The sequence below is a fragment of the Mustela putorius genome, unplaced genomic scaffold, assembly GCF_011764305.1.
Source record: "Mustela putorius furo isolate JIRA1106 unplaced genomic scaffold, ASM1176430v1.1 tig00001419_pilon_pilon_pilon, whole genome shotgun sequence".
In the NCBI taxonomy this organism is placed as follows: Eukaryota; Metazoa; Chordata; class Mammalia; order Carnivora; family Mustelidae; genus Mustela; species Mustela putorius.
The window spans coordinates 850,421-918,474 of NW_025421736.1; the positions used below are offsets into that span (position 1 = coordinate 850,421).

The 68,054-nt window shown below is 61.4% G+C and overlaps 2 protein-coding genes across 2 annotated transcripts; one reads left to right on the forward strand and one right to left on the reverse strand.

Moving 5' to 3' along the window:
- Positions 1–8,006: 8,006 nt before the first annotated feature.
- LOC123394085 (collagen alpha-1(I) chain-like) lies at positions 8,007–11,309 on the reverse strand. Its single transcript, XM_045087523.1, has 4 exons — positions 11,059–11,309; positions 10,600–10,689; positions 8,660–9,497; positions 8,007–8,540 (listed from the first exon to the last, which is right to left on the reverse strand). Exons 1-4 carry the CDS (start codon positions 11,307–11,309, stop codon positions 8,007–8,009), a joined length of 1,713 nt encoding a protein of 570 aa, XP_044943458.1.
- BRD1 (bromodomain containing 1) lies at positions 9,218–50,126 on the forward strand. Its single transcript, XM_004775434.3, is given in 13 exon segments — positions 9,218–12,996; positions 25,578–25,734; positions 31,115–31,246; positions 31,493–31,621; positions 32,069–32,381; positions 34,114–34,374; positions 40,027–40,131; positions 46,224–46,274; positions 46,277–46,358; positions 46,727–46,854; positions 47,322–47,431; positions 47,703–47,857; positions 48,698–50,126. Coding segments are annotated over 13 exon segments (3,174 nt in total). The 5' UTR covers positions 9,218–11,629; the 3' UTR covers positions 48,882–50,126.
- Positions 50,127–68,054: the final 17,928 nt, after the last annotated feature.

The window sequence follows — 68,054 nt, forward strand, 5'->3', positions numbered from 1 at the left end:
GGTTTCTCTGATTTCTTTTCTCTTTGGAGAATTTCCTCAGGTGTTCTTGAAGCCTAGTTCTGTGAGGGTCCAAGGGTTGGCTTTCTTTGTCGGAGAATGTTTTTATTTCCCTTTCATTCCCAAAGCACGAATCCACCTGACTCCGAGTTCACGGTCGACGCTTTTCCTCTCAGCGCTTCCTCCCGCCTCTGCTTCTGAGAACCGCCCGCGTTAGGCCCATTGCTCTGCTCTTCCAGGCCAAGTGCTGTTCCTCTCTGCTTTCAGGATTTCTCCATTGTCATTAGTTTTCAGAAGTTTAATTATTACGTGTGGCAAATTTCTTCAATTTATCTTATTTGGGATTTGCCCGGCTTCCAGAATGTCTCGTCTTTTGCCAAATTTGGGAAGTTTCTGCTATTTGTTCTTCAGATATTTTTTCAGCTTCACATCCTTTCTTCTCTTCCTAGAGTCTAATGACACAGAGGTTAGACCTATCTTTTACATACAGTCCCATGGGTCCCTGAAGTTTTGTTATTTTTCCTCCTGTGTCTTTTCTCCCTATGGCTCAGATTAGATAACTCTGTTGTTCTGTCTTCTGGTTCATGGATTCTTTCTTCGGTCATATTCACTGTGGTGTTGAGACTCCATAGGGAGCTGCTTACTTTGGTGTATTTTTTAGTTCTGTAACTTCCTTTGTCTGTTGTTCGTTTCTAAGAGTTTCTGGTTTCTCATTTGTTTTAAGGTAATTCATAAGTACGTGCCGAAGCATTTTTGAGATGGCCAGTTTACAGTTCCCATCAGGCAATTCCAACAACTGATTCATCTCAGCGGTAGCATCTGTGGATTATTTCTTCTTAGGTCCGGTACGACTTTCCCGATGCTTGGTGTGACAAGTGAGTTTTAAGAGTGTAACCTGAGCAGCGTGGATGTCATGTTAGGAGACTCCGAATCCGATCTAACCCTTCCGCTTTCACAGGCAGTGCTCCTGTTAGGAGTGACCCATCCTGGCCTACTTTCGTGGGTTGTGGTTCCAATGATAGTTTCGCTTTTTAGAGCCCCTGAATTCCTACTCTGGTCTGCTTTGTTCACCTGTTGCCACAGAAGCTCCCACTTATTTCTGGGACAGAGGCGATTCCCTTGCTGCCCAGAGCTGGTAGTAGGTGGCTGTGCAGAAAGATGGATCTGTGGGATGGAGGGTACATCCTGATCTCTACCAGTTCCCGCAGGGGAGGATAGGTGAGCTCCCCTCAGCTGCTGCGGGCAGGTGGGGAGACAGTGGGCCAGGACTGCCTTCTGCTACTGGCTGTATGGAGATCCTGGACCTGGACAGCCTTCTCCTGGGTAGGTCCTGGGACACTCCAAGTGTTGTTCCTCAATCCCAGGCCCCCAGTCAGACTCCCTCTCTTTTCCTATAATTGCTGTATTATTCCCTGGTTTTAAAAGTTGAGTTCGGTTGGATGAGCTGGGAGAGATGAGTCCACACCATCTAACCAGATGTCTCTGGTGTTATTTTTAAATTTTTACTTATGTAATTATTTATTCAATATATTTTTACAACGACTTTATTAAGCTATAATTCCCATAGCACACAATTCACTCATTTAAAATGTACATTTTAGTGATTTTTAGTACAGGCACAAGGGTGGGAAACCCTTACCACAGTTGATTTTAGAACATCATCATTTCTAAAGAAACCCCATACTACTAGAAGTCAGTCTCCAATTCTCCCTTCCCTGAGGCCCTGGCAACCTCTAGCATGAGTTCTGTGTCTACAGATTTGCTTATTATTGGCATTTCATAGAAATGGCATCTTTCCCTTTGCATAATGTTTTCAAGAGCCTTCCATGCGGTACATTTCAGGACTGCACCCATTTTCGTTCCGTCCATGGATCGATCACATCCGGTGTTCCTGTGCTGATGGACTTCGGTTTATCTTTGCTTATTGACATCATGAGTAATAATGCTGCTGATCTTCGTGAACAAGTTTCTGTGTGGACATGTGTTTAATTTCCCTTGGGCACACAATCAGGAGTGGAATCTCTGGGTCATATGGTAACTCCGTGTTTAACATTTTGGGAAACCGTCCAACTGTCTTTCAAAGCAGCTGTACCTTTTTACTCTCCCTCCAGGAACATCCTCCCCAACATGTGTTAGCATCTGACTTTTTGATCCCAGTCATCCTAGTGGGTGTGAAGTGGTGTCTCTTTGTGGTTTTGATTTGCATGTCCCAAAGGGTTAATGATGCTGTACATCTTCTCATTTGCTTATCGGTCATTTGTGTGTCTTTTTGAGGAAATGTCTATTCAAATCCTTTATACCCATTTTTAGTCTGGTTGTTCTTTGGTTGGTAGGCTGAGGCCTTTGGCTGTTATGCTGAGAGAGGCGGGGAGCCGCTGGAAGGTTCTAAGCGCAGAAGTGGCAGTATCATTTGGGCTGCTGTGTTGAGAAAAAGAACGCAGGGTCACAGGTGACACAGAGCCTAGTCAAGATACCAAGATGATCCAGGTGTGAGACAATAGTGATTGGTCCGGTGGTAGCAGAGGAAGTGGTGACACAGGGCTGGTTCTGGACACATTTTGAAGGGGTGCCAACACGATTTGCCGATGGGTCGGATGGGCTTACCCAGGAAACTTGAAGTCACCATGTACTAGGAAAATGGATTGGTATCCTATGGTTGCCATAGCAAGTGGCCACAAACTGGGTGACTTAAAATAACAGAAATGTATTGTCTCATAGCTTAGAGGCCAGGACTCCCTCTGAAACCAGTAGGGCAGGATCTTCCCGTCTCCGCCTACCTCTGGCAGCTGTCAGGCTCGGCTTTCCCTGGACTAACAGCTGCATCCCTCCAATCTGCTTTGGTCCACACGGCTTTCTTGTGGCCTGTGCATCTGTGTCCAGATTTCCTTGGACACCGTCCTTGGATAAGGACCCACCCCAATGACCTCATCTGACCTTGACCATCTGTGAAGAGCCTACTTCCCCGTGAGAGCCAACTGACAGCTCCTGGGGGCGAGGATGTCAACATATCTTCTGGGGGACACGATTCAACACATAACAGGTGGGGAAGGCAACAGAAGAGAAGTCTGGGGAGGACTGAAAACAGAGGTATTGGTACTGGCTGAAGACAAGCTTGCTCATTTAGATTAAAAACTGCTTAGTGGGGGTGCTTGGGGGCTCAGTGGGTGAAGCCTCTGCCTTCGGCTCAGGTCATGATCTCAGGGTCCTGGGATTGGGTCCCACATCGGGCTCTCTGCTCAGCGGGGAGCCTGCTTCCTCCTCTCTCTCTCTCTGCCTCTCTGCCTACTTGTGATCTCTGTCTGTCAAATTAATAAATAAAATCTTTAAAAAAAAACAAACTGGCTAGTGATCTACAGGGCCATTAAATGGCAACCTCTTCTAATCATAATTTTTTTTCTTTACCAGACAAAAAATTTCTATCACTTACTACTGGACAAAATTCATGTGCATTGCTATCAGACAGGGATCACTTTATCTAGCTGTCTGTTTTCTGCAAGTTAAAGTCTACCCTTAATGGGTTGTAAAAAAGTCATAATCAATAGTAAATAGCGGTGAAACAGGCGCGGTTTTGAGAACATAAAAAATTCCCTCGGCAGGCGTGCTAGACAACGTCCAGCCGCCCAGCAAAGCACACATCACCATCCCTTGACCTGTTCTTTTTTCTTAAAGATTTTATTTATTTATTTATTTATTTTTGTTTTTATTTATTTTATTTTATTTTTTTTTTTAGATTTTATTTATTTGACAAAGAGAGACAGAGAAACAGGGAGAGTGTGAGCACGGTGGGGAGGAGCAGAGAGAGAGGGACAAGCAGACTCCTGAGCTGAGCATGGAGCCCAACACGGGGCTTGAACTCATGACCCTGAAATCATGACCCCAGCTGAAATCAAGGGTTGGGAGATTAACCGATGGAGCCATCCAGGCACTCCCTTCACCCATCGTTAAGTTTTGGAAACTCTTAACCGCTCCCTTTGATGATAAAGGATCTACAAAGGTTATTCTTGAACGCAGAAAGCTGAGTCTTCCCGTGTTTGGACCTGAGTCACTCACAGGTGCTGCAGAATTGGTAATTAACCTGGGTGAGCCTCCCCATTGGGCTGGTGCATCCATGTCTCCTGGTGATCAAGTCCAGAAAATCACCCCGTTTGGAGATGTTGCCGTAAGGAATGTGGGGTCGAGTCTCTATTATGCCCCAGCTTCCTCTCGTTTGCTCTTCCAGTCCTAGGTTAGGAAACTGAACTAAAGTGATCTCCCTCGGATTTGCCTGCAGCACCTGCACAGCTGGGTAAGTCCCTGTCTTCTCAAGGACCACACACAGCTGGTCTCGCACAGCTCTTGCCTCCGTTACTACTTGTAGGACTCAGATCTGGCACACCACAGGACAGGAGCACGAGTTCGGTGGATCTGCGGGCTCTGTGGTCATGGATTCAACACAGATGCTACAACCCTTGTTCCTAAGAGTGGCTGGGTCACCCTGATGGAGTCTCACGTGTGACATCCACATGAGGTTGCGCAATTTCTCTAATTATATCCTGGTAAAAAAGAGGGCTGACTTCTATTGAAACTATGAAAACAACTAGGTTTCTATTAAAAGAGTCAGGAAAAATTATTTTTTCCTGAGTTCTGAAGTGAGAATACCATTTAAAGGATGTTGTGTTTGTGTATGCAGGCGCCATCGACTGTAGCAAAGGTTAAAGCTAGATCAGACACAAAGAAGAAGGATTTCATCGGACTCTTGCTAGAAAATAGAACAAGAAAAGAACACCGCTGCCCTCTCCTTGCCTTCGTCAGGCTCTGTGTGTCCTAATGGAGACGGGGTAGGGGTGGTGGTTGAGGGTCTTGGGCCCACTTTCTGGCTGGCACAGCCCAACACACAGTGGAGACCGAGAGAGCTACCAGGTAAGTGCACAGAGGCTTTTTGTTGTTGGAAACGAGTTCTACGGAGAGAGAGGACAGAACGAAATCAGTTGGGTTGGAATCAGAGCTGTCAGTACGAACTCCAGCCTCGTGGACAGATACGAAGCCGAAGATCCGGGGTGTGTGCACCTAGACTTCCAAGCTCACTCTGGTGGGCATAAATGCGACCGCACTTTATATCACTGTCTTGAGTTACTGCCATTCAGCATCATGTTTGGGACCCGGCCACAGGGCTCCAAGCGGGACCAAGTTTCTTCGTGTAAGCCGTTGTGTTCTCTTCTGCTGTACGATGTGCCTCACTTTATTCATTTTATCGTCCAAAGACACTGAAGGTATTTCTTCCTCTCAGTATTTTATCATTAAAAGCAGTGCTGTCTTGAACACCGATGCACACGTCCCCGTGAATGAGTGGAGCTTTCTTGGGTGTATGTTCAGGCACAGACTGGATCCAGGAGTACGTATCGGCTTCACCCTAGAGCTGGGAATTGCAGCGCACGCGTGGCAGCCTGCATTCTCTCCAAGGGCCCGCCACTTTTCCCATACTGCATGCTTCTTCCTCTTAGAATGTGACTTTAACACTCATCTCCCCAGAGGGCAGAAGTCGGCGTCTCATCTCTCCAATCTGGACAGGCTTGGGCACAAGTGATGCTTTGTGACCGTCGGGGCCACGGCACGAGAAGTGATACAGTTCCTACCTGGTTCTCTGGGAACGTGGACACCATCCCCCTCTCCACAGCTGGAAACGGCCTACCGGCCCCATTAGGGCACCACCTTGCACGTGGGCCCTCCAGCCCGCAGTAGGGATACCCCAGGTGGTGCAGTGTGGAGTGGACGGGCTGCGCCTGCTGAATCCTGCCCAAATAGGACATCCCTGTGCGAAAGGAGCGGTCCTTGTTCCTGAGCTAGAGTCGTGCAGTAGCTCGACACGTAGCCGTGGGTAACCGACGCGCAGGTCCGACGTCACTGGGTAACGCCTTATTGTTTCCCAAGGTCACCGGACCACAGGCCACTCCAGCCGGCAGGGGCCGCGTGTCTGTCATTGTTCCCGTCGGTCTTCCTTTCCTGTCGCCACGGGTTTGACTTGAAGATCTGTGTTCATGGGGTGTGATTGCAGTTTGCATTTCTAAAGTCACGGGTGAGCCTACGGGCTGCCACGTTCTCTGCAAGGAGACTGCTTATGGGTTTGCCTATTACACTATTTGCTGGCCTTTTTCTGCTGCGTCTGAGGGGATCCTGGACACTAACCTCGCCGGCGAGGCACAGGTGCTGCGAGCCTCTCGCAGTTCAGTTTTCTGTCCCCTCCTTGCGGTCTTAGAGGAGGGACAGGGTTAGGCACACACGGTCCCTCCTTCCGTCCTCCATCTGTGTGACACGTTCACATGTATTTGTTACACAAACGCTAGGGTTTCTTCCCGTCGTGTCACATCATACCCCTTCTTCACCATGCGTGTGGCCGTCTGTTGGTATCGCCCGTCTTTCCGCATGTCAGTCCCCCCAACTTCCGTCTACCAGTTTGAAAACCCGCTACCAGGGCGAGAACCTTCGTGCGCGTTCTTCCTGCTCTCACCTGCCCTTGCCCTACGCCGTGTCGGCTCATCTGGGACTTGCTCAGCTGTCGTGGGGCCTTGTTTGCGGGCGTCCAGGTCTTCTCCGGGTTACACCTGTTCCTCTGCCAGAGGCGTTTGGCGTTTTTCTGGAGACTTTGGGTGTGGCAAACGGGGTTGTTGACAGACTGTGAAGACACCTTTCGTTTGCTGTCTCACGAATGAGTTTCTCTGTACATGGAATTCTTGAATTCTTAGAATTTTAATGGCCGGTTCTTTGCCAAGTAACGATCAGATTCGGTCTGATTAAAGAAAACCCTTCTTGGACGCCTGCGGGGCTCAGTGGGTGAAGCCTCTGCCTTCGGCTCAGGTCATGATCGCAGGGTCCTGGGATCGAGCCCTCTATGAGGCGCTCCGCTCGGGCGGGAACCTGCTGCCCGCCCCCTCTCTCTGCCTGCCTCTCTGCCTGCTTGTGATCTCTGTCAAACAGAGAAGTAAAATCTTAAAAAAAAAAAAAAAAAAAAAAAAAAAAAAAGACCCTTCTTCTCTGAAGGCCTTTGAGCGCGTCTCTCTACCCTGGCGATTCCAGGATGTGGCTCTGCCCCGCGGTGTGAGCTCCTTCTTCACTCCTCCTGGCATGGCTCCGTCATGTGAGAAGCCCCCCACCTCCGGTCCTGGGAGAAGGGTTTCCCGGCGCTCACCTTCTTTTTCGGAGCCTCTTACTGTTGACCCTGTCCTGAGACACTCCACTTCCCTGCTCTGCGTCAGGTCTGCCCAAGGCCGAGGGAGGGATGCAGGCCCAGCTTGCTTGTCCTCTGCCACTGCGCGCCCTGGCGAGCCTGCATTCAGATCAGTGGGCATCTGTACGGCAGCTCCCGGGGCTGGGGCCCATGTGGTTGGGGTCCCAATGCTGCGCCAGCCTCGAGGGGGGCTGTGGCTGGAATCCTAGCCCACCCTCCAAACCTTCCCGTCTCAACCCGTGCACTGGGGGCAGGGAGACACAAGTGCCGGTCAGCAGGGGCTGGTGGGCTCTGGCTCCCACGGAGGACACTGGTCAGGGTGGCCTGCTCCAAGTAAGGCCTTTGCTGGAGGGCCCCAGGCAGTGGGCTCTGCCCCGCCTGCCCCATAAGGAGAAGATCTTACCAGCTCAGAGGAACCCAACCTTTGCCCTGGGGGGAGGGGTGTCCCTTCTCTTCCTGAGGGGCCTCTCCTGCTGCCCCCAGCGAGCGGGGCCGTGCCGGCTCCTTTCTCCCAGGGCCCAGCCCTCCTTCGTGGTCACTGTGCTAGCCTGGAACCCTCCAGGAAACCACAGAACCATCTAGGCTTCTCCCGGGGCACTGGGCTTCACCTCTCCCGAGCCAGCTCCCCTGACGGGCTGGCCTCCACCTCCCTCCCCTGCCCAGTGTCCTGTAACTCCACTCGGGTTAGCCCTCTACCCTGGCTGGTGACCCAGTCCAGTCGCCCTCTCTGACCCCCAGCCCCGCGTCCTGTTGCGCCCTCCGTCCCAATACCCCCTCCCTGCCCCACCCAGGGTCCGCACACACCCCCTCAGGCCCTCTGGACCGGGGCCTTGGCCAGACCAGGGTCCCCGCCCCCAGTTGAGGTCCCGGCCCTCCCCTTCAGGCCCTGGGCCCAGGGTCCCAGCCACCCCGCCCCAGGCCCTCCCCCAGGGTCCCGGCCCGTCGCGTGGGGACCCCGACACCGCACGGAGGTCCCGTGTCCGGCCCTGTCCCTGAGGTCGCCGGCCCCCCCCTCCGGTCCCCCCGGCGCCCCGGAGGCCCCCCGCCCAGGGTCCCGTCGCCCGCCTTCCCCGGCCCGGCCGCCCCGCCCCGCCCCGCCCGCGGCCCCGCCCCGGCGCGTCACGGCGGCCCCGCCCCGGCGCGTCACGGCGGCCCCGCCCCGGCGCGTCACGGCGGCCCCGCCCCGGCGCGTCACGGCGGCCCCGCCCCGGCGCGTCACGGCGGCGGGCGGGGCGCGGGCACGCAGCGCGCGGGGCGGAGCGCTCGCAGCATTGTTTGCTCCGCCGGGGAGCGAGCGCCGCGCCGGCCCGGGCGTCCGAGCCTCCCGCGCCGCCGCCGCCGCCTCCGGCCGGGCCTCCCCGCCGGCCCCTCCCCCGCCGGCCCGACCCCGCGCCGCCGCCGCCGCCGCCGCCCCGGAGAGCCCGAGCCCGCCGAGCCGAGCCGAGCCGAGCCGAGCCGAGCCGAGCCGGGCCGGGCCGGGCCGCGGCCGCCGACGGGAGCCCAGAGCGGGGCGACCCGGGCCTGCGCGGCCGTTGGCGGGGGAGCCGCGGGCGCCATTCGCGCCGCCTGGGCCGCGCCGGCCTCCGCGCCCGCCGCCGGGCTCCCGCGGCCGCGGCCCCGAAGGTGAGTGGGCGGGGGCCGGGCCGGGGCCGCGTCGGGGCCGCCTCGCTCGCCGCCCGCCGCCGCCGGCCTCTCGGGGGCTGGGCCGGCGCCATGTTTGGCGGCCGCGGCGGCGGCGCATTGTCCGCGGCGGGCGGGCGGCGGGCGGCGGGGCGGGGAGGCCGCGGGGAGGCCGGGGCCGCGGGGACCGGAGGCCGCGGAGGGTCGGGGCGGCGGCGGGGGAGCCGGGGCGCGGGGCGCGGGACGGTCGGGGCGGTCGCGGCGGTCGGGGCGGTCGGGGCCGGCGTCCGGGAGGCCGCGCTCGTCCCCGCCGGGCTCCGCTGTGCCGGCCGCGGGGACCCGGGCGGGAAGGGCCGCGGGCGGCGGGCGGCGGGCGGCGGGGCCGGAGCGTCGGTGGCGCCGGCGGGTCGCGTTATGTAACCGCCGCCGCCCGCTTCTGCGGGGGCAGGAACCTCGCTGCGCCGCGGCCGGACGTTCAACGTGCCCAGCCCAGTGCCCCGCGCCGGCCTCGCGGCTCGGGCGCCCCGGCGGGCGGTGGGAGAACGCGGCGCCCCCGCGTTCCGGCCCGAGTGCGGAGCCGCCGCCGCCGGGAGGGCCCCGAGCCGTCCTGACCCCCGCCGGGCCCAGGAAGCGCCACGCCCGTCGGCGGCCCCCGCGGGATCGGCCCAGCCGGCCGCGCCTCGGTCCGGGGGCCCCGGGCACATCCGCGGGTCAGGCGGTCCTCGCTCAGGCCCCTGAGCTGGGGACCGGCCTTGCTCCCAGTGGCGACGCTCAGACGCGGGGGAGCGGATGGGGCTGGGCCCAGGCCGGGCCGCGGTGCACTGCTGGGGCCGAGCCGACCGCCGGAGAGCCCGCTTCCTCTCCGCCCGGCTTCTCTGCGTGTCCGCGGCGGAGTCACTGCTGCCCACCTCCCCGCGGGCGTCCTACTGCTCCGGGGAAGCGCCTGTGTGGACGCGGCGTCCAGTGCCGGTCAGTGGGCGTAGGGAGGCGAGGACCTGGGGCAGTCGCTCTGTGCTGCTCCGTGCCCTCTGTCCCGGTCCCAGCTCCGAGTCCAGATGACAGGCCTGCGGGGACCGGGAGCTGTTAGGTGAACTTCTGGTGGACAGTGGTTAAAGACCTCCCCCCCCCCCAGAGTGTGGCTCTTGGAAGCCCGTTGTAGTTAGATGGGCTCCGTGCGGTGCCCAGAGGACAAGGTGAGGCGTTGGCTTTGAACCTGGGGAGTAACCATGTTGCTCCTGCACCACCTCGGTGGGGACACGGGAGCCCGTCCCCGGGTGCCCGAGGGTCCCCTCCTCGGAGGCTGTGGTGCTGACACCTCTCTTCACAAGGCATCGCTGGTGCAGGGCTGGCCGGCCGGTGGCTTCCGCCCGACCCCCGCGGTCCAGGGCTGAGGGCGCCCCTGCGCAGGCCTGAGGCGCAGGTGCATGGGGTTTTGGCCGGCCACGGCGTTTTCATCTTGTTTTTACAGGGAATTCCTAGAAGGTTTCAGCATAAAACAGGGATTTCTGTTTGACGAAAGAACAGTCTGAAGTCTGTCTTAAAGTGCATTTCGGGTCTTGCCTCTCAGGACTTTTCCCGTGCTTTCGGGGCTTTTCCCCAAGGCCAGCTGGCTTGCTGTGTGGCCGCGATCCAGCTCCTCGGGGTGACTGCAAGGCAGTGGGTCTGGGCCCCCGGCTTGGAAAGTCCTTTTGGAGGCCAGTCTCCTAGAAGTCGTCTTGCTTCCTGTCAGCAGAGTGCGGTGGTTCGGGGAGAGGAGTCCGAGGTCCTCGTTGTCATCCTACGGTGACCCCGGGCTTGGCGGCCGGCGGTCCAGGGTCTTCCTGGGAGGCAGGTTGAGAGCAGCCTCCGTTCCTGAGTTCGATGGTGGAGGTCTGAAAAGAGCGAACGCTCTTGAAGGTCTGTGGCCAGGCTGTCGGGCTCCTGAGCCACTGCTGGCAACCCCAGGGCGGGGGCTCTCCTCGGACGGCGGGGGGTGCCGCTCACTATTGGGGACAAGCGGAGGTGCCCTCCGTGGCCCGTTGCACATCGTCTGGGTGGACATGATGAGGAGGGCACGGTGGGCGCTGCAGTCACGCCAGCAGCTGAGAAGTGCCCTTGGGGCAGCGAGGCCGGGTGGCTGGGCTGTGGGGGTTTCTGTGCGGTCACTGCTGAGGCCCTCTGGAAGGCGGGTTGGGCCTCCTGGGGGTGAAGGGGGGCTCCTGTCTTTGGTTCTGGCATGGCTTAGTGGCCCTGGGCCTCACCTTGTGCGGAGGCCGTGTTGGTGGAGAGGGTGGACCGCTGTGGTCAGACTGCCGAGGCTTCTGGCTGCCGGCAGGGGTTTTGCACCAGGGCTGTAGGAGCCCTCTTGGGCAGCAGCAGGGCCGGGGGAGAGCTGGTTAAGGGGCGCGCTGCCCTTGCTGTCACGACCTCTGTGCCTGCTGGAGTCCAGCTCTGTGTGGGCTTTCCTGGGCTCAGAGCTGGGACCTCTCCTCAGGACGAATGCTGCGGTCATCTTGACGACCCGTTAGTGTGGTCTGGGAAGGTGACTGGCGAGCTATGGGAACCCCAGAGTGGCCTGGAGGGACTTGTGCCTCTCAAAGGCCTCTCCGTGCTCCTTGTGTCGTCTTGTCCAGGCGGTCTGTGACCTCCGATCACGAGTCCTGGGGTGCGTGGTTTTGGAAGCCTTGGAGCGATGTCAGCTGGGAGTTTCCTTCCCATGTAGTTTGAGTTGGTTGGTTCGCTCCGGCCGCGGTGTCTGGTGGTTTTTCTCGTCTCGGGTCTTCTGCAGGCAGCTAACGCCCCTGTGCCTCCGTTTCAGGGAGTCAGTACCAAATGAGGAGGAAAGGGCGATGTCATCGCGGCGCTGCAGCGAGGCACCCTTCCTCCCCGTGCGGCACTAAGCACTCCCCCACGCGAGAGACCCTGACCTACGCGCAAGCCCAGAGGATGGTGGAGATCGAGATCGAGGGGCGCCTGCACAGGATCAGCATTTTCGATCCCCTGGAGGTCATCCTGGAGGACGACCTCACCGCCCAGGAGCTGAGCGAGTGCAACAGCAACAAGGAGAACAGGGAGAGGCCGCCGGCCTGCACGCGCACCAAGCGCCACAAGAATAACCGGGTCAAGAAGAGGCATGAGGCCCTGCCCAGCGCCCACGGCCCGCTGGCGTCAGCCGGCGCGCTTCCCGAGCCCAAGGTGCGGATCGTGGAGTACAGCCCGCCCTCCGCCCCGCGGCGGCCCCCGGTGTACTACAAGTTCATCGAGAAGTCGGCGGAGGAGCTGGACAACGAGGTGGAGTACGACATGGACGAGGAGGACTACGCCTGGCTGGAGATCGTCAACGAGAAGCGGAAGGGCGACTGCGTCTCGGCCGTGTCGCAGAGCGTGTTTGAGTTCCTCATGGACCGCTTCGAGAAGGAGTCCTACTGCGAGAACCAGAAGCAGGGCGAGCAGCAGTCCCTGATCGACGAGGACGCCGTGTGCTGCATCTGCATGGACGGCGAGTGCCAGAACAGCAACGTGATTCTCTTCTGTGACATGTGCAACCTGGCGGTGCACCAGGAGTGCTACGGGGTGCCCTACATCCCCGAGGGCCAGTGGCTCTGCCGGCACTGCCTGCAGTCCCGGGCCCGGCCCGCCGACTGCGTGCTCTGCCCCAACAAGGGAGGTGCCTTCAAAAAGACGGACGACGACCGCTGGGGCCATGTGGTCTGTGCCCTGTGGATCCCGGAGGTCGGCTTTGCCAACACAGTGTTCATCGAGCCCATCGATGGCGTGAGGAACATCCCTCCGGCCAGGTGGAAACTGACCTGCTACCTCTGTAAGCAGAAGGGCGTGGGCGCCTGTATCCAGTGCCACAAGGCCAACTGCTACACCGCCTTCCACGTGACGTGCGCCCAGAGGGCCGGCCTCTACATGAAGATGGAGCCCGTGAAGGAGCTCACTGGCGGCGCCACGACCTTCTCCGTCAGAAAGACCGCTTACTGTGACGTCCACACGCCCCCGGGCTGCACCCGGAGGCCTCTGAACATTTACGGGGATGTCGAGATGAAAAACGGCGTCTGTCGAAAAGAGAGCTCCGTCAAAGCCGTCAGGTCCACGTCCAAAGTCAGGAAGAAAGCAAAAAAGGCCAAGAAGACCCCGAGTGAGCCCTGCGCGGCCCTGCCGCCCGTGTGTGCTCCCCACATCCCCCCGCAGAGGTGAGTGCCTGCAGGCGCGGGGCGCGGGACGGCGGGGCAGCCCGGGACGGGGACGGGGGACCCCGGGACAGGGACGGGGGACCCCGGGACGGGGTGGGCGACCCCGGGACGGGGGCCGTCAGCTGGGGGCTCTCTGACGGACCTTCTCCCCCGAGCCGCGAGGACCTTAGAGCCCTAGCTTCCCGACTGCAGGAAGTTAGAGTCCGGGCCCTGATCCATCACCTTCGACACCATAAAAAGCTGTTCCTTGCTCCGCTCCGCTTCCAACTTTGGGAACCTTGGGGCATCTCAAGTAAAACTTGTAAAGTGAAGGGGAGGGAAGGGACGAGTGGAGATCAGAGTGGGGCCGCCAGGAGCTTCGTAGAGGGAGACGCCGCACTCCTGTCTGGGTTTCCGCAGCCTCCCTTGGGGCTGTGACTAGGGGTCCGCGTGGGGCTCTCCAGGGTACAGCAGGCTGCCGCGGTGGGGGTGCGGCGCGGGGGGTCTGGAGGGCTCACGGTGCTGGGGGGGCCGCCGTGGGGAGTGTCCCAGGCCCAGTCCCCATGCGGCTGTGTCGGCTCCTGTCCCGGGACTTGTTTCTTCGTCTTTGCCTGTGGTCCGGTTACGGACTTGCTCTTTGCGTTTTGTTCAGTGTGTGGGTGGGTGACTTGGTGATGAGGGTGAGGGACTGGAGGCCCCCAGGCCTGGGGGGGGCTTTGCGGGTGGCGGGCACTTGGTCGTCGGGCACGGGGCTGGCGGGCGTCTGGTGGAGGAGACCGCATGGGGCGGCGAGGTGCGGGTGCAGACCGTCGCGTGCGCCCGAGGGCAGCCTGGGCTTCCGTGCTGTGGCCTGGACGCCAGAAAGAGAACCTGCTCGTGTCCCAGACTGAGTGACAGACTCGGGGGACGTTTGGATTGCGGAGAAGGAAGACTTCCCTTAAATGTATCCAAGACTCGGTTTTTGCGTTGTTTTTGTGCGTGTGTGTGACGGGGAGGAGCGTGTGTGATGAAGCAGGAGGCTCGGTCCTCACCGTCACGCCTGGGTTAGGGTCACCGGCCGGGTTGTGAGGGGTCGTGCGCGGTGCCCCTTGGAGCGCTCTCTTCTCCCGAGGGAGCAGGCGCTTAGTGTCTCTTAAGAATTAGAAGTAGGGGCTCCCGGGGGCTCAGTCAGTTGAGAGTCCGACTCCTGATGTCGGCTCAGGTCATGATGTCAGGGTCCTGGGGTCGAGCCCCGCAGCAGACCGCACGCTCAGCGGGGCGCCTGCTTCCTTCCCCGTCCCTCCCACTGTGCACACGATCTCTTTCCCGCTCTGAGATAAGGAGATCTTTTAAAAAACACGAGCAGTGTGACTTTTCCCAGACTGAAATTTTGCTCAAACTCGTTGCAGAATCAGTAAATTCAGACAGAAGCGGATAAAAGTGCTTGTCCCTCATAGCCAGGTGAAAACCAGCATCTGCGAACCAGTCTGCTAGACTTCTTAAATCTTTTTTTTTTTTTTTTTAAGATTTTATTTATTTATTTGACAGAGAGAAATTACAAGTACACTGAGAGGCAGCCAGAGAGAGAGGAGGAAGCAGGCTCCCTGCTGAGCAGAGAGCCCGATGCGGGACTCGATCCCAGGACCCTGAGATTATGACCTGAGCCAAAGGCAGAGGCTTAACCCACTGAGCCACCCAGGTGCCCATGCTAGACTTCTTAAAAGGTAGTTTTACTTGCGTTTCTGCCTTGGGCCAGAAAGTGTGAGATTTGCATCAAGAGCTTCGGCTGAAGAGCCCTAAAAACTTCAGCTTTACGGTGGTCGAGGTAAACGAAAGGGAGAAAATGCGACCTAAAAAATGGAGGAGCCGGAAGTCCACGGTGCTGGCCCCTCTGTGCGCGGCGCGGTGAGCTGACGTGCTCCTTTCGAGGCTGCTGACGAGGGGCTGCGCGGGGCTGCTGGGCCATTCGCAGGAGAAAGCATTTCCAGCGGGAGAACCTGGGCGCCCGCAGGTCGCAGGTGACCGGGCCTGACGGAGGAGACACCCACACTGGACCGAAGCGTTGCACAGCAGGTCATGTAGCTGTAGTGTGGGCCAGAGCTGTGGCCTGGCCCGTGTTGGGTCTTCTAGTTGAGCAGTAGCCCGTCGCTGCACTTCGGAGCAGAGATCGAAGATGGACCTGGGTTAGGGCCTGGGGCCGTGCCATCCGGCTTGCCCAGACTTCGGGAGATCTTGATGTTTTGGGCCGCCTTGGAAGATCTCCCGGCCACCCTCAGCTGGTGGTCATCTGTGGTCGGACCGCTCTGGGGGCTGACAGGGCCGGTGCTGGGGTGGCCCGGGCCGTCCAGCCACGGCTCTTACTATCCTGAAGCCGCGGCCTGAGGTGTGGCTGGTCTGGCGGCCTCGTTCCCGGGGGGCTGCAGGGGCTGCCGGTGGAGGTGGATGGGTGCAGTACCGGGCTCTGCCTTGGCGGGGTCATCGTCTGCCTCTGAGGGTCCCCCTGCCGGTGTGGCCGCGGGCACAGTGACCGAGGGTTGTTCCCAGGTCTGCGTCAGGCCCATCCTTGTCTGTCTTGTCTCCGGCACGGGCGTCACGGGCGTCACGGGCTTTCGTGAGAGTGTGTCTCCCTCGGCAGCAGTGCGAAGCCGCAGGAGGGAGCAGAGGCTAGAGAGGAAATCGCTCCCTCGCTGCTGGGCTTCCCAAGAACAGCCCAAGCTTTGTCCCGTCACAGGCATTCCTCGGTTCGCAGGGGTGCCTTTCCCTCGAGTAGCTGCTCTTCTCTGCGAGTCTTCTCTGGTTCCTCATCTTCCACGCTGCTTTTTTAGGGGGAGGGACCAGTCGAGGTGGGCACTGGAGAGGGGGACAGGCCAGAAGGAGGACTCAGCAAGCTGTGGCGTCTGGTTTCCCGGTAGTCACGGAGTTTTCCCCGAGCGCCCGCCTTTGTCGTACTTGGGGGGGGCGGCTCTTTCTTTGTGGAGGAGATTGGCCTCTAACGAGCAGAGGCTGATGTGCTTTGTTGGCCTTGATACCAGCCTGGTCCTCTCGGCCACTTGGGTCATTTATGGGGGGGTGGCTCAGGGCACGTGCACGCCTGGTAAGTTGTTAATGACGAGCTGGAGGGTCGGGTCCACAGCTCCGTTAACTCCGGGGCATCGCTGGTCGGTGCCCTCCCTCTGTGCAGACGCCAGGTGAGGACAGACGCGGGAGACACTTGGCGGAGAAAGTTTATGCTTCTTGAACATAAGTGTGAAAAGTGTGAGCTTGAGCTTTGTACGTCTTTTTTTGCCGTGTTTCTGGAAGTTAATTTGACTGTAATTGAGAAAAGTTCTGTAGGGCCGTGTAGGGCGCTGGCATAGCCCTTCCGGGAGATGGGGGCTCTGGCCCCCCCCAGGGCTGCTGGTCCCCCAGGGCTGCCTGGCCCGCTGTGTGCCACCCTCGGTGTGGGGCCACAGGCAGGCGAGGCCCCCTGCCGGCGTTGGGGTCCTCAGGAAAGGGCCTGTGGAGGGACTAAAGAAGCGGCTACTCTGGAAAGAAGCATTAAAAACCAAACCGAAGGGGCGCCTGGGTGGCTCAGTGGGTTAAGCCTCTGCCTTCAGCTCAGGTCATGGTCCCAGGGTCCTGGGATCGAGTCCCACATCGGGCTCTCTGCTCGGTGGGGAGCCTGCTTCCTCCTCTCTCTCTGCCTGCCTCTCTGCCTGCTTGTGATCTCTGTCTGTCAGATAAATAAATAAAATCTTTAAAAAAAAAAATCAAAAAGTAAAACCTGCAGGTTGTGCGTTTTGTGGCCTGTGGAAAAGCAAGGTGCTTGTGTTTGCCTCCGGCCACTGGGAAAGCACGATGCGGGCTGCCGAGTGCTCTGGGAATGTTCTCTTTCCCACCTGCCCTGATCTCCCTTTGAATTCAGACTGGGGGCGGGGCGTGTCCTCCTGGGAGGGGTGCTCCCCAGCCTGTGGCTTCTCTGGCAGCCTGGGGTGGGGCTGTGCCATGCCACCGGCTGTCTTGCCTGGAGGCCGGGGGAGGCCGGGGGAGGGGGCACAGGGTGCCTTGGGTCTGGTGAGCAGGTTTGTTTGGACCAGGGAGCTGCAGTGAAGGGGAGGCGCTGGGGAAGGACCTGGTCAAGGTGTGTGGGCCGGCAGGCTCCTCCCGGAGTCTTGTGAGTGTGGTGCTGTGGGCCGTGGGCCACGGTCCTTCAAGCGTCAGGACAGCTTGGCCTGTGCCCTGTGCAGCCCCTCCCACGCTTGGCCCCTCCCAGGGTGCTCTGGGTGCTGGTGCTCCCCGCAGGGAGCCGCTGTGCTCCCCACACTGGTGTCCTCGCCCTCCTACTGGGTCTGGGTCTCCACCCAGGATCCCCGGCGCTCAGTCCACGGAAAGAACGTGCCGGAGAAGAAAATTTTGTCATTTCTGTTCATACTCATTCTGTTGTTGGCAGAAATAGGATTGGGACTTGGTCTGGGTTTTCTGTAATACTGGCAGTGGGTAGTTGCTGCTCTGTCTCCCGACCGCCCCAGCCTGGGTGTCCCCTGGGCTGATCAGGGGCCAGATGTGTGCGGGGCACTTGGAGTCCACACCTGCACGCCGCGGCGGACGGACGGACAGTGTTCAGAGTGCCGAGGGAGGTTTTAGGAGGCTCTCCACAGGCCCAGGTGCAGATCACATCGGGTTGAGGGTAGTTATTTCAATTTTTTATTGAAATTGGAAATGCGGAAATAACCCTAAATTTATAAAATATTGCAAAAATAAGGAGCGAGACCCCCAAATCTTCTTATTTGAGCCATCGTTTATTGGACAGAGAGAGACACGGCGAGAGAGGGAGCACAAGCAGGGGGAGTGGGAGAGGGAGAAGCAGGCTTCCCGCGGAGCAGGGAGCCCGATGTGAGGCTCGATCTCAGGACTCTGGGATCATGACCTGAGCCGAAGGCAGACGCTTAACGACTGAGCCACCCAGGTGCCCCCTCGGAGCCACGTCTTTCTAAGGTGCCTCCCATTGCCCAGCACAGAGAAGGCCCCGTGTGCCCACACGTCCCGTAATGGGACTGAGCTCGGGGTGAGCTGCAGCGAGGCCGGGCCGGCACTCAGGACCGGTCCCGGGAGGTGAGCCTGCTGGGATCTGGGTGCTTCCCAAGCTCCTCCCTGGTGGGCTGGGTTTGGAGAAGGCAGCCCTCTGCCTCTGCAGAGTGAGCCTTGTTCTTTGTTCGCCTGGTGTCCGCAGAGCTGCCAGTGTCCCTCGCCCGGACGGAGTGACAGCCCCTGCTCCCTGGTGACCACGGTGTTGCTGGCGCCCCCGCGGAAGGTTTCTGCGCTTGTGTTCTTCCGATGTCCGGCCCACGGTCTGGGAGAAGGAGGCCAGGCAGCCCCTGGCTCCTCTTCACCGCGGCCACAGGTCCCACCTGTGGGTTCTCTGCCCCCGGGGGGCCTGGGGGGCCGTCCATCTCAGCCCCCACCCCAGGTTCTCCTCCGTGGGATCCTTCCCTTCTGCTCTGCTTGTGCTTTGCAGCGGGACCTGGACATGGGGCTGGGGAGCGTTGGGTGGCCCAGCAGGCTGTCACCGTGGACCTGACCTTGGGGAACTTGGCTCATGGGTAGCTTGCTGCAGACGGCCACCTCGCCTTGGGTGTGATGCGCCCCGGCCACCTCCGGCTTCGGTGACGGGAAATCCTAAGAAGGGGGGAGGGCAGACTGGACCGGAGGGTCTCTGGGAGCCGCGTCTGCAGAACCACTTTGCTCCCAAGGCAGATTCTGGCTTTGTCTGGTCGGAGGGGTTGGATTTCATTCTTGCCCCCCCGACTTCCGTCTGACCTCTGAGCTGGTCCAGAAGTGAGCTGTCCCCGTTGGAAAGACTCAGGACAGTTGAGAAGGTGGTGCAGAGGGGGGTGGGGTCTGAGGTGCGGCTCCGCAGGGGCGATGCCGGCTCGTCCCGAGCACGTCCTTGCCGTGGCCGTGCACACGTGTAGGGAAAATAATTTTTTAATGGCATTTTTTTTCCGTTTCCCAGGGTTTTTATATAAAAAGTTTTAAAATGGAAAACTAGAGACTAACACAGGCATTTGTCGCTTTTTGTTTGTTTAAAGAAACGACAGGAAAGGAGCGCTCCCAAAGTCCCTCTCGGGCCCTCCAGTCCGCTTAGCCCAGCCCTCGCAGCGGCCCCTGGTGAATGGCGGGGTGTTCCTCCAGTCCCTGCTCTGGCGTTCCGCGCTTGGGCACAGGGTCTGCTGCTGCTTGTGCGCTGACCTTGAGGACCACGCTGTCACGTGTCGCGGCTTCCGGCGTTGCCGTGGGTCTGGAGGTGGGCGGCCAGACGACCCTGCTGCTCACGTGGGAGTTCCTGGCTCGCTGCAGAGCTGGGCGTCGCTGGGGACTGGCGCGGTGCTCTCGGCACGAGCCGGTGTCTCTTCGTGGCCACCTCGGGTGCGCGTGGTGGCGTGCATGTCCCTGTGGCTGAGGAGGCCTCTGCCTCGCATGTGCGTGGCCAGGTGCTTGGGCTGTGCACGTCGCGTGCGTCCCTTCCCCTCGGCTTTGTGTCACGTTTGTCCTTGTGTCTGCGGGCTCTTCCGCTTCGGAGGTCTGGAGCCCCGTCCGAGCGGCACGGCACTCGGAGGCCTCCCTTGCCTGTCCCTTCCTTTCTGTCCTCATTCCGTCCAGGAGCACGTTGGTAGAGACCAGGTAAGAGCGTCTTCTTTTAAGGTTTTATTTATTTGAGAGACAGTGAGAGAGAGAGAGAGAGCACAAGCCGGGGGGGGGGGGCAGACTCGCCACTGAACAGGGCGCCTGGTGCCGGGCTCGATCCCAGGACCCTAAGATCACGACCCGAGCCACCCGCACCCCTGAGAACAGGTGCGAACTCTGGAGAACACACCGTAGCGCGGCGGCGTCTGATGCAGGGGACTCTTCTTCTTAGCGTCTTTCCTGGGTGGTGCTGCGGCCGGGGTCTGAAGCCGCCTCCCTCCCCCTGCGCCGACGTCCTGCCGCTCCCCTGTATTCCCCCCGCAGCCCGAAGCTCTCCCGCCTGCTTCTGTGTCTTCCCCACCGTGGCCGGTCAGCGGGCCGGCTCCGACCCGCGGCTTCCAGCGCCCACGCCTCGCCCCTGCATCCGTCGTCGCCGTGTGTGGCGCGCACCCACGCAGGGTCCCTGCGGAGTCCCTGTCTGTGTGGTTGGGTCGCCGTCCCCACGTGCATTCCCAGGCCTGCTTCTCGCGATGGCCGTGTCCCTGCGGGAAGCCGGGGCTCCGTGCACAGGGGCTGCGCGAGCACGAGTGGGCCTGCCTTGCTGCGCACGGGGCGCCGCTTCCACGTCTCCCGAGAGTTCCTGGGGTTCTCATGGAGTGTTGTGAGTAGCGTGGTTTTCGGGGTAGTTTTGTTTTGTTGTTGTTAAGATTGATACAATGTGTTGTAGTTTATTAGGTCATTTCTGGGGACAGTCCGTGAGGGAATGATGGTGTGGGGGGGCTGCAAGTCCCTGTTCGGTCTCCGTCCAGGCTCGGTGCAGGCCAGGACCGCCGGCCCAGCAGCGGGTTGATGGGGCGGGAGCGGACAGCTTTGCCTCAGTCCTGGCACTTTCCAAGAGTTTTGCCTTTTACTGCCCATGGGCGTGCGTTTGCTCTGTCCGCTGGTTGGTGCCTGCGGTGTCTCGGTCCGATGACCCTTCGTTTCCCTGAAGGCCTCAGGACGTTCTTGGGAAAGCTTCCGACGGCCTTCCCGTCGGCGTCCGCGTCCCCTCGGCCTCGGTGCCAGCGGGCCCTCGGGGTCTGCCGGCCGTGTCTTGGCTGTGTGGCCTCCTGGCACAGGCCACCCCGGCACAGGCCGCCGTTCCCCGAAGTGTCCCCGGCCTGGGCGCGGAGGCCTCGGTCACTTGTAGAATCCGTGTCCCTCACATCCGTGTCCTCACGTACCTGGGGACGAGTCTGGTGAGGAGCGAGTGCGGTTGGGTGTTCGGGGGCGACCGCCTTCTCTCGCTCCCGGAGTGAGTTCCCCGCTCGCTCCCGCAGCCCCCGCAGGTCCCTCCGGCGCGGTTCTTGCCCAGCCCTGGGGCCGTCCTGTGGGGCTTCTTGACAGACCTTCTGGGAACCTGGAATCCCATGGAGTCCGCCGACCCGTTCGGTCACCTCCGAGTTTGTGCACCTGCTCCTCTCGTCCTTGTCCAGCTACCGCGCACCGCGGGTGTCGCTGCGGGAATCCCTCGGCCCTGCTCAGTCGCGTCTATGCTTTTCTCCCGCCGGGAAGGCGGTGCGCGCCCGTCCTGAAATCCTCCTCTCTTTCCATCGGCAAGAACGTCCTCGCTCAGGGCGCCGGGGGGCTCAGTGGGTTAAAGACTCTGCCTTCGGCGCAGGTCACGATCCTGGGATCCTGGGATTGAGGCCGCGGGGGCCTCCCTGCTCGGCGGGGGTCTGCTTCCCCTGTCACTTGCTCCCTGCTTCTGTGCTCACGCGCTCGGTCTCTGGCAAATGCGTAAATGAGATCCTTAACAAAAAGAAAGAAAGAAAACACTGTCTGCATTGCTCGTGGGAGTGGGGAGGGGGTCATCGTTATGTTGGTTCCGAACCTGGGAAGCATTTCGACGTGCCTGTTGCCGTCGGTCTGGGGAGGGGAGCCTCTCCCGGCCCTGCTGGCGGGGCCTTCGCCCCCTTGATGGGAGTTGGGGGTTGTTTTTGAGATGAGCACGGTCTGCGCTGCACCGCTGGTCTGTGAGTTCTCCTTACAGAACTTGTCTTCTCAAGACCACCCGTTGCCTTCCTGGGACAGGCCCCCTCGCTCCTGGTGGGTGGGTCAGTTTATACCCACGTGCACTGGTTCCAGTTTGGCGTGTGTTCGTGGGTGACTTGGCCTTTCCCTCGTGTCCCTGCGGCCCGTGAGTTGGAGCGCCCGCCGCCTCGGCGTGGGGCACCCCTGCTGTCTCCCCGGCGGCCGGCAGAGGCTGCCTGGTCTTCTGGCGGCCGACCTCTTCTGAAAAACTACCTTTTTTCCTTTCCTTTTGGGGTAGGAGGAGGATTTTACACTATTGATTCTGTTCTTATAATCATTACTGTGAACGTATTGAGTTTTTTCTTTGTACCTCAGAAGTCAGTCTTGTTTTTTCCCTGGGTTGGTTTCGTGATTCACGTTTCTAACTGATCCTTGGTCATTTGTCCTCCCCAAGCTCGCGCCGTGTCGTGCTCAGGGCAGGGCCTGCCAGACGTGGCCCACCCGTCTCTCTGAGCGGCTGGGGGCCGGGGGCTTCGTGTGTCTCCTGTTTCCATTTCGCTGGGTGTTGCTTGTCTGTTCCCCCAGCGACATCGAGTGTCCTCGACGGACAGCTCTGTCAGTTTCAGGTGACAGCGTGGTGATACGAAGCTCGCGGGTGTTGTGGGTGTCCGGCCGATGGCTCGCCCTCCGTGGTACACAGCCGAGGCGGGGGCGTCTTCGCATGCGCTGAGCCCACGTCCCGTGGCCGATTTCCTGACTTATCTCAGGGGGCTGCCTGTTACAGAGTCAGCTTTTCTCTTTTCTAAGACATTTTGGATATAAAGCAGTGTACCACCTTCCGCATTTTTGAGTTCAAATCCAGCACTTTGCATCCTACGATCAAACACCTAGAAGGTGTAATTTCTGGAATATTAAAAACAGACACAAGTGGAGAGGCTTATCATTCCCAAAAGGGAGCTTAGGGGGGCCTGGGCGGTCGGGCCATGGCCTCTGTCTTCCCCGCAGGTGCCGCGCGCTCGTCCTCACGCAGCGGGGCCGCCGCCGGCACGCGCTCGGGCAGACAGTGCGCGGCTGCAGCGCCTTCCCCGTAAGCGTCTCCAGGAACAGGGCTTTGCAGGACGGCTGGGCTCCACTGGTGGTTGTGACGCTGCTCGCTCCGATGAGCCCCCTCTCCTGTAGTTCTCCTGGTTTTGTTACTGTGGACGTGAGTCTGCATCTTGGTCGCGTACGTGAATAGAAACTGTGAAAGCGGTTTTATCACAGCAGGGACTCGATTTACAACACTTTGTTGCAGATCATACGCCAGAGTCCCATGTTGGTGTCTTACCCCCGACCTTCTGTCGGTCAGGCCCTCCCCCTGCGCCTGGTTAGTTCTCATCTGGAGGCGCCGTGTGGGAGACACGTTCCGCAAGGCTGGAGAAGATCGAACTCGTAATCCTTTTTATACCTTTGACAAATAGTGGTTTTTTTTTTTTTTTTTTTTTTTTTTAAATATCTAAAGGAGCACCTGCGTGGCTCAGTCGGGTAAGTGTCCAAACTCTTGATTTCAGCTCCGGCCGTGATCTCAGGGTCGCGAGATCGAGCCCCGTGTCGGGCTCCCTGCTCAGTGAGGAGTCTGCTCGAGTCTCTCTCTCCCTCTGCCCCTCACCCTGCTTGCCGTGTGTTCTCTCTCTCAGAGGGAAATTTATACGAAAGTATTTAAAACACAAAGGGAGAAGGATCAAGCAACAAGCACATGGCCCTGGCGTAAACACCCCTGTTATGGCTCCGTCCTTCAGACAGAAGCCCCCCCAGCCCTCCCTGTCCCGGGACTCCCGCTGTCTTCCCCGGTGTGGGACTCGCCCGATCACCCTCTTCCTGAGCACCAAGGTGTGCCTTGCCTTGAAAATGACACGAGCCCTGTCTGCCTCTCATCGTGTGAAGGTCCCTGTGGTCTCTGACCCGTCGGAGTTGAAGTGTTGGGGAGCCGTGTCCCCATCTTGCGCGAGGCTCCTGGGCCCTGTCCCGTGGCCAGGCCTGTGTGGCGGACGTTGTCTCTGGTGAGCTCCAGCGCGGTCCGCAGCCCTCCGCCTGCTCTGCGGTGGCTGCGGGGCTGGTGGGAGCAGGGTTGATGCGCGTGCGCAGGCGGGCGCTGCTGCCTCCCGGGGGCTGGGGTGTGTCCAAGGGGGCACGTGGGGCGCCTGGGCACTCGGCGCCCACCCTGCTCCTCCAGGACTCGTCGTGGCTCGTGACGCGGATCAGCTCAGCCGAAGGCGGCTTTTCAGTAAACGCTCCAGGACCGCCGCGAGACACGTTCTTCAGAGCCTTGCTCACGTGCGTGAGCTGTCGGTGGCTCAGAGACCCCGACTCTGTTTAGGTGGCAGCTTGTCTCATGAGGTTCAGAGCCCTTATTCCTGAGCTTGCCCTCAAACAGCGCTTCCTCGAACCTTCAGACCGTTAGGAAGCACTTCTGTTCGCTCTGTGTCATTCCACTGTTGAAACGGCCAAGTGTGCACGTGTGGTAGAACACCTGTCTGAGCCGTGTGTGTCCAGGTCCATGCTCCGTCCTGCTCCTGAGTCGTGCCTCGCCGGAGACTGGTCAGCAGACCGACTTCCCCTCCAGAGACAGCACCGGTAGCGCCCAGGGCTCGCACGGGCCCCCCGTAGCTGAGCGGCAGAGTGCGTGGGGCTGCGGGCAGGATCCCGGGGGACCCCAGCGCCTTCTGCTGGCACCCGCAGCAGCGTTGGAGAGGCTCGTGGGTGCAGCAACACGTGCCCTCCCACCGCCTCCTGCCGAGGCCGTGGCACCTGGGGGCCTGGCAGGGGCAGACCCACGGCCCCCGCTCCCCGGCACGCTGCAGACAGACCTGGGCACGGGTTCTGCGCCTGCTCGCATCAGCCCTTGGCGTCAGCTTCTGAGGTCTGACGGGACTTTCCTGGCAAAGCCCCCCCCAACCTGTGTTTGGCACAGAGCTTTGCCCAGTTCCTCTGCGTCGGGTCCTTTGGCGGGACAGACACTCGAGTTGTGCCTTCCCACGAGAGGCCGTGCTGGTTCTGCGCGTGGAGCACCGGTGTCGCGGGCCCCAGGAGGGGGGCAGCCCTGCTGGAGTCAGCAGCCGACCAGCAGCCGCGCTCGGGACAGTCTTGAGATGACGGGTGCTGGACGTGGTGGAGCCGGGGCTGTTCTGGCCGTTGGGATCATCGATCATTTTGTAACTTACCATTTACTTTCTTCACAGTTTGGTCTTAAAATTGCTTGGTTTCGTCCTGACATTTTCAGGTTTGGTGCACAGTGAGGAACATCTCGTTTCGTTTGTATTTTCATGAAGTTCTTAGTTGATGATTGAGTTTTTATTCTCTCTCAGGGTCTTGGTGAGGCACATCGGCGAGTCTCCGCTTTGCTTCAGCAGGGAGGACCGTAACGGGTGGGGGAGCTCTCCGGCCAGCCTCGGGGGGGTTAGACGATGGTTCCCTCCGTGCAGGGGTTCGCACGAGCCCCGTGCGCCGTGCAGTCCCTGAAGGGAAGCTGTGTCCTGTGACTTGCGGATGCCGTGTGCTAGCGAGGAGCCGCTCGGCCGCCCGCAGCCGCCACCCCTGCCGTCCCCTCTCTTTCCCCCTGGAGGGCACTGCTCAGGCCACCGGCGCAGCAGCCTTTCACGGCCGCTGGGTGCAGTCGGCGAAACGTGGGAGGCAGGAGGAGCTTCGCCGCTGTATCTCCTCTTCCATGTCTGATGTCTCCGGCGGACGCCCGCGTGGCTACGGCGGGTGGAACCTGGGGGTGGCTGGAGGCCGGGCTCTGGGCAGCACCGGGGCGGCCCGAGGCAGCTGTTCGGTTTGGGTGGGGGCTGAGCACAGACGGTAAAGTGTGGACGTCGGTGTGTGAGAGTGGCCCTGCCCTTTCTCGTTTCCACCATGAAGCCTGCTCCCGTGCTCCGTCAGAGCTAAACTCTGAGTTCTCCGTGCCGCAGGTTGAACAGGATCGCGAACCAGGTGGCGATCCAGCGGAAGAAGCAGTTCGTCGAGAGGGCGCACAGCTACTGGCTGCTCAAAAGGCTGTCGAGGAACGGCGCCCCGCTGCTGCGGCGACTCCAGTCCAGCCTGCAGTCCCAGAGGAGCACGCAGCAGGTACGTGGTCTCCCGCCCTCGGGGCTTCCCGCAGCGGCGCCCGCCGCACGCCTGCGGCTCGGGTGTGCACGCCCCAGCCGGTCCAGTGCGGACGTGCCGCAGACTGGTGTCCGCCCCGGGCTGCTGATGCTGCGGAGGTGTGGCGACTCGTCTGTCCGCACTCCAGCTGTTTCTGCCCGCGCCGGGGACGCCAGGGAAGTCACTTCCACCAGGTCGCACAGAGCGGGCCTGCCGCGGGGCTTGGGGCCGCCACAGAGCGGGCCTGCTGTGGGGCTTGGGGCGGCAGGAGGTGAGACCTGGGCCCCTGGGACGAGCGGGCCTGCCCGCGTGCTGGGCCGGGGACGTACGGGGGGTGGTCTCGGGGCCTTGCTCTGAAGGCCTGCTTCAGAGACCCACGGCCCCTGCCGTGGTGACCCCGTGGGGAGGGAGGGACACAAGAGCCCCAGGAGGGAGCGGGCACGGGACCGGCCGTGGGAAAGAGCACAGGCAGACCAGCTCGGGGTGTCAGCGCAGCTGCGGGTGTCCAGCCTGCTGAGCGCAGGACGTGGTTCTGGGGGAGTGGGTCGGGCAGTGAGGGCGTGGCCCGGTGAGGCGTCCCGAGCGGACGTGGAGGACAGACACGGCTCTTCGGCCCATTGCCACAGGTTCTTGATGAGCCGGCTCTGTGCTGGGGCATGGGCGGCTTCGGACGGGAGCGTGACCATGGTTGGCCTCGGGCCCGGCCACCTGCTTAGTCCAGGAGGCCTGGAGGCCCTGGCAGAGAGCAGAGTCCCCTCATGGCCCTTCTCCGGCACGCTGGGTACGCAACAGAAACCGGCCTTCCCGAGAGTTTGCGGTGGGCCGCTGCGCGCCTGCTGTCCTCTCGATCCCGAGTCGCCAGGTGGCCGAGTGCGTCGGAGGGGATGCCGTCCGATGCGGCTGCACGCTGTGCTCCTGGATCCCCCCCAGGGTCCTGGTTGGTGGGGTTCTCTGTGGGTGGATTGACCCCGTCCACGGTGGTCAGGCTTAGGCTGCAGGTCCCTGGGGGTGGCTTAGCTGTGGCTGGTGCGAGTCTGTTCCTCGCTGTGCCGACAGAGGGGCGGCCGAGACGAGCGTTTGCGGAGTGAACTGACAGCTCGTGACCCCCCGTGCTAGGAGAAGTAGTTCCTGTCTTTCTGCTCTCCCTCCTCCTTGGTCACCGCTGGTGGCGCAGGTCAAGCCTGACTCTTATCGCCCGGCCCGGGTGACGGCATCTTGACCTCCTTGATTCTTTGGTGACAAGGAGAGGCAAAACGTTAACACGTTTACGTGCTCACCTGAATTTTTAAATTTGTGGGTTTTAACATCTTTCTTATACCGTTTTTTTTTTTTTGACGATTTTACTTTTTTATATGAGAGAGATGACGGGGGAGGGGGATGGCGGAGGGGGGGAGAGAGAAGCTCAAGCAGACCCCCGTGAGCAGAGACCAAGTGGGGGTGGAGTGGTAGAGCCGCGGGGAGGGGGCAGGGGGCAGCGGGCTCTCCACTGAGCAGGGAGCCGGATGCGGGGCTCGACCCAGGACCCCGGGATCATGACCGGAGCCGAAGGCAGAGGCTTAACCCACTGAGCCACCCAGGCGCCCCCTTACACCTTTGGAAAGCCGCAGAGAAACTGAAGATTCTGGGCCTCTGTGGACTTGGCCTTGACCTTTTCCATCTCTGGGGAAGGAGGGGCGTGCTTCTGGGAGCTGATGCCCCTCCGAGGGTGCGGCGATTGGCGGACCCTCTCCTGGGAGGCCCAGGCCAAGAGCACCATCTGAGTCCTGTCCCGTGGCATCCAGGGTCCCTGGGCTGGGGGCTGCTGGGCCCAGTGTTCCCGTGTACCGAAGGCGCCCACTCAGTCTGTGGTCTTGGTGACGCTGGACGCGGGCACACATGAGGCCAGGCTGCTCGGACCTCCCGAGACGCACTGGGGCTGCGACTGGTGTGGGTGCGACCTTGTGTGGTGTGCGTGCAGCCCACGCTGGGGGCTAGCCGCATCCTGCGCACGCTTGGGCCTGGGGCTTCCGGATCCATGCTAAACCCCATCACCCTGGAGGTCTCTGTCGGCGAGGTCTGCTGCAGTGATAAGCTGCCTGTTCGTCCCTCCTCCCCTTTGGGAATGGTGCTGGTGTCCCCCTTCGGGGCTTTCTGCCATGGGACATGTGGGCCAGCGGGAGTGACCACATAGGAGGTAACACGTGTAGGGACTGGGACATGAGCTGTGGGAGTGCTTGTGTCCTCGGCAGAAGGGACCGCCTGGATTGGAGTCTGTCTGTGCGGCTTGAATGAGGGTGTCCTGGCTTGCACCAGGGCCAGTTCCTGCGGGGCGGGGCAGGTCCGTGACGTGGCGGTTGGAAGCCCCCTGCGTGGCCTGTAGAGACCCTCAGTCACTCCACGGAAGGGCCGCACCCAGACTGACCTTTTCTGCCTCACCCTGTAGGGGCTGACGGTTTCCAGGGATCCAAAACAGGAATGTTCCAAATGGAACAGTAGGGCTTGGTATGATGTTTATGTGCTTTTCAAAGCTGGGACATCTGTGACTTGTTTGTACTTCTGGGTGCCCACTCTGGGCCAGGCTGTGCAGGAGGTCATGGGCGGCCCTTCCCTCCCATGGCTGACCTTTAGGTGGGAGACGACAGACGGATGGGACCAGCCGGTTCGAGAATGAGGGCCCCTGCCCCACGTCCAGGCAGATGAGGCACTTTGGGGGCTGGCCCCGGGGCTGGCCCTGCTGGACGCTGCTGTGCAAAGTGGTCTCAGAGGAGGTGGCTCAGCTCTTCTGATCTGGCCCGGAGCGTGGGGTTCCTGCGGGCACCTTCCTGGAGCCTTCATGGCACCGTCTCCAGTGCCCGTCCTCCACCATCCTCAGACCCTGGCTGGGGTGAGAGTCGGTGGGCGAGTGCTGGGGGAGGTGGAGGGCAGAGCTCTGGACGGGTCCCGCAAGGCCTGGAACTGGCCCGTCCTCCGGCTTGCTGCAGTGCCTCCCTCTGCCGCATTTCCATGTCCTCTCTGGTGGCTTTAGGACAACATGGTCACCTCCTGTGCTGGGACTGAGCTTGTGGCCGTCCAGCCTGCAGCTGGGGGTGTGAGGCTCGGCCCCGTGGCTGGGCCCCTCCGTGCGTCCTGCTCTAGGGACAGGGAGCACGGCCTCTTGGGGCCTTCGGTCCTTGGTGGTGTCCTGGGGCTCGCGTGGGTGTGCTGTGGTCCTCACCTCCTTGGGGTGGCCCGCTCCGTCCCCTCCATCCTGTGTCGTCCTGCCTGTGCGGTGGGGGTGGTAAACACGGTCTTCTGAAGTTCTTTTTCCTGCCGGCTCTTTGGTGCCAGAAACCACTTTGCTTTTCTTCCACCTCATGAGTCCTCCTGGGTAGGTTTCCCTGGAGGAGGCGGCTCGCCGAACAGAATCAGGAAACTCAGGCCGCTTTGTGTCGTTGAGGCTGCTGATGCGGAGCGTGTCGGGGTCGGGTCCAGTCCTGAAGGCGGCGTGTGCAGGGAGCGCGCCCCTCTGCGGCCGTGCGTGCGTCTTCCAGCCAGGATCCTGAGCGGCACCGCACCTTCCGCTTTGTGGGATCGCCAGGCTCAATGTCCTTCCGACCGGTGTCCTTGGAGTGCTTACCAGCGGACAAAGGGGTTTTCAGGTGCTTTTGGGGAATTGGGTTTTCTAAATTGACTTTTTAACGTATTTATTGGCCACATTTATGCAGCTGATGTTACTGTCGACTCCTGCTTGATGGCCTGAGACTTGGATGATTTCTTTTTTGAAGTAGGCTCCACGGCCACCGTGGGGCTTGAGCTCACGACCCTCAGATCAGGAGTCGCACGCTCCACCGATGGAGCCAGCCAGGCGCCCCGATGCCTGCGACTTCGAAGTAACGTTCAGACAAGCTCTGTGACAGGTGGGAGGGTGCCTGGCGAGGAGGCCCTGGCCCAGCCTGTCCCATCCCTTTGGTAGCTGGGAAGGTCTTGGTAGCCTCGCCGGTGACTCTCTGCCCGCGGACCCTGAAGTGAGGACACGGGGTCAGAGCTCAGCACTTGTCACCTGCCAGGTGCTCAGCGTTGAGAGCAGGAGTGAGGGGCGCCTGGGGGTGGGGCCCTGCCGGGTGGGTGCGCTGTTTCAGCTCTGTCTGGATGCGGTGGGCTGGGACCCCACGGGGGTCTGCGTGGGTGGAGCGTGTCCCGGAACCTGACAGGGCGACCGGGCCGAGGCTGCAGGTGTGTGTCTGCAGAACAGCAAGGTAACGCCACCGGGAGCTGGGGACGTTCTCGGTCCGGGGTCCCGTGTGCACCCTCGCATTAGGCATCCTGGGCTGCTGTCGATCGGGAAGACTGCACGGGGACAGATGGAAGCATCTTAGCGGAGCTGGGGTTCAGGGGCAGGTGCAGGAGCGCCCCGACTGCTGCTTCCTCTGCTGTCTGCATGGGTCTGCCTAGGACCTGTGGTTGGGCCGAGGGCATCTTCTGCTCTTGGCTGTGGCCTTGGTGGGGCCGTCCGTGTGCCGCACCAGCACGTGGGCTTTGGAGCCGAGGGCAGGTGGCAGCTGTAGGAGCAGACGGTGGCCTGTGGGCCTGGTCAGACCTTGAGGGACTGGAGGAGGAGGAGTGGGGCCGCGGGTGAGGGCGGTGGGGCCTTGTGGGGGCGGGGAGAACGGCCAGCCTGGGCCTGGGTGGGGCAGGGCCGCAGGGGACCTGTGGATGGGAGCACGGAGGCCCCGGGCCGTGAGTTCCTGGAGCTCGCGTGCTTCCCGGTGCAGGGAAGGGCTCTCTGGCCGTCATGTGGGGGCGTCCTCAGCTGCTGTGGGGCGTGTGTTGTGGTCCTGGTGCTCCTCGGTGTCTCTGCCACGATCAGAGCAGCTCTTCCTGCATCTTGGTCTGAGATGCGTTGGAGGGGGGTGCTGCCATCTGTCTGCTCTGCGCCGCCTGCTGTCTCTCGTGCTCTGGGTGCAAGTTTATTTTGGAAAATGCTAGAGTGGAAATGGGTCAGTCGAGGGCTGTGTTGAGGTTAGTGGCACTGTGTGTTTTGCCACAGAAGGAGGAAGCGCTCAGGGGGTGACCCCAAGTGTGCGGATTTCAGAGCCACTTGGTGTGGGTGTGTCCCCGGGGCTGGTTCCCTGCGCCGTCCATTCCCGGGCTTGGGGGCGGGGGCAGGCCGCGGCTTGCGACAGCTGCCCACTCCCCTGAGCGGCTCCCCAGCTGGGTTCAGATGCCCATCGCTGAGCTTGTCCGCTCGGCTCTTGGGTCTGGAGCAGGCCGGCCTCGTCGGGAGCCTGCGGGCCCCTGCGAGCGAGTCCGTGCCTGCGGCATCTGCTCTGGCCCCTGGCCCCCTCGGCAGCCCCGGGTTCCCCTGTGAACGGCTCTGCGGCTGACCCTGTGCTCCTTTTGTCAGAGAGAAAACGATGAGGAGATTCAAGCCGCCAAAGAGAAGCTGAAGTACTGGCAGCGGCTGCGGCACGACCTGGAGCGCGCGCGTCTGCTCATCGAGCTCCTGCGCAAGCGGGAGAAGCTCAAGCGGGAGCAGGTGAGCCTGGGGCCCTGCGAGGGCGCCTGTGCCGGCTGCAGCCTCCCCGCCTGCCCTCCTCCCGGGCCAGGGGCGCGGCTGGCCCGCGGTGGGTGTCCGGGGGGGGGGTGCCCCGTGTGCCCTGCCTTGATGGAGGCTCTGGGCAGGAGGGAGGGCGGCCGCCCAGGCGGAATGCGCTGCGTGTGGGCACTCGTGGGGGCGGGGCGGGGCGGGGCGCGCAGCACAGCCCGGTGCCGTGTCCCGCAGGTGAAGGTGGAGCAGACGGCCCTGGAGCTGCGGCTGACGCCGCTCACAGTGCTGCTGCGCTCAGTGCTCGACCAGCTGCAGGAGAAGGACCCGGCTCGGATATTCGCCCAGCCCGTGAGCCTGAAGGAGGTGGGTGTCGCACGCCCGGTGCGGGGCGGGCGCTCGGCTGCTCGCGGGCGTCTGCCCGCTGGGGCGTGGGGTGCGCCTGCGGGGCCCCGAGTGTTTGGTGTTTATGGATCACAGTCCCTTCGAGGTTAGGGGGGGCGCGGGTTTCAGCGTCCAGTCTCGGGCACGAGAGGCCAGAGTCCCCCTGAGAGAGAAGCCATCCAGGATGGCGCCTCCGGCCGGACGAGTGCGCCGGTCGGGTCGCCGTGTGCAGTTTAAGGAGGTTGAGGCAGAGGGGCCCCGGCAGGTCGTGGGGTGAGCGTGTGCCGCACGGTCAGGTGTGTGCGGGGCGCCAGTGCCGCGTGTGCGTGTGCGTGTCTCGGACGGAACGTGGCGGGTGGGTGGGGTTGTGTAGAGTGAATAAGAGTCCTTCTTTGTTGGTAAATGCTTATTTTTCCTCCCTGAAATTAGGTACCAGATTATTTGGATCACATTAAACATCCCATGGACTTTGCCACAATGAGGAAACGGTTAGAAGCTCAAGGGTATAGACACCTCACTGAGTTTGAGGAGGATTTTAATCTCATTGTAGATAACTGCATGAAGTACAACGCCAAGGACACGGTGTTTTATAGAGCCGCCGTGAGGCTGCGCGATCAGGGCGGTGTCGTTCTGCGGCAGGCCAGGCGCCAGGCGGACAGCATCGGCTTCGAGGAGGCCTCGGGGATGCACCTGCCTGAGCGGCCTGCCGCGGCCCCCCGGCGGCCTTTCTCCTGGGACGATGGTAAGCACCAGCCCCGAGCTCAGGCCCCGGTGGGAGCGCGCGCTGGCCCGCAGGCCCCGTCCGCACGGCCGGGGGACTAGAAGGCGAGCTGCCGTGTGACCGTACGTCTTCCGTACTCACGAGAAAGGGGAGGGATTCGCTCGAAACAGTCTCTTTAACTTCGCACTCCTGGCCCATCGTGCTCTTAACGCGCCGTCGCTGTGGAAGTTACCGCGCGTGATTTCTGTTGTTTAATTTTTCTTTGCCACGCAGCGTGGATTTTATGCCCTAGCACGTTTCTGGCCCCTCAGGGAGAAGGGCACAGCCAGTGGCTCTGCAGGGGATGGCCTGGGTCTGAATGTACATGGCAGGGGGGCATTTCAGTTGGGGACTGTGCCCCGAGTGGGTCTCAGGCCCCTCCTGAGGGCATCTTGTGACTGGGGGAAAGCCTCAGGGGCGGGTGAGTGCCCAGGCCCCCAGACTCTGGCCTTGCAGCCATCTGAGTGCCGCTGTGTGCCTCTCAGGACGGGCGCAGTGGTCTGTTTGCGTGTTCCTGTCCTTGGGGGCTGCCTTCCCTGGGCCAGTGCCCAAGTGACGCTCCGGCCACTGTGTGACCTCCCCAGGACAGGAAGGGGCTTCCGGGCTTTGAGCACTTGGGCATACGGGTCCTGGTAGGATTTCCTCAGTCAGGTCCCCCGTGGTTTCACTAGGGAGAAACTCAAGGATGAGAAATGTTTATTTTTTCTGTATTTGTGCGGGGAGATGGTGGAGCTAGGGGAGCCCGTGTCCGCGGGCCGCGGGCCTTCCGTCCTTCCTCCCCGTCCAGTCCGTGGGGGCACCGGCTGCCTTCATGCTGCTGAGGCCCATGGGCTGTGTCTCGGAGCGTCTTGCACACAGAGCCGTCCTTTGTCTGCTTGAGGGGTAAAGATCTGACGAGGCCATGTTTTGAGGGGGCTTCAAGTGACACGGTTGCTGTTTACGTGATCGTTGCTGAGGCTCTTATTCACGGAGTTGTGTTAGAGCCGTGTGGCTGCAGGCCAGGCCGTTCGGTGTTTATTCTGCAATTCTGATGCCTCGCGTCTTTGGGAAAAGCGTCTTTGGGAAAAGCACTTACAAAAGCTTTTAGTAAGTGCTGGTTTCTGGAGGACGGTGGTGGTCGCGCCGTGGCTTTTGTCTCTTCCGTCTTCCCGCTCTGGTCTCCCTCGGAAAGATCCGTTTCTTTCTTGGCCACCTTTCACTGATTTCCATTACTTTGTGTTTTATGAATTTTGTTGTTTTGCTTAAGTTAAAGTCAGTAGGGATTTTCATAGTAAATACGCCTGAAGTGGACAACGAACTGTGCATTGTGTGGCCCGGTTTGAGTAAAGCCCCCCAGACGGCTGGGTCAGGAGAGCGTCCCAGACGTGAGCCCCAGCCGGGTTGGATCGGGGTCTGCACAGGCGGCCGGTGTGTGTAGTCTGGTTGTTCCTTCTTCTGGCCCAGCCGCCGGAGCAGGTGCACGGCAGGAGGGGTGCCGGCCTGCTTCAGGGCACCGTGTCCCCATGCGCCTGGCTCGCCTGCTGGGGATGTGGAGACTTCCCTGCAGGCGTGTCCTGACGCCCGCTGGGTGGAAGTGTGTCTCCTGGCGTGGCAGCCCGTCAGGGTGTGGAATGAGCGCGGTGGGGACTTGGGGCTCCTGTGGGTGGGGCCCGTGCCAGTGAGGCGGTCGCAGGGGCGGCGTGGTGGATGACTGACCGGTGTCCTCTGACTCCAGTGGACAGGTTGCTGAACCCGGCCAACAGGGCCCACATGGTCCTGGAGGAGCAGTTGCGGGAGCTGCTGGACAAGCTCGACCTCACGTGTGCCATGAAGTCCAGCGGGTCGCGGAGCAAGCGCGCCAAGCTCCTGAAGAAGGAGATCGCCGTCCTCCGAAACAAGCTGAGCCAGCAGCACAGCCAGCCCCCGCCTGCGGAATCAGGTATTGGAAGCTTTGAAGAGGAAGGTGCTCAGCTGGGGCAGGAGACGGGGGAGGAAGGTAAGCACGTGCTGAGCGTCGGTCGCCACTTGCTCCCCGGAGCCCCCGCCGGGCTTTCCCTTCCGGTCCCTGCGGGCGCCGGCTCTGACACAGTCACGAAGCTGGAGGCTCAGAATGAGACTTTCTTTCTTAACTTGTTCTTGAAACGCTATTTAGAAAGAGTGACTTAGGCCTTGCACACTGCCCAGAATGGTGCTAGAGCAGACGTGGCTTACGTGGCGAGAGGGATGGTGTTGGCCTGGCACAGCTCTTGCAAGGGCCGTGATGCCACCGTCCCCTGAACGCTCCTCTCTGATACTGAAGGGTGGCAGGTGACGCACAGGCTGTCACCGGGGAGCAGGGATCTGAGCTGGAGCTGCCTCTTGGGGCTCCCGACACGTCACATGCACAGTGACGGGGGCTGGTGACCTTTCGTGGGGCGCGTGTCTGGGAGGAGTGCCGGGCACCAGGCACGTTTCTGCGCGTAGGACGTCCGTGAGGAGAGGAAGCCTGCGCCCTGCGGGGAACCCTAGGGAAGCCCAGTACTAACGGCTCAGGTGGCCACAGGGGGCAGGCCTCGAGCTCGGGACGCGGGCTGTCGGGAGTGCTGTGGCCCAGTTTTTGGAGCTTAGAGAACCCAGTGGAAGACACTCCACACGTGTCCACGCGCTCCGTCTGAGTGCGAGCGCACGCGTTTAGTGGGCGGAAGGCAAGAAGGCACACGCCGCTGGCAGTCTGCCTCGTAGTCTGGGTTTCTTCTCGGCACGTCCGCTCTGGAGCAGCAGGAACAGTAACGCCGCCGTGGGCGTCTGCCTCGGCACGGTGTGGGCGTTCTACAGCGTGTCCCCCGTGTCACTGCTCCTGTCGCGGCCGCTGCACGAGGCGGCTACTGGAGGCGAGAGCCGCGGCCCTCGGGCTCCTTTCTGTCCTCGGACGTGAGCCCTCGTGCGGCAGCTCCGAGCGGCTGTGCAGCTCTGCTTCGTCCTGCCCCCGCTGGCTCTCAGCTCCCCTGTGGCGCGAGACGCAGGCTCCGGAACCTCCTTCTCGGGCGATCGGATGAGGGCGGCAGGAGAGGCCGCGGCGGGGCAGGAAGGACGGCTCTGCCGTTCTGTTTTGTTGGGAGAGGGAGGGAGGGACTGTCAGGCAGGCGTCATGCCCGGCATGGAGCCTGACATGGGGCTCGATTTCATGACCTTGAGGTCCTGACCGGAGCTGAAATCAAGGGTTGGACAGATGCTCAACCGGCTGAGCCCCCCAGGCGCCCCACCCCATGACAGTTCTGCTCTGCAGATGGCCTGACTCCTCCAGGCTTTGATGCTGGCTGTGCGGTGTGTGCACCCACACGGTCCCTGGGGTCCAGGGGGGCCCAGCTCGTAGGCCTGGAGCGGGAGGCACACCTCCATCCCGTCCAGTCTCCTGCCCCTGTCTGAGCGGTCACTCTGGCTGAGCTAATCTGTTTCTCTTCATGGGAAAACCACTCTTTGTGTGTTATTTGCTCCAAAAAGAGTGAGTTTGGCGAAAGCTTGTGGATAGTTGTTCACGGTCCCCGGTGGGGGCCGGGGCGGGGTTTGTGTGGACGCGGGGTCTTCCCTACAGTTTCCCCGCCAGGCGGGCGCCCCCCATGCCAGCCCACATTTGCTGTTCGGAGGCATGGGGTCATTTTGAAGGAAGACAGCAGGGAGCTCTGACGAGAGGTGGCCCGGGGTCCACGTGGAGAGAGCTGGTGGGAGCGGTGCCGGGGAGGTGGAGGCAGCCGTGGGACCTGCAGGGGCTGGGGACAGGGCTGGGGGCTGTCACCCCATGAAGGCCGGCGAAGACAGCGGGGAACTAGCGCAGGAAGGAGAGCTCGTGATCTTTCCCGTGGGACGGGGGCCCGGCGTCTTGTGCAAGAGGAGGACGCAGGACCGCCGCATGCTCCGCGCCCTCCGCGTGCTGTCTCGGTTGCGACTGAATAGGGGTTTCGGGTGGGTTGGCCCCCTGAGGCCCCTCCTGGAAGGCAGGCCCTGGGGGCCGTTGCTCTGCTGGGGCCTCTTCCTCGCCCCCCCCACGGTAGGGCCAGGGCTCCTGCCTCCGCTCTGTCTGCTGCGCTCCCGTGGTTCTCCGGGTCGCCGGTCACGGCCACAGGTGTCTGGTGCGTGCGTCCTCGCCCGCCTGCGCTCTCAGGGCTTAGTCTCTCTCTGCTGCTGCCTGGAGTTCGGTCCCAGCGGACTGATCGGGTGCGGAGTCGTGAAGGCAGGTGGCTCTGGGAGAAGGGCCGGCAGGGTGCAGGGCGCCGTCACCGAGTCGCCGGCTGGGCCTTTCCCTTCCAGCCCTGGGATTTAGGTCGTGCTGCGAGGAGGTCTGTCCTCGTGTTTCAGGACCGAGCCTTTGTCTTTTCCTGCAGGCTCCCTGGGGCCCGCTCTAGTTCCGTGCAGCCGAGAGTCCTCAGAGCGAGTGGGGCTGGGGTTCGGCGGGTCCCGCTGGAGCGGGGGAGGGCCCTGTCACGTCCCATGTCTGTAAAAGGTGTCCCCAGTCCGCAGTGTGTGTAGGTGGTGGTTTCTCCATCGAGGACTGCGGGCTGGAAGCGCGAGGCAGGGGTGGTGGTCAGGCAGCGTGCGGTTGGGGTCCCAGGAGGCGGACGCCTCCCGCCGGAGCCCGCCCGAGTTCTCTGTGGCTTTGATGTGGACGCGCTCGGTCAGGGGAGTTGGCGAGGGCCTGAGCTGCGGACGGACCTGCCTCTCTGGGTTTTCCGAGGCGCTGGCTTCAGACCCCGAGCAGGGAACCTTGTGGCTTTTGTGAGTTTCGGAGTTTCGGACCTGGATGTTTGTGCCCACGGCTCAGAGTGGAACGGGGTTTGTTCTAGAAGGTCGTAGAGCAGGTCTCCTGTGCGGTTCAGTGACAGGACTGTCAGCGGCCGGTGACCTTTCAAGAGAAAGGGAACGTGTGTTAACTCCCCGTGGGGGATGGGCTTGGGGTCCTGAGCGGGCGGCAGGGGTGCTGGCTGACGGACACGGGGTCCAGCCGCGGGGTCACCGGGCACCAGTGCTTTCTTTTCTCATGGGTGAGGAGAGTGAGGCCCCGGGCTTCGGTAACCCCCACGGTGCGGCCGCCGGTACTGGCGCTGGTTTGCACCTCGGTCCCCTGCATAGCCTTGACGGCTGGCCCCCGCCTCCTGCCCCTTCACGCCTCAGAGAGGCTTCTGGGGAACCGTCCAGGCTGAGCCCAGCGCGGGGACGGGGGACAGGCAGGGCCGTTGTGGCTGTGCCTCAGGCTGCCTTTGGGCAGCAGGAGGGGTGGGGAGGGTCCTCAGAGGACGCCCTCCCCTTTGCGTCTGGCGAGGTGCGCGAGGGAAGAAAGCCCTGGGTGGGCGGAGCCTGAGATGCAGGAGAGTGTGTGCGTGGACCTTGGTGGTCCGGGGCCCTGGGTACCTGGCCAGGGACGCGGGCGCCCTGGCGGCTGGCGGCCCAGGCTGGACGGGCAGGCTCGGGGCTGAGCCGGGCTGGAGGCTGACGGGGAAGCACGGACAGGGCATGTGAGGAGGGGCCCACAAGAACCTGGGGAGGCGGTGGCGTTCTCAGGCTCTCGCGGCCGCTGCCTGCCTTGCCAAGGCCCACCTGGCTGAGACAGAGGCGGGCTGCCGGCCGTGGCCGCAGCGATGGGGGCAGGACTCCTGGTCAGTGGTCGGGCTGGGACCTGGCGTGGGCGGCCGGGGGAGAGGCCGGGGCGGGGACAGGAGGCAGGTGGCGAATGGAGGCGCGCGCTCAGGGAAGGGGCGGTGCTGGGCCCTCACGCGAGTAGGCGTGGGCTGCGGGGGCTGCGGGGGCTGCGGGGGCGAGTCCCTGCCCGGCGGGGGGCTTCTTGGAGAAGCTTCCCAGCAGCAGCAGCAGCTCCCCTGCTCTCCGGTTTCCATGGGCTCAGTCTCCTTGGGGGGCCCGTGGCTTTTGTTTTCCTAAACCTGTTAGGGACTGGAAGGGACAGGCAGGAAGAACCCTGCCCCGTGTTGGTCAGCGTGGTTCGCGGTTCGGTGTTTCCGCGTCACGGGTGCCCTACGGTTCCCCAGGCAGTGGTACTGCCGTGGTAAGGGCGTGGACACAGAAGGACTTGGGTCCCCTCTGCCGCAGACACACTGCCTCGGGGCTTGGGTCCCCTGTGACGTGCTGCGTCCAGCTTCAAGGGCCATCGCCCAGCAGGGCTATGTCTGGCTGTGTCAGGACCCTACCGTGCTGGCGGCTGGAGCCTTGCCTGGCTCCGGCTCACGTTCCTAAGGGAGAATTCTCAGGATGCGCGCTCTGGGCCGTAAGTGGGACCCAGGAGCTGTGTAGCTTTCCGCTTTCAAAATGACCAGCTTTGAGATACGACCTTCTTAGGTATTTCCATGCAGGTTTGGGCGGTTTGGAGGGTTAGTAAGAGGAGAACTGTGCTGAGTGAGGCTGTACGGACCGCTTCGGGCCGTGTGCATTGTTACTCTTGCTTTGGCGTCACGTGTCTTGTAGCCCAAAGCAGTGACTTGTCCCAGAGGGCTGCTTCCTCGCGTGGCCAGCCTGCGTGGTCCCTGGAGGACCTCCTCTTGGGCACGGGGATAAAAGCCCTGTTCCCTCAGGTCATCCGACTTCTGGTTTTCATGTTAATAGTTTCAAGGAGCCTTTTAAATGAGGCAAAGATTGTCTTTGAAAGTGTTTTTATTTTTAAAGTCAGATTTGAGAAAAAGACTCTCCACTGTGACGTTTCAGAGCGTGGTTTGTGGGGTGGTGGAGAGCCGAGGGGGAGGTTTTCCTGCTCCGTGAGACATTCACAGCCACCCGCCACTCACCAGATGGGCCTTGTCACCAGCCTAGAACCCCTGGGTCAGAGTCAGATTTACATGCTCTTGCTGACCTGCTCGCTGACCGTGTGGCCCAGGTCAGGACCATGCGGGTATGCCTGGGTAGCCCCCTAGTTCTGGGACGTATTCCTCTTCCTCAAGGTAAGTGAACGGTGGATTGCGGTCGCGGTCACAGACGCGAACGCAGTCGGTACTGGCGTATGTGGAGGCAGACCTCGACAGTCGCTTTCGGGAGTGACGTGATACCCTGTGTGCCTGGAGCCCGGGCGCCGGGCCGCGTCAGTGTCCGCTGTTAGGGAAGCACACAGTGTCCCCGACGGGCCTGGGCCGCTGCGGCCCTCACCGCTTGCAGACAGTATATGTGATGCGATGTTTTCCTTGATTGACTTAGTGTTTTGGTGGACTTCACATTTATAGTAAGTTTTATAATAGATCTTATAATGATCAGTTTTCAAAAATCACTTTATTTATAATTTTTTCAGGAGATAAATCTCCCCCTAAACTTGAACCATCAGATGCATTACCTCTTCCTTCAAACTCGGAGACTAATTCAGAACCACCAACCCTCAAACCAGTAGAACTCAACCCAGAGCAGAGTAAACTATTCAAAAGAGTCACATTTGATAATGAATCACATAGCACTTGCACTCAGAGCGCACTGGTAATCGGACACCCTCCAGAGCCCACCCTCGCCGGTAGTGGCGATGCGCCAGCGGCGGTCTCCGCGGTGCCGGAGCCAGCAAGCGATGTAAACAGACGCACTTCTGTTCTCTTCTGCAAATCGAAAAGTGTAAGCCCCCCAAAGTCTGCCAAGAACACTGAAACCCAGCCAACTTCTCCTCAGCTAGGGACCAAAACCTTTTTGTCTGTAGTCCTTCCGAGGTTGGAGACTCTTCTGCAGCCAAGAAAAAGGTCGCGGAGCACCTGCGGCGACTCTGAGGTGGAGGAGGGGTCCCCGGGAAAGCGGCTGGACACAGGTAAATGCTCCGGGGTGCTGCGGCCTCTCTCCTCCCGGGCTGTCGCTGGAGCCACCCGGCGGGGCCCTCAGCTGCTGTTGGCCACGGACGGTCGGGGGCTGGGGTGGCCTGGCGGGGTCTGGTGGCACACGCGGCGTGTCCCAGGATGTGGGTGGCGCGGTGGATCAGGGCGCATGGGGACAGTCCCCTGCGGGCCCGCATGGCTCCAGCCTGCGGCGGTGAGGCGGCATCCTCACCGGGAGCCGCTGATGTGACCCTGGAGCCTGTTGGCCTCGCGTGTTGGGCTTCTGTCCTCAAGTCCCCTGAATTTCTCAAGCCGGGGTGGCCGCAGGCTGGTGGCCTCCCCACGGGCGTGGCTGGCCGTCCTTCTTGAGCCCGTGCAGCTCGGGCGGTGCAGCCGATTGCGCGTGTCATCTGCGTCCGTGCCACCCACGGAGGCCCGGGAGTGTCCGTGCCCAGGGTCCGCCTGTCATGTCTGCACCCGGAGGCGCATTCCGTGGGGGTGGCCAGGCAGAGGTGGCTGGGGCGCGCTCCCTGCCCCACAGCCAACATGCGACTCCTTCTGGTGGCCGGAAGATTCTGTAGAATTTTTGTCCTAACGTGTGCGAAACTTTGCTTCATTCACTTAATGTGACGGAAGTGCTCTGCGCCGCTGCTCGTGTCGGGTGGGTTGGAGCCTTCTCTGTTCCCGCGTACCGTGAGCTGCGCGGGGGGGCACGGGCTGTGCGTGGAGCTTGTGTCTGTGCTTGTGTGAGTGGAGACACCGCGCTGTGGCTCGTCGGAGCCGGGCCAGGGGCACACTCCTTCCGCGCTGTGTGTGCGAGTGCCGAGGTCCAGTTGGTGCGCGAGGACAGAAGCCAGAGCGCGTCGTGCTGCAGGCACCTGGGCAGAGCCGCTGGGACGTTGTTCAGGGCTCCAGACCCCGGGCCAGAGCCTCCGACCGCGGCCCTGGTGTGCCACAAAGATGGTGTCAGAGGAGGGGTCCATGGGGCCCGACCGTGGCTCTCAACCAGCCAGGCGGGTCCTGCTATAGCTGATGCACCCCCCCGCCCCCCGAATAGGTGAGGCTCCACGGACAGCCCGGCGGCCATGCTTGCAGGGGCCTCGGGCGCCCTCGCCCTTGTAGGAGGTGCTGGTCCCTCCTGCCCTGTGTGTGGCCGAGCGGGGGCCTTGCAGGTGTCTGGTGCCGACGGGAGCTGCGCAGGAGCGTCTGTGAGCGGGCCGCGGCGGGCGACCGGACGAGCGCCTCCCCCCGGTGGCATGACTGACGCGGGGGTGTTTGCTTTCTTGTTCCAGAGCGGCAGTAGACTGGCTGCGTGCTGAGTCCTGACGCCGTCCTGCGCGGCCCGGGAGTCTTAGTAGCACCGGGACCTGCGTAGCGCTCGGGCCCAGGCCCGCGCCGCTTCCCGCTGCCCGTCCTGGCGCCTGTTTCTGGCTCTACCTCACCTCCGCCTCCTGGCGCTCTCTACACGCCCTGGACCGCTCTCTCCGAGGGGCGGCCTCCACTGTCCGAGGACGTGAACTGTTCTGAACCTTCCACTTTTTCCAGAGATTCGTCCGTGTGCTCTGCCTTGTAGGGGGTTTGCTGGCGTCCCACGGCCCGCTGCAAGACTCCCAAGTTAGAGGGAAAACAGACCCTCTCATTTGGAGACGCTCGGCCTCTGGGGGCCCTCCCTGCTCTTGAGCTGTGGGAAGCGCCGGGGGGCGACCCGGGTTAGAGACCCTGACCCCGCGCGTGCTGGTGCCACGCCACCCGGAGCCCACGCTCTGTCTTCTCGCTTCCTCCTTCTGCGATGCTCATCTGTTTCCCAGAACGGACAGCTGGCCCGGGACTTCCGCGCTCCTGGTCTCTGCTCTCGAGACGCCGGCCGTGTGCACGTGACGCGCCGTGGCGTGTGTGTGCGTGTGAGAGACACAAAGACAGAGATCAGAGACCGACGTAGAGACAGACTGAGACACAGAGCAGAGACAGATCCAGAGACAGACAGAGACGAGACAGATGGGGGCAGACACCGGCCACCTCGAGAGACAGAGACAGAGACAGACGGAGAGACAGAGACAAGGCAGACGGAGACAGAGGCACAGAGAGAGACATAGACACAGAGACAGACACAGAGATACAGAGACACAGAGACACAGAGACACAGAGAGGGAGTCACGTTCACCCTTAGGCCGCTCTGTGGAGGCTGGTCTCGCGGTGCCCCCAGTCAGACTAAATGGCTTTTTCGCTGTTTTCCAGGTTCTCAGTTTAACCACTAGCATGCTGGGTAGCTCACTCTTTGGACCCTAACTGTCCTCTCTCACCACGTGGACCGGAGCTCTGCTGAGCGGTCACTGCGCCCTGGGGTCTCACATAATTTTGTGGAGGACGCTGGGAGCATCTGTTCAGCCATCTTCCAAACAAAAACACACACACCGGCGCGTGGAGGACATGGGCCCCACCCCGCCCACCCCCTTCTGTAAGTCAGAGCCAGACGCCCCCGGGAGCAACGGTGCCGGTGCCGGAGAGCCGCCCGGTGCCCCTCCTCGAGCCGGCCGCTGTGGCTGTGGGCAGGGACGCCGCCTCAGCCCGCCCTGACCCCGTGGGTAGGTGTGAACATTGCCGAGGGCGACTTTAGAGCCGGGGGGCGAGACAGCCTCCGGCGCCCGCGGATGACTTACGTGGACCGAGATTGTGATCCCGCCTTCAGCAGGCACCGGACTGGCCTGGAGGGACCGGGGGCTCCGGGCCGCGTGCAGGGTGCGGCCCGGCCAGAAGATGTGTGAACAGCCGATGCCTCCCCTCGCTTGTCAGTGTCTGTCTTTCCTGGGTTTCTGCCTGGTCTCCTTCTGCCTTTCCTTCCGTGCGTCTCCCTGCCGGCCGGGCCCCGGGGAGTCCTGAGCCAGCCAGGCAGCTCTGTCTCTGCTCCCCACGCCGATCGTCTGCTGTGCACGGGGGCCTGCCCTGCCGCCGCCGCCGCTTCCGGGAGGCGGTCTAGGCGAAAGCAGGATGGTTGGGATCTCATTTGCTGTTTTTATGAAAAGGTTGAAAAACGTAATTGTGTTGCCGGCAGTACAAGTAAAGGCGTATGAACGAAGAAGTGGGTGGCCCCAGCACTTTGGGAGGCCGAGCACAGTCGCTGGGCCCCCGGCCTCGGGAGCTGGCCCGGCGGCACACCCTGGGCTGTACTGTCCAGGGTCCCGGGCAGTTCCCGGGCTGGCAGGCAGCGCCCCGGTGTCTGTGCCACGGGGTGTGGTGTGCGGGGAGCGCGGCCCACCCTGCTTCTCTGCCTCCTGCCCCACGAGCAGAGGGTTCCTTGAGGAGCAGTGAGGGTGTGGCAGGTGTGGGCCTCATGCCCGTGGGGGACCGCCAGGGACTTGTCACTGCCCGGTGGCTGGGAGCTCTTCCCACGAGCTCGAAGCTCTAATGAAGTTTTCCAGGGCCGAGCTTCTGCCGCTGTTGACGGGCCGTCTCAGGAGGCCCCTTGGGAGCCCCTCCCCATGGGACCCAGCTGTGCCCCAGGAAGGCTCCCCAGGGGAGCTGCTGGGCCAGAGCGTCTTTTGGTTCGGGGTGTTGTGCCCGTGGGGGCCGAGAGGACGGTCCTTGTGTGGCGGAACAGGGCCTGGGCACAGGTCCCGCGTGCTCTGGGGGCGCGGCTCCTGTGCTGGAGGCCGCCAGCCTTTCCCGCGTGGCCAGCTCGTCGCCTGGGTTTCGCAGCACGCTGACTCGACGTTCACTGTTGAGAAACCTATGTTTCCCTGAAGTGGTTCGTTAGAGGTGGTGTGGACGTGGTTTCGGCTAGGGCCTCAGGTGCCGTGTGAACGCCTGTCCTTTGCGAGTGGCTCGCGCGCCCATCTCCGCGCAGACCCCAAAACCTGCCCTGGCCTTGCGGGCTGTGCAGGGTGGGGCCGGGGGCTCCCTCAGCCACCGCTGGCTGGGAGGGAGCGTGTGTCTGTGCAGGGGATCTGTGGGCCGGGAGGGGGCAGAGACGCTGCTGCCCCGGCCTCCGGCCACCTTGAGGATGTTGGGAGGCCTGGGCGGCCTGGGGGGGCTGTGCTCTGGCCCCAGCAGCCTCCTCTTGCCGGGCGTGTCTGTGATGCCTGCTCGTCGGCAGCTGTTAGTGATGTTTCCCGGGTAGCAGCCACACGGCACGTGTAACTAGTCGCTGTGGGCGTCGGTGTCCTCTAGTGCCCCGGGAGGTCGTGGGAGCTCCACGTTTTCACTTTCCCCCTTGGTGCCGCCTTCCTGGTGGCAAGTGAAGCCTGGCGCCACGTTGGGAACACGGGTGCCGGGTCTTCGTCTTCCCTGGACGCCTCTACACAGGCGCTGGGCCTCGGTTGGACCTTGGCCAGGGCAGGGCGCTCTGGAGCAGGCGTCTTCTCTTGCTGTTCTGAGCGATGACTGCCCTGCTGGGGACAGGCGCGGGCCCTGGCTGGGCTCTTCCCAGTGCCTCTCACGCCTGCCCCAGCAGTGCCCGCTCCAGCTCTGTAGGGAGAGGTGCGGGTGGAAGGGACCTGCGATCAAGGTGGCAAGTGCCCGGCGAGGTCATCCCGAGTCACCAGGCCCCAGCTCCAAGGTGACCCCTTGCAGAGCTGCTTTGTGGCCGCACGCTCTTGTTGCTCAGGCAGTTGCGCATAGGGCCAGTCGGGTGACGTCCTGGGCGTCTTCAAAGGCACAGGCGGTGGCTTTGTGGCTTCACTGCTGCCGGGTGCTGGACGTGCACCTGCGGGACTGTGGCCCTGTCCTGCCATCCCTACAGGGAGCATGGGTGGGGTGGGCTGTCTCTGGGTTGGGGTCTTTGCTGCCTTCTGCAGCTCCTGGGGGACCCTGGGCGTTGCTTCACTCTTCCCCGTGTCCCCGACCTGCTGGCCTGGCTTCCGCTCAGCAGCTGCGCTTTATGGGCCATGACTGTCCGAACGCCTTGGGCGAGTTCAGCCCCCGCCAGCTGCCCTGCCCGCCGGGGTGCGGACGTGAGCACCGAGGTAGCTCGGTGCTCTCGGAACCGGTACTGCTGAGTCGCAGGGCATTGGAACAAGACGTCTCCAGGACTTACTCCAGGAGAACAAGTCGCTTCGGGCTGTCCTGTGAGCAGTGGCCTGCTGCCCGCGGCTGTGTTTCTCGGCTGAGCTCATTGAACGCGTGCTTTGGCTGCTGAGAAAGTAGCGTGTAAAGTCGATGAGGAGACCCCGAAATCTGGCCGCCTCCTTCAGAAAATGTTTAAAGAATCAGATTTAACTTTTTTTTTTTTTTTTGAAGATTTTATTTATTTACTTGACAGAGATCACAAGTAGGCAGAGAGAGAGGAAGAAGCAGGCTCCTGCTGAGCCCGGAGCCCCATGCGGGGCTTGATCTGGGACGCTGGGACCATGACCTGAGCCAAAGGCAGAGGCTTTAACCCACTGAGCCACCCAGGCGCCCCCAGAGTTAACGTTCTTTTTGAGCTTGGGAATGAGATTGCTTTCGGGAAGAGAAATGTGCCAAGTGTCCCAGCTGTTGGGCCCCGAGGGAGCTGGCCGCTTGCCCTGTTGGGGCGTCGGGTGCTTCGGGAGGCAGCGGTGCGGTTCAGAGTTGCCGTGGTTCTGGGTGAACTGTGTTTTGTTCGGCTACACAGACTGTTGGCAAACCGGGGGGTGGTCACGGTCGCCTCCCCAGTGGTCCTGGCATGTGGGCCGCGGGGCGCAGGGCTGGAGGGCGCGTCGCCTGCTTTCACGTGTCCGGCGTGCTCGTGAGTGCGTGTGTTTCCTCGGACTTGCTGTTCCCCTTGAAGCTCCCGTGTGTGAACCTGTTCTGGTGGCGAGGGGCCTCACCCAGGCAGGGCTCGTCCCCCACGCGGGGGCTCGTCATGTGGCAGAGTCCTTTGAGCTGGGGAGGACGACGCGGGTGCGCTCGGCTTGGCCTTTGTGGGGCCTGTGCAGACCGCGTTGCTCTGTGTTGAAGAGCGCCGTGTTGGGACCAGCGGTCTCTGGGCTCAGAGGGCACCTCCGTGTCTCTGCCATGCACGCTGCGGGGTGGGGGTACGGGCCACCGGATGCCGCGTGGCCTCGGACGGGAGCGCTCTTGCGCAGCGTGGTCCGGCGCGTGGGACTGAGGTGCCCCTGGGCCTGTGTTGCAGGTCTCACCAATGGCTTTGGGGGTGCACAGAGCACGCAGGAGCCGGGCAGCGCCCCGGGGAGAGAGCCGCGCCCCGACGACGCTGCGCCTCCGAGTCTAGCATCGCCTCCAGCAGCAGCCCGCTCTGCGACGCGAGGTGGGCCCGGCCCCGCTTGCTGACCTGCGCCCGCCTTCCCTGCCCCGCCCTCCCCCTCCCACCCCTGGGGCTTGCACCTCCTGTGATCCACCTGCCTCGTGGAGCTGAACCAGAGATGGGAAACTGTTGGTGGAAAACGGGCAGTTTCTGGATCTGGTTACACTTGTTCTTTATCTTTTTCTTCCAAAGTCGTGCGCTCATGGGCAGGGTGGCGAGCACAGCACCCCCCGTCTGCCCCGGGGGGGCCCCCCACGCTCCGGGTTGTTGGGTGCACCTGCCCCGGGTGCCTTCTGGGGCCCGGCTCCGGCTGCAGATGGAGTGCAGGAGAAGGAGCGCGTCCTGACGCAGCTTTGCTTTTCCTCCTGAAGCTTCAGCGCGCCCAGGTGTGGCCGGGGCAAGCCCGCGCTGGTACGTAGGCACACGCTGGAGGACCGCAGCGAGCTGATCTCCTGCATCGAGAACGGGAACTACGCCAAGGCCGCCCGGATCGCCGCCGGTGAGTCCGCGCCCCGTCCTCCGCGGGCCGTGATGCGGCCGCCCGCTCTGCCGGGCGGGGTCGAGCTGGCCTCCGTCCCAGGGGACTGTGAGCTCCATGCGCATGGGGACGGCTGCCGCTCACGGCAAGGGGGGCCATGGGGACCACGGGGACGGCTTTGTCCTGCACATTATCATTTCGTGTGGGGGGTACTCAGTCAAAATGTCCGCTGGTTGTGAGACTCTGGAGGCCCCCGACGTTAGGCTCGGTGGCCATTTGCAGCCACACGTGGGGGACCGCAGGCCTGCCGGTTCCCCACATTTCCGCATCTGGTGGAGCGCGAGGGACCTGCTGGGCAGGTGCTGGCCGGGCCAGGCTTTGGGGTCAGGTGGGAGTGGGTCTATTGGGACTCCTGCAGGGCTGGCCTGAGACGTGCCCGGTGCCCGGCCCTCCCGATGACGCCCCGCGTCCTTCCTTTCTCTGCCCAGAGGTCGGTCAGAACAGCATGTGGATTTCAACCGATGCTGCAGCCTCCGTCCTCGAGCCTCTCAAAGTCGTGTGGGCCAAGTGCAGTGGCTACCCCTCCTATCCGGCCCTGGTGAGCCTCGGGGCAGCGGGCTGTGGGGCCACGACTCTGGGCTGTGCGTCGTGTGGGTCCGTGGGGCTGCCCTTTGGGGAGCCAGGGAGCTGTGGGGTCCTGAACCCCGAGTCTGGGGGCCTTGCCGCTGCTGTTGTCGGGACAAGTGTCCCCTGAGCGTCGGCCGGGGGACGTGTGTGCGGGGTCAAGGAGCAGTGTGTTCCGGGGCCGCGGCAGACGTGCCCGCAGACGGGCCCGCAGACGGGCCCTCAGACGGGACCTCCCTCGACAGATCATTGACCCCAAGATGCCGCGTGTGCCCGGCCACCACAACGGGGTCACCATCCCGGCCCCGCCGCTGGACGTGCTGAAGATAGGTGAGCACATGCAGACCAAGGCTGACGAGAAGTTGTTCCTCGTTCTCTTCTTCGACAACAAGAGAAGCTGGTGAGTGCAGGGGCGCGGCCCGCGCCGGGGCCGGCCTTGGGCTTGCTGTCACGCCGTTCGGTGCTCCAGGGTCCTGCTGGGGGACAGCTGACCGGACCCTGTCACTTCCTCTCGTATGGGTCTACACGGTGCTCTTGGGCCTGGGGTCCTACAACCCCCACGGTGCTCGGGTCCCTTGTCCCCGAGCACACATGGGGTGCGCGTTAGTGGTCTCCGTGCCGAGAGCTCCCTGTGCTGGCGAGGGGCTCCCTAGTGTGGAGGGGCCGTGCGGGGCCAGTGGAGGGGTGTAGACCGATCGCGCTGTGTGTGCTGCTGGCGGCCGGGGCGCTCCTCACCCGTGTCCCTCTCCTCACTGTGACCTGGTCCTGGTCAGACGTGGGGGCTTGTGCCCGCCGTGTCTGGTCAGAGGGCCGGGCGGCCGCCCCACAGCCTGGTCTACCTGCCCGCCCCTCCTGGCGTGGCCCTGCCCTCCCCTGCCCGCTGTGCGAAGGAGGGTCTGTGTGTGCCCGTGGTGGCCACTCAGGTAAGGTAAGGGCGGCTGATGGGTTGTGCTGGTCTCCCGCCAGCCTCCAGGGTGCAGTGGCCCCTTGGTAAGTGTCGTGGAGGAGACGTGGTGAAGTCTTGATTTGCACACGGTCCCTGAGCCCCCGGCCCCTCCCAGGTTCACAGGAGGGTCAGGCCGTGCCCCCCGCCCGCAGCCCCGGGGCTGGTCAGGGCTGGCTGATCGGGCTGGCCCTGGAGCGCCTGGCGCCCACCACGCATGCCCGCCAGTCCAGGAGCTCGGAGCTGCTGGTTCCCTGTGGGCGGCCCTTACCGCTCCCTCTTCTCTCTCTTAAAAAGGCAGTGGCTCCCCAAGTCCAAGATGGTCCCCCTGGGCATGGACGAGACCATAGACAAACTGAAGATGATGGAGGGGCGGAACTCCAGCATCAGGAAGGCCGTGAGGGTCGCCTTCGACCGCGCCATGAGCCACCTGAGCCGCGTGCATGGGGAGCCCACCAGCGACCTCAGTGACATCGACTGACCCGCCCGCCTTCGCGTGGCCTTGTCCATAGTGTGGATAAGTTGTACATGCGTGTATATTGTTCCAGACTTAACTTATTCTGATCTCTCGGCCTGGTTCTTTCCTTCGTCCTCCGCGCGGAGGGCCGGTTTTATTTCCAAGTTCTCTGGGAACATCCCCGTCTGGGCGCTCTGAACGGCGCGGCTGCGTCCTCCGGCTCGTCTGTGCCGCCGCGCGTCCGGCTGGAGGCCGCTGCTCACGTCACTTTCTCTGACCTGTAGCTTTTTTTTAAAGACTTTTGAATGTTTAATAATTTTGTAAATCATACTCTTTACACGGAGTACCACTATTTAATAAGACGGGATGTAAATTTACAATGACAAATGTGTATTTTAAGAAAGAAAATGACATTATTTTGATGGTACTTTGTGGAAAGAGGTGGAGAATAAGTTTATGTACATCACTTGCAAATCACCAAAAACACTCCGCCGTCCCCCGTGAGGGCCGGGGCGGGCGCGTCCTCTGGGTGTCGCGTCCTCGCCGGCCTCGCCGGCCTCCAGCCTCTGCCGCCTGCCCTCGCCTGTCCACGGGTGTGCCTCCCAGCGGGATATTTATTGTAGAAAGTGTACTCATTCGCTTTATAATGAAAGATAAATTTGCAGAAGTATATTGATATGCATTTTTATACAAGCACATAAAAATTCAACTTGCTTTGGGAGCCGGATGTGTTGGTTGTTGTGTAAATGACTCTGGCTGTGTGTTCTTTGATTTTGTAACTTGTAATCTTTTGTTTACAACGAGGGGCTTTCTGTAACTTGTTTTAATTTAGAACACTTTGGTAGCAATAGAAACTTTGGATACATTTTGTATGGTACATGTGATGTATATAGAATTAGTACTTTATTTTTATTTTTAAGAGGTAAAGCATTATGTTAGGGGAAAGGGTAGGGTGGGTCTCCAGAACTGCGGTTTTTATATTAAAAAATAAAGTCAAGATTTGGACGGTGTGGCCACTTCATTCCTCCCTCTCTAGGGCGCTGGGCGGGCGCGTGCCAGCCTGTCCCCGCCGGCTCATCGAGGCACGCGACATGCCTTCCTCTTAAAGTTGTCACGGGATGGCATTATTTATTATTTTACCTAATCATATTTTTATTTTAAAGTGGTAGTTTTAAAATTTTTAAATGTTTTTTCTTTTTCCCCTTCAGTCTCCATTGTTTGTAACATCTCCATAGAAACTTGAAAATAAAATGTCTTCCTTTGATAGCTTGTCCTGTGTCTGACGGACGCTTTTTATCCACTGTGGCCCTCGGCGGGGGGCTGCTGGTGGCGGGGGGGGGGTCACGGTGGGCCCGACGCGGGCTGCAGTCTGCGAACAGAGCGGGGGCTGCACCCAGGCACCCCCCCCCCCCCAGCTTCCTGCTGGGGCGGCAGCCGAGATTGCTGGGGAGGGCGGCTGGTGGCCCCTCCCACCACGGTCCACTGCTCACGGTCAGGGTCGTGGTCACGGTCACACCGAAGGCTGGAAGAAGGTGCTGTCGGGGTCTGCGCAGAGTGAACTTTCCGTTCGTGGCGTCCATTGGAGTGGAGTCGTGCCTCCCAGCGTGTTCCCAGTCGCCTGGGACAGGCTGCAGGCATGCGGGGCTCCCACGGGGACCTGCCCCGGACCCCACCACGTGCTGCTTTCCGGGGTTCTTCAGAAGCCAGCCTGGCACGCCAGGCTCAGGGCTCAGGGCTGGGGTCGGGGTCGGGGCTGTGGCCAGGCAAGGTGAGAGGGGGATGTGGGACGGGCGGCGCCTGCCCAGCAGGGGCTGGTACATGCTGGCACCTCGGGGCTCTGCTGGGTCACCTCCCGGGGGCAACCCACTCCGCAGCCACCGGAAGGGGCGGAAAATGGTCCCTGTTTGTCTAGGTTTTTGGCATCAGCACCAGAAGTCAGCATCCCAGGAGGGGAGCTGCTGGGAGGGGTGGGGGTGCAAGGGCCCAGCGCCAGCGGGGGGACCCTTGGTGGTCGGAGCCGGGCGGCCTGGGACGGACGGCAGGGTCAGCCCCGCTGGACGGCAGGCTCCGACCTCGTGCTCTGGGTCACCCCGCTGGACGGCAGGCTCCGACCTCGTGCTCTGGGTCACCCCGCTGGATGGCAGGCTCCGACCTCCTGCTCTGGGTCAGCCCCGCTGGACGGCAGGCACCGGCCTCGTGCTCTGGGTCAGCCCCGCTAGCCTTCTCTCCTGCTATACTTGTAGGTTATCTGGGGCCGGGATTCTGTGGTCTCTGGGCTGCCCGGGGGACCCTGGGGGACACGGGGCCTGGGGACTCAGGCTTGGACCCGCTCAGTGTCTCTGCTCCAGGCGGTGAGGCTCTGCTCGGAGCACGAAGGGGCAGAACCATAGCCTGGCTCCTCTGGTGTCCGAGGTGTGGGCGGCGCTCATGGTGTGGCTCAGCTCAGGGCCCCTGCATGCCCGCCACGCTGGCCGGGCCTTCTCGCTCCTGCTCTCAGTTGGCAGAGTTCGTGGTCTCCCCATGACAGACGGGGACCCTGTGTCCCTTCCTGCTAATGCCCTCTCTAGGGCCTCACACCGCCCAGGTTCATGTGCTCTGGGATCACCGCCTTGGCGAGAGCAGGCTCTCCTTCCCAGGAGTGCTTGTGGCCCAGACTCCCGCAGATCCGCACCACCACCGCCGCCCCGCCTTGCCCCCTCGCCCTCAGAGGGGCCCGTGTAGCCGGGCGAGGCCAGCAGACCCGACCCATGGGACGTAATGGGAAGTGACCCTTCAGGGAAGCGCCCTCAGGGAGGAGAGCTCTTTCCTGCTGTTTTTTCTTCTCTGTTGGCTGGAATGTGGACGTGGTGGCTGGGGCCGCAGCAGCTGTTTCGTGTGGTGGAGATAGCGAGAGCCGTGGGGGAGAGTAAGCCGGTCTCGGAGCCACACAGCTTTCCTGAGGATTGATTTACTTGTGTGGCAGAAACACACATTTATACCCTTTTAAGGCCACAGTTATTTTTCTTGATAGGTGTATTTCACATGGGTGAAAGTGAAATAATGAAAATTCCAGGAAAACATGAAATGATCATTTATGGCCACAGAAGTGGGGTTGCCCTTTACAAATGTGACTACACTTCTGGAGACTATAGCAGAAAATAGTAATGTATTTAACAGGATAAAATTTAAAAGTTTGTGCGTGCATGTCCTCAGATCTGTTAGTGTCAAAAGACCGTTTCCAACCCAAGCCGCAGAAAAGGGCTTTCCTTACACATGAAGCTTTACAAGTCGTCGTCTTCTTCTTCTTCTTCTTTTTTTTCTTAAAAGATGTATCTATTTGGGGGGAAGGGGCAGGGACGGGGAGAAGAGTCCCGACCAGACGAGCCGAGCGCAGGACGTGATCCCATGAGCCTGAGATCAGCTGAAATTAAGAGTCAGAGGCTCAGCTGAGCCCCCCAGGCCGCCTTACAAGTAACTCATCTTTAAGAGACCAGCGGTGGTTTGAAGACGACGGACAGAGGACAGACGCCCCTCACAGATAAGGAAACACTGGGCTCTAACGCAGAAGAAAGAGCGTGCCCCGGGCCCTGGCGCCACACCGTCCCCAGGGCCCAGGGGCTCTGCTTCCAGACGTGCTCTCGCTCGGCCCCGCACTGCCTGTGTTGCTGTGGTCCCGGCCCGGAGCCCAGGCCGCCCGCTGCCTCCGCCGGGCATCCCCGAGGTGCTCGGCCCCCGCCCCCGGGCGTGTGGGGCTCTCAGAGGTCACAGGCGCCCGGAGCGTGTTTGCCCCCACAGCCGTGTTTGTGGTGCGGATGTCCGGGCGCGGAGGGAGAGGCAGGCCTGTGCGCCCTCGCTGTGTGCTCGGGGCTGTGGCTGCCGTGCCCCGGCCTGTGCTCCCTGTCGGCCTCCCGGGACAGACCCTCCCCAGCGGCCCAGGCTCTGACGGCCAGCTGCGCCCTCCTGGCGTTTAGCAGGGACTCTGCATTGGACTCGAGCACAAGACCTGCTGGTGGTAACCTGCAGCCGCCAGGCGTCTCTGAGACAGCGCGTGTGTCTTCCCTTCCACGGGGCAGGCGCTGCGGTGGGGCCCGCGCGCTGGGTGAGTCGTGGCCGCACTTTCCGTGGGCTGTCCTGAGTGGCCTCCCAGGGAGGCTCAAGCTGGGCCAGGGCTGCTGGGTCCGGTGATCCCTGGGGCGGGGGCCCCTTCCGCGTGCCTGGAGCCCAGCTCAGCTCCGAGGGGGCCGTGGGGCGAGGGTCGTGCCGTGAGACTGGGCGTTCTGCCGGTGGGGTCCGACCGGAGGGATCTTGTCTGAGTTCTGGGGGGCTGGCTGAGAAGGGAGGGCTCCGGAGGGCAGGGGGTTGGGGACCCCCACGGGCAGGGCCGGTTCGGGACAGGGGTGTGGACAGGAGCCGCCCTGCCGTGGGGGGCCTGCAGGGCTGCGTGCAGCGGGGCGGCCCGGAGGGCGGAGCAGGGCTCCGGGTTCTGAAGAAGATTCACAGCAAACCTCTACCCTCCGGTTTGAAGGGGAAAATCCGCTTTACTGATTGGTAAGAATCTAACAGAAACGAAGAGGAAAAGGGAGATGTGCGCAGAGATGGGTGCGGAGGACACGCGGAGGACGGCGCGGCGGTCCCATCCCCTCGGGCTCACAAGGTCGAGCCTCCTCAGCGGGGAGCCGGCGGGGCCGCCCGGGGCAGGGCTTCCCACCCGCCGTCCCCAGAAGGGCCGTACTGTAGGGCAAAGGACGGGCGTGAAGTTAAACGTTTGCTCACGCACGTGCGGCTTGGAGCGACCTGCATCTCCGCGGCCTCCCGTCTGCGCCTTCCGGGAGCCCGGCCGGGGCGCCCGCCTCCCTCCCAGATTCCGTCCGGGGCAGCCGGTGGCCGCGGGGCGTGTGAGGGGGCGGGGACAGACTCGCAGGTCTTGGCGTCCAGACCAGAAGGGCCGTTTCTGACCTGGAGGCCCGCTCATGTCCACTCACCGGGCTCCCGAGGTCACCCGCGCAGCACGCGTCTCACACACGACGTTCCTCCGTCTGCGTCTGCGGGTCGGGGTGGTCGGCGACGCGGGCACGGGTCACGGGAACCGCCGTCCGTACGGCAGGATGAGGCCCAGGGCGGGCGGCCCCTGCGGGTGGGAGGCCAGCCCCGTGGGGCCGCTCTCCTCGGCGGCGGGGCAGTGTGAGGGACTGGGTGCGGCCCTCCCGGCGGACTGCCACGAGGGGCTGGAGGCGGAGTGCGCGGTATTTTCTCTGGATGAGAAAAGGCAGATTTAACTGGAACTGGCCGGCCACGGGGCCGGTGCGAATTGGGAGCCTGTGGGAGGAGGATCCGTGTGGAGGCGTTGACACCGGCGGCAACGCTCCCCGGCGGGCGCCGCAGTTCTTTCTGATCGCAGACGGGCTTCGCGGGCGCCGTTGGCCACCGGAGACCGCGACCCCCCACGCAATACGCTCCTTGATTTCACTGTCGTCATCTCGTAATTAAATCGTGTTGTTGTCGGCATTTGCCGTCGAGCTTCTACCGACGGTTCCGGGAGGTGGTTCTGGGAGCTGCGAGGGGCCGGGCCGTCAGGCTCCGCAGCCTTGCGGGACCCTCCTCGTCCCTGTGGAACCCACGCCTGTCCTCCTGCTCACGGACGGCCCGGCCTACCACCCAGCCCACGTCCGTCCCGCGAGGTCTCGGAAGCCAGCCCGGCCGCAGTCTGCGACGGCTCCCGGTGTGTCCGGCGGCCGGCGACACGCCCCTCCGCATTGGCCAGGTTGTCCCGACTCCCCTGGAATTTCTCGAAGGCCTTGGCATTAGGGCCCTGGACCTAGACGCCAGCGGCCTTTGCTGTGAGACCAAACCGCCACAAGGTGGCAGCTCAGGCCACGCACACTTACTCTCGGTTTCTGGGGCGCTGTGCTCTGCACAGGGGTCACGCGGCCATGGTCTTGTCGGGAGCTGCGCTGGGGCGCACAGGCTCAGGCTCAAGTTGCGGGCACCGTTCCGTGCCTGCATTGTAGGACTGCGGTCCGGCTTCCTGCTGGCTGTTGGCCAGACGGCCCCTGCACGTGCTGCCCGCCAGTGTGGCCGCTTCCGTGGTCGGCCAAGGAGAGAGCAACCCAGGAAGAGGGACGACCGTCCAGCGTGACGCAACCGCGCGCCGAGCCACGTACACGCACCACTCTCACCCGATTTTCGGGTTGGCCTCCCCAACACTCAAGTCGAGGAAGCCACACGAGGGTGTGGGCACCGGGATGGGGGGGCCTCGTACCTCCGAGCCCCTTCAGGCGAGCCTTACCCCCCAGTGGTCTGAGCCCCCTGCGCAGCCCCACGTGCCTCCTGGGGATGGAAAGGCCCAGACATCCCTTGCCGAATTTGCCAAACTGGCCTGAGCCTCGGTTCCCTCACTGCCCGCCCCTTGGGCCTGCCCTGCCACACTCTGGGACCTTTTCTCCTCCTGCTGCCTTCCCCTCCTCGGCTGCCCAGCCCGCCAGCGCAGGTACACATGTATGTACCTAACAACAGAGGGTGAACATGTATAAGGCAGAGCTTGGCAGCCCTGCCAGGAAGAGGGGAGCAGTCCACTGCGTGGACACCCTCCACAGCCATACCCTCCCCCGTCAGCGTCGGAGCAGCCGCACCCTCCACCAGAAGTGGACAGAACCCACGGGCAGGAAGTTACAGATGCGTAATTGCGCTCAACTCCACCATCAACCAACTGGCCGCGAGTGACATCCGCAGACCACTTTATCCAACAAGAGCAGAACACACATTCTTCTCGAGCTTACATGGAACATTCTCCAAGATGGACCACGATCTGGCCCAGGAAGAGCACCTTAACAAAAGCCTAGAGATCACACAAAGTTTGCTCTTAGACCACAAGAATTAAACTTAGAAATCAATCCAATATAGTGCACTTAGAAAAGTCCCAATGCTAGGAATAAAACTAGAAATCACTAAGAGAAAGATCGCTGGAAAGTCTCCCAAATATTTGGGGAATAAATAACACATAAGTCAAAGAAAAGTTCCCAGAGCAATTTAGAAATATTCTAATTGAACTAAATGAAAATGGAACTACGAATGATTAGATGGGTAAGATACGGCAGATGCAGTGTTTAGAGATAAATTATAGATGGACGTACATTTTAGAAAAAAGATCTAAAATCAATAATTAAGCTTTCACCTCAGGTAACTAGAAAAAGAAGAGCAAATTAAATCCAAAGTAAGCAGAAGAAAACAAACAAAAAGCAGACAGAGGGGCGCCTGGCTGGCTCCGTCAGTGGAGGATGCAACCCTCGATCTCAGGGTCAGGAGTTTGAGCCCCATGTTGGGTGTAGAGATTTCTTAGAAATAAAATCTTTAAAGAAAAAAAAAAGGAGTTAATGAAATCGGAAATAGGAAAATAGTGGAGGAGACCGATGTAACTAAAAGTTGGTTCCTGGAAAAGATGACTAGACTGGTAAACCTTTAACCAAGCCACCTAAGAAAAAGAGAGGCAATGCACAAGTTACTAATATAAGAAAGGTGGTTCAGCGTTACAGATCCTACAGGCATTAAAAGGATAATAAAGGGGGGGCGCCTGGGTGGCTCAGGGGGTTAGGCCTCTGCCTTCACCTTGGGTCATGATCCCAGGGGCCTGGGATCGAGCCCCGCATCGGGCTCTCTGCTCAGCCGGGAGCCTGCTTCCCCCCCCCCCCCCCGCCTGCCTCTCTGCCTGCTTGTGATCTCCGTCTGTCAGATAAATAAATAAAAATATTAAAAGCTTTTAAAAAAAAGGATAATAAAGGGATGTTATGAAGAATTCCATGCCACAAATTTGACAACTTTAATAAAATAGACAAATTCCTTGAAAGACAGAATCTACCAAGAGGTGCGCAGGACGGATAGACAATCTGAATGGCCCATGCGTATTAAAGAAATTAAATCGATAATCTCCAGCCTTCCGAAACCGAGAGCACCAGGCCCGATGACTTCACTGGAGGACTCTAGCAAACGTTTAAGGAATAAATTGTACCAATTCTCTACAATCTGTTCCAGAAAATAGAAGTAGAGGGAACACCTCATAACTTACTCTATGAGGCCACTATGCCCTACCACCAAGACAAAGACATTACAAGAAAACTCTATTTCTTATCAACATAGATGCAAAAATCCTCGGCAAAATATTAACAAATCAAACCCAACTGTATGGAAAGATGATACAGGAGCTTGAACAGGTGAGGTTTATCCCAGACACGGAAGGCGGGATCAACACTGGAGAATCAGTGAGCGCACTCCATCACATCAACAGAGCAGAGACGAGAAATCGTGTGATCACAGCTAGAGATGCAGAATCCAACACCCACGCATGATGACCGCTCTACACAAAATAAGAGTAGAGGCCATCCTCCCCAGCTTGGGCTGAGGGGGTGTTGACTTGATGGTGAGAAACTAGAGGCTTTCCCACTCATGTTTAAAGACTCAGTGCAGAGACACCTTCTCCAGGAAGGCTTCTGGATTTCCTCTCTCTTCTCCCACTGTTGAGTGAGGGGCCACTTCTGGGGTGTCCACAGCTCCTGGTGTAATTGTGACTTGTTATCTGTGCGTCTGCTGCTGCTGTGGGCTCTGAGCTCTCTGAGAGTGTGCTCATTGTCCCTGAGTGTGGCAGGGGGCCATGTGCAACAGACGTGTGCGGGAGGGGTGAAGCCACCAAGAGGAATGAGGTCAGTTCTGTAAGGGCAGGCCATTACTCAAGGAGTCTTTAGAGGGAGGAGCTGAATCTGGGTGAGGGGCAAAGTTTAGATGTTCATTGACTGGTGTCAGCTCGGTGCTTGGGAGGGAAGTTGCTGAGGTATGTGCAGAATCTAGGCCAGGGACAGACAGCCAGTCTCTAGTGGCTGTTTCCTCCCCTGTGTGGACAACGGTGTATGATGGGTGGGTGGGGACCACCTCTCAGGATGTTGGTAATCAGCCCAAGGAATGGGCTCTCAGAGGTGAGTGGGCTGTTATCCACCATCCACCGTCCATTCATCCATCCAGCATCCAGCATCCAGCATCCATCGTCCGCCACCCGCCACCCGCGTACCCATCCGCGTACTCACGCTTCCGTCCGTTGATGGGATGTTGTAGGATGAATTCGGAGGCCAGGGCATGTCAGAGTGCTTGAAATCTAGATGGGAGAGAATTCTCACACTCTGCATCCCAGGAATACCCTTGTTCAGCTGCCCCCCCCCCCCCCGTTCCTCTGTATCTCAACAACGACCGATGCCTGCGAGGGACGGAGATCTGGGGTGCGGAGGACAAACACAGGTTTGGCTGTCAAGGAGTTCGTATTCTAGGAATTTAAATCTTACTCAACAAGCTTGAGTAATGGATGGGAAACAGAGCCAATAAGTATCTTTGGAGGATGAAGCCTCAGCTCTGCTGGTCAGTGCAGGAATTTCCCAGTGGAAAGGAAACCACAGAGGAACAGTGAGGGAAGAGATGCCACTTTCGGACTACGTGGGGAGGGTGGGCTCTCCCCCTGAGCCGGGATCTCCCAGACTCTCAGCACAGATCAGTGACCCGCAGAGCGGCCCGAGGGAGCGCACTTCCCATCGGAGGTCAGGTGGGAGGAGGCGAGGCTTAGGCGAACGTCTTCACCCTCTTTCAGTCAATCCCGTAGCCAGCCTCAGCTCCTGGCAACCACCGACCTCGTACCCACCCTGCAGTTTCGCCTTTTCCAGAACCTCCGATGAAAAGAGTCACACAGCATGTTGCCTGAGCACGGCTTACGTGCGGCGCCGCGGGCTCTTCCTCTCCCGTGGGGCGCACGACTCTATTGTGCGGATGGACAGAACTGTTTTAATCGCTCACGCGTGTCAGGTCGTTTCTAGAACGTGCCGTATGCGCGTTCGGTTCACGGGAGAGGGCGCGTGTTTTCGTTTCTCTTGGGCCGACACCCAGGAGCGCGGTCGGTGGACAGCGTGCGAAGTGTGGGTTTCAGTTCGTGAGAAGCTGCCCATCTGTCTTCCAAAGAGGCGGCGTCGCTCCACACTCCCGCCTGCAACAGAAGACACGTTCCCAACTTCGCTTCCTTGTCAGCACTCGATATTGTCCATGTTTTGAAGAAATAGTGGTGAAAATTATCCCAATTGGATGAAGGTTATAAAATCACAGTCTAAAAGTCTCAATAAACTCAAAGAACATGAAGAAAATTACACCGAGGCGCACTGCCTGACAAAACCGCAAGGGCAGGCAGAGGCACAGAGGAGGCGCCGACAGCTGACTTGTCCTCGGGGACATGCAGGCCGGGGACGGCGCCGCGTCCCTGTAAAACACGGAAGAGGAACCGCGTCAGCCCAGACCCCGTCCGGTCCAGCGTCTTGCAGGCTCACGAGACCTCAAGAATTCATGGCCAGGACACCCCGAGGGACCACAGACCGTCCCTCCATCTTCTTGCCGCTGCCGCCCAGACCCAACTCTCGGCGTCCAGCCGCAGGGGACGCTGGCCTATGGCGGCCCTCCTGAGGCGTGGAGGCCAGCACGGAGCCCGGCTGATCAGAAGAGGGACTCCTTTTGGGGCTGCCAGGGCAGGCAGGGCAGACTCTGAGAGTGTCCCTTTCCCGACACGGAGAGAGCCTGCAGAGCCAGGACTGCTGCTGTCGCTGGTGGCCCCCAGGCTCGTCGTTGGCTGCTGCCCCTGTCGCGTCCGGTTCCGCCGCTGTCCCACCCGGCTTGTCTTCCTGAGCATCCGGCCGTCTGCCCGCGGGACTCCACGCGGGACTCCAGACAGCCGGCTGGTTCGAGCCTCGTTCCCGCGTCCGAGCCGCCCGGTGCGTGCTGCACACGGCTCCCTGCCTGCGGCTCCGGGGCTCCGGCGACGGGCTGCGGTGCGCGCCGGCCTGCAAAGACCGGGCCACGTCGAACCCTCCCCACCCCAGTGGCGGCCCTTTCGAGCTCAGAGGCCGTGGCTTCATCTGAAGGTTTGGTCTTGATTGATCTTGTTCTCGGTGGGAAACCCAGCCCCGCGAAGAAGTGGGTTTGGAGGCTGTGGGGGTGTTGGAATCCCGTGTCCTCCTGCGGACCCCCCCAGCCCAGCTCCGGGGTCTTTCCGCTTGTACCTAGCACGCGTGGGGCACACGCTGTAGGGGCGTGAGACGGGGGCGTGAGACGGGGCCCTGTCGGGGCGGCTCCCTGTGCGTCGGCATTTTGGACGATTTCCCTGCGATCCCTGATCGCCACCCGACCTCAGCGTTGCCCTCCAGAAGCAAATGCGGCCTGTCGGGCTAAATGCCGGGACGTGCAGCGCTAGTTTCAGAAAGTCTGGTAAGACCCCGGCTCTCGGCTGTCTCCAGGTCGTTGTCTGATCTACACATCCTGATCTCCGATACTTGGTGACATCGGCTCTCTGCAGGCTCACACCTGTCAGCCGCGGCCCCTCACCAGGCGTGGACTTCGCGGGCGGCCCCGGGACGGCGTGGTCGCCCGCCCTCCGCGGGCCCGCTGCTTGTCTCCAAGAAAACATTTCGGAGGGATTCGAAAACCGTGTTTCTGCCTCAATCATAAATCAAAACTGGATTAGCCGTCCACGTCCCAACTTTGCAGACAATAGTCACTCCAGCTTCTCGTCACGGTGCTGCGCTCACGGGGGATGATGAGGCTTCGGTTCTCCTTGTCGGTGAAAGCGTCAGTCACCACCTTCCAACGCACGATCACTTCCGAAGTCCTCCCGTGTGAGCCCAGGGGCTGTGGGGAGGCAGGAGGGACGGAGCACCCGTGTTCACCGTTCAGCAGGGGCCTGTGGGTGGCGGGGGCGCCTAGGTTCCCCTCAGGGCGCTGTGATGTCTGGGCCCACCCAGATCCGACAGCTGGGGCTGCGGGGGGCCGAGCGTCCTGGAAAATGGAGCCCCGCCCCCTCCCTTGAGGACGGCGAGGTCCCTGCCGCCTAAGTGGCGTGTCTGGCTTTCCGAAGATCACAGCCCACTCTCCAGCGTTCTCGCCGGGCTGGGCCCTCAGGCCCCAGTGGCCCCCGGGACGCTGTGAGGACGGGCGCTCTGGGGTCTCTCCTGGCCGCCGCCTGCCTCCTGCTGACCCTGTGGGCGCTGGTGCTGGACAGGCCCGGTGGCTCCCCGCGGCCCGAGAACTTCACGGTCACAGACACCTTCCGCCTGGGTGTTGTCACTGGGTTTCAAGGAACAAACTATAAAGTTGCCCAGGGTCTATTTAAAACAAAAACAAAAGATGTTTATTTATTTACTTATTTAGAGAGCCAGCAAGCAAGCAGGGGGAGGGGCAGAGGGAGGAGGAGCTCCCCAGAGCCCCACGCAGGGCTCTGTCCCACGCCCCCGAGATCGTGACCCGAGCCAAAATCAGGAGTCGGACGCTTTGCGGGCCGCACCACCCCCAGTGCCCCAAGAGGATTTTCCTTTCTCCGTTTTTTTAAAAGATTTTACTCATTTATCTGAGAAAGAGAGAGCTCGTGAGCACAAGCAGGGGAGGGGCGGAGGGGGAGGGGGAAGCAGGCTCGGCCAAGCAGGGAGCCCGAGGCGGGGCTCTGTCCCAGGACCCTGGAGCCAAACGCAGATGCTTCACCGCCTGAGCCCCCCAGGTGCCCCCAAGAGGATTCTCGTGCTGCAAAGTCTGTCCGTGACTTTTATTAATAAAAATGAGTTTCGTTTGAAAGTGGCGACGTGCACCAGAACGTGCTCAGGCCCTGGAACTCGGTGCAGCCGCCGACCTCAGTCGGACAGGAGAAGCGAGTCGGGGGGGCTGTGGAGGGGCCCGGGTCTCCCTGTGGCGCAGCTCTCCGCGCCAGGAACCTGTGTCCAGGCGGAGCTCTGGGCCGACCCCCGCCCCTCAGGGCACCACAGCGTTGCCCGACCTGGCGGCCGCCTGACCGGGGCTCCCAGGGTTTGCTTTCCATCATCAGGGGTCAGTCTGGCTGCCCGGGGCCTGGGCGGCGAAGGGGACCCGCAGGCTGTCCAGCACGGCCCTGTTCTGGTCCTGTGCTCGGGGCCTCGCTGGGACCCAGGGCGCTGGGTGGGGCCCCGAGCCCAGCAGGAGGCCCCGAGACCCTCTCCTTTCAACTCCTTTGCCTGGACCTGGACCTGCCCCAGCCCCGGGGCTCTCCTGGCGCACCCTGTGCCTGAGCCCACAGGTCCCGCTCCGGGTGGGGGGGTCTGTGCCCACCAGGCTCCGGGCCAGCGGGAGGAGGTCCGGGGAGGGTGGGCTGCGGACTGGGGTCCTCCAGGCCCTGCAGGAGCGTTGCAGCCGTGGGCACTTTCTGCAGCGTCTGAGAAGCTGGTGTTGATTCTTTAAGGACGCAGCCCCCCACCCAGACACCACCCCTCCTGCCCTCTGCGGGGTTGGCAGCACCCCTTGCTCCGGAGTGTCTTCCCACGGCCACCAGGTGGCGGGAGCGCTCTTCGCCGGCCCAGCCCGGCTGCGGGACCCAGCTTCGGACCAAGACTGAGCTCTGTGAGTCCCACGTTTGGGAGAAAAGCAGAAAATATGCCACAGGAAAAGGCTGAATAATAACGGGGCAGAATGGAAACTTCGACACGACGCCGGTTACTAATTAACCGTTTGGCGGGGAACCTGGGGGTTCCGTGCCTCCGGGCCGGGGGTGCAGATGTGGGTGTGGGGCTGGAGCACCGAGGTCCCCAGCCCTGCAGAGCGTGACGTGGGGGCCGTGGGCACAGGGGCCGCCTCTCTGACCTGAACGCGTGCTGCAGAGAAGCTGACTGGTCCCCTCATCACCGTGGTCCCCAGGAAGCCTCCAGAGCCGCCTCAGGCCCACATTGGGGAGGGCGTCACTACCTGTGTGGGCCATTCACGCCCATCGTCCCCTCCGACTGTGAGCTCCAGGGCAGAGCAGCTCAGTGAGGCTGCCTCTGCGTCCCAGGGCACGCCTTGGAGCAGACTGTGTGGGGGGAGCACAGCTACAAGCAGGGGTGCCCTGGGCCACCCAGGGAGGGGCCAGGAGACACCGGCGTGCGAGGGGCTCACACCAGTGCAGGTGATGCTGGCGGGACCTTCTGGGCCGAGGACACGGGGACCCAGGGAGTGGTCAGGTTGAGGAAGGCAGGGTGCCCGTCTGGTGGCGTTGTGGACAGAGCCTTCAGCAGCGTATGGACACCGCCCAGCCAGTGTCCCCCACGGAGAAGCTCTGACTGCAGGTTTGTGGGGAGCTCAGGGTCAGGAGTGATCCAGGAACAGGAATGCTTGCTGGGGCCATGGGGACACTTGAGGCTGGAGGCAGCCTACCTCGGTTCCCCCACCACCCTGGCCCTGGTCCCCCTCCTCCCCCGCGGGCCCCCCTTCTGCCCCCGCTGGCCCCCCCTCCACTGGGTCCTGTCCCCGCTCTGTCCCCATCCCGTACTGAACTGCCTGCACCCCTGGTCCTGATGGTGCTGCAAAGTTCTTGCTTTCTCGGGGGACGCTGGGAGCTGACTCACTGGGGTGGTTCGGTAGAGCCGCTCGTGTCCTGTGAGGCTTCACCTTCTGGGGACTTGCTGGGCTGACCCCCTCCCGTGACCACTTCTGTCCAGCCTGGGCTCTCAGGACTCCGTGTGGCTGGGTCTGGGGCATGCTTACCTTCAAGCGAATTAGCGACGGAATCCGAGCGAGTGAACGAGGGACACGGTGCGGTTTGTGCCGCGCTGGGGCTCACGTGACTCGCACCCGCCCAGCCCTCGCCGCGGCCGACAGCGCCGCTCCCACGTCACAGCGCACACGACCTGGACACCCCGAGGAAACGGGCAGAACTCATTGGGAAAACGTCAGACAGGAATTGCCTGTGGAAGGAGGTGAGCCGGGGGTGGAGGGAGAGGCGGGGCGGCAGGATGTCCCCGGGCGGCCCGTCCTGGCTTTCCTGGGGAGGCGCCAGGCAGGACCTGCCCTCTGCCCTCAGAGCCGAGGGCCGTGGTGCTCTCCAGTCTAGGTCTGCCCTGGACCCTCGGAAGCCTGAGGGTGGGCTCCCTGTCTCCCTGGACAGCGCGTCCTGGAGAGGCCTGAGTGGCCGCCGAGCCTCTGCCTGGCTCGGACCACAGAGCCCCTCCTGCCGCCTCGGCTGCCGGGTGGGGCCTCGTCACAACATACGGGAAGTGAAGTGAAGGTGTCCACGCTGTTCCCAGCACCGTTCCCTCCTCTCTCACCAGGCTCTGCCTCCGCTGACCTTGGCTGACCTTGTTTTGGGCCAGGCTGGGTCTCTCTTCCTCCCACATTCACCCCACCTGTCCAGCTGCTCACACTGGAAACCTGGGGGTCTTCAAGGCTCCCCCAGCTCCCAAGGCTGATGCCACACATCTCTGTCTTCACACGGTCAGAAACGGTTCCTTCCGTGCCTCCTCTGTCCCCCGCCCATCTCGGTCACCCTCTCTGCTGACCCTCTGAGACTCGGCACACAGCACCCTGGCCCTGTGACCCTGTTCAGGCCCCCGTGGCTGGCCCTCGACCCCGTGCCCTCCGTCTCTGTCCCTCAGAGGGGCCCAGCGGGTCTCATCTGTGTATTTGCTTCTGTCCAGGCCTCCCTGGGACGATGTCCTTGGGCTCTTTGCCAGGCCTCTCGGATTCTACCCGAGCTCCAGGAGGGCTGGACCGCGTCTGTCTGCTCTCGTCTGCACGCAGCCGGGCACTGGCCAGTGTTCGAGAAAGGGCCATTCTCAGTGCAGACCTCAGAGGCCCCCGCCCAGCCAGGTACCAAACCCAGGCCACCTGTGGACGCTGGTGGCACCCGGGCGTGGTCAGACTTGGGCTGCGGGCCTGGGGGCCTGTCGATGTCAGGGGTCGATGAGAGCCCCGGACGTCTGCACGTGACTGCAGTGAGCTCGGGGGCGGGGGGCAGATCCGGATGCTTCCAGGCGGGTTCTGGAGGCTTCCTGTGTCCTTCTGTCTCCCCGAAACCAAAGTGCCTGTCGCCGGAAGCCCGGTCCAGTCGTTCACAGCACAGTATGAACTTCTCACGCGCGCTCTCCCGTTTTCTCACGGGTGCTGACGAGCCGCTCCAGTCACGGGGGCGGAGAAAACAGCAGCACCGAGACCCTCGTCCCGTCCGCGGGATCGGACCCGCTGCTTCGCGGTGGGGAGCCCGGCCGGGGCAGCCGAGCCGCAGCCCAGCCCCGCCCTCCCGGGCCGTGTCCCCGCGTGGGACAGCTCTGAGGCCGTGTGTCCCCACCCTTCCTCGGTAAAGACTCAGCCCCCGCGATGCACAGGGCTGCTCGCGGGCTGTAGACATGCGCGTGAGTGGGGCCCTACCGCACGGTTCCCTCTCACCGATGCCACTTGGTGAGACGTTCAGGGCGGTATTCACCGTCTCAGTTCACGGCTGTGCGGGGGGGGCCGCAGCTTCACTGCCCCCTCGCCTGCCAAGCTCAGTCCACGTCCTGGCGGTGAACTGTGCCAGGCGGTGCCCCCTCCGGCTCCCCCCTTCGGTGGCCCCGGGGCTCGCCCAGCACCTCTGGGGACTGGGAACCAGAGGGGGATGTGCCGCTCTCTGGCGACCTCTCTGCCCTCTCCCAGCAGGGAGCGCCTCCAGCTGACCCTCCCGTGTCAAAGCTGTTCCAATGTGTTCTAGTCTGAAGGACGCGACCTTGCACTGCAGACCCCGGGGTCGCGGAGCAGGCACGGGCAGCTACCCAGAAGGTGCGGCGTGGCAACTGACCTTGGTGGGGATGGGTCCACTGCCAGAAGCCAGAGGTCAGGGTGGGACAGCACGGGCCTCCCCCCTTCTGCCTGGGCCTTGGGGGAGTTGTGGGGGGAGCATGGCCCCAAGGAATGCACAGAGGTGACCCACAGCGTGGAGAGGGACGACCAGGGTCTGACGTCGGGGGCAGGGAGAGGCCGGGGACGCTCGAGCACGGCAACGGTGGTCTGCTCGGCGCCTGGAGGGGCTCACGGACAGGGAGCTGGGGCAGAGGGTATGCTGGGGGGACACAGTGGGTTTATGGAGACAGAAGTGGGGTGTCCTGGAGGTACAGGGAGGTGGGTGGTCTGGGCTAGAGACAGGAGTTTTGAAAACGTAACAGGAACCCCACTTCCAGGACGGGAGCTCCAGGCTCTGCACACGCCGTCCCCAGCACACAGACACGGCTTGCCGGAATCACGGAAAACACAAGCCCGTTTAGCCTCTGGAAATTGTCCTAAGGGCCTCCGTCAGTTGAAGAAATATTTATTCAAGAGAATCTACTGAAACTTGCAAAGAGCCGTGTGTCTGAGCCGAGATGCTCTCCCTCCCCGTGCCGGCCGCGACAGCAGCTGCTGGGCAGATGGACCGAGAACGCGGGCTCGCTCTCCGGCAGCGCCGGGCCCAAGGCCGGGAGTGGACGTCTCAGCAGGGGCCGCCTGCCCGCGTCCTCACCCCTCCCCGCTCCAGGAGAGGGGGCCGCCCTCCACCGTGCTGTCCTGTGTCATGGGGAGGCTGTCCGGGCAGTGGCATGTCCCCCTCTGCCCCAGCTCCTGCACTGGACAGGGAGCCCACGCCTGGAGGAGGATGCTGTAAGAGGGGTGGCTCCGAGGGTCGTCCAGGGGAGGGGCGGTCGGAAGAGAGAGCACCAGAGCCCCCCCAGGAACTGACGTCACGTGAAGCAGCCCGAGGACGGAGAAAACCCACAGTCACCTCAACAGATGTTGAAAAAACACGTGACAAAATCCCAATCCCTTCAAATCAGGAGAAGACGAGATTGGCCACCGGAGCCGCCTTCTCGTCACACCGGAGGGCCCCCTGGGGCACTCGGCTGGGAGAAGGAGGAACGGGCTTCCGTACCAGAAAGGAAGAGGGAAGATGGTCTCCATTCGCTGACGACGTGGTCTTGTGTGTATAAAACGCCCGGAACCCCCACAAAACCAGTAGAGCTAACAAATTAGTTCAGCAAGGTTGCAACTTACAAGATCAATGTATAAAATAAGTTGTTTTTCTGCTCAGTAGCAGTGAGCAAACTGGAGACTGAGACTAGGAAAGCCATCCCGTCTACCCTAGCATCAAACAATAAGAATTAGGAGTAAGTTCAACAGAAGCACAAACTTAACACTTCGAAAGCTACAAAACGTTGTGGAGAGAGGTTGAATCCCAGGAGGCCTGGAGACAGGTCTATAGAAGAATCCAGATTGCCGAAGTAAGTTCCTACACAATCTGAGCTCGATCTTGAATAAATGGAAAGTCGCTCCACGTTCATGGTCAGAAGGCGTAAGATCGTGAAGGCGGCGTCCCACGTGGACCTACAGATCCGGTGCGGTCAGAATCCAAGCTGACGCCTTTGTACACACAGAAAATTCCATCCCAAGATTCATATGGGAACCCACGGGGCCCTAAATAGCCAAAACAATCTCGAAAGAGAGGAACGAAACTGGATGACTGGTACTTCTGATTCCGAAACTCACCGCGAGGCTGTAGAAACGAAGACTGTGGGACAGGCGTGAGGGCGGAGAGTCCGCTGATCCGCGCGACGGAGCCGAGCGGCCCAGGAACAAGCCCTTCCTTTTGTCGTCGGCTGAGTTCTGACAAGAGCGTCAAGACCTTCAACAAGGAGACGTCGGGACGGGTGGACGCCCACAGGCAGAGGAACGCATCTGGATCCCTGCCTCACACCAAACACAAAAACAGAGTCAAGATGAATTAAGGACCCAATTATAGAGCTGAAACGTAGCACTCTTGGAAGGAAACATGGGTGTGAATCTCTGTGACCTTGGATTAGGTGAGTCCGTCCGTCCGTCCGTCCGTCCGTCCTTCCTTTCTTCCTCCTCTTTCTTTCTTTCTCTTAAGATTTATCTATTTTAGGGAGACATTGAGCAGGGGGAGGGGCAGAGGGAGAATCTCAAGCAGGCTCCCCGCTGAGCACAGAGCTCCATGCGGGGCTCGATCCCAGGACCCCGAGATCATGACCTGAGCTGAAACCGAGAGCCGGCCAGCTGACTGACTGAGCCCCCCAGGTGCCCCACGAGAAGGTTTCTTAAATATGACACCAAGCGCATAAACCGCAAAGGGAAAAATAGGTAAGTTAGGTTTCATTAAAATTAAGAACCTTGGTGCATCGAAGGAACTATTAAGAAATGAAGAAACAGCCCACAGGATGGGAAAAAATAGAATCGGATATAAAAAATTATATAACGAACAAAGGTACGATTCAATAATAAAGTGATAAGTGAATTAAAAATGAACAAAGGAGGGGTGCCTGGGTGGCTCAGTGGGTTAAGCCGCTGCCTTCGGCTCAGGTCATGATCCCAGAGTCCTGGGATCGAGTCCCACATCGGGCTCTCTGCTCAGCAGGGAGCCTG

Bases quoted from the DNA above. Each gene is read 5' to 3' on its own strand.
- LOC123394085 (XM_045087523.1), bottom strand. From the start codon at position 11,309: ATGACCGCAGCATTCGTCCTGAGGAGAGGTCCCAGCTCTGAGCCCAGG. The intron at 9,498-10,599 runs GTAGGATGACAA...CCCCGGACCGAG, and splicing joins CCGCCAAGCCCGGGGTCACC to GCGCGGCCGGCTGGGCCGAT. The intron at 8,541-8,659 runs GCTCGGCTCGGC...GCCCGGCCGGAG, and splicing joins GCCCGGCCCGGCCCGGCTCG to GCGGCGGCGGCGGCGCGGGA.